Here is a 67,812-nt window from a genome sequence, read left to right on the forward strand (position 1 = left end):
TCCATTAGTCATGGGTGAGACAATGGGCCAGCAAATGGTGTGGGGCTTAAGACTGGGAAACCATGATGGAGGATTGGATTCTCAGTCATTCATGAGACTTTATTCTTGACCTTGTGCAGGGAGGTTGATAATAGTGTCAGGAAGACCCCACAACTGCATTCAACTCGATTCTATCCTGTGTCCTTAAATGATGGACCATGAACCCAGAAGGAAAGGGAACTGTAGGGAGTGGGTGAGAGGGAGGTGTATCCCACAGGCTCATCCCCTCACCATAGTGAAGTCTTTGCTCAGTTGTTGCCTTCCTGGGATTTTCCTTTACCACTTAATTTCAAATTTCATGCCTTATCCCAGCCCTCCCAGTCCCACTTATGTGTTTTCTTTTCTTGTATAACATTGATCTGCTTCTAACATGTTAAAACACCTGACATTTTGGTGAATCATTTGGGTCTACTCTCCCCAACCCATGAAATGAAATCTTTGCTATTTTGTAGCAGGTATTTATATATATGGTATTTGTGTATACATAGGCTTCTTGTATATACAGATATTTAATCTGTGTTTTTAGATCCTATGGCACATCAATTTTTGTTTGTCAATGAACGCTCCTTCTTCTGCCTCTGCAGGCACTGCCGGCTTGGCCAGGGCATCAAGTTACATCTTTGACAGCCTGATTGGGAATCACATCTCTCAGGCATTACAGGAAACTTTCTCTCTGCAGCTGCCTTACTCCCTGGCCACATATGCAGACTTTTTTGCCCTGGGCCTGGTACTGCTGATGACAGGTGAGACAGGGCTCAACAACAGGATGGGAAGAGCAGGGTGTGAAGTGGGAGCTGGTATAGGAAAGGCTTGACGTGGCAGACTGGTGGGGGATTAGAAATAGAAAGAAAGGTTTAGAGACAGAAGATAAGACAAACCATTGTGTTCCACCCTTGGCATTATTGACAATTTGGGCTTATCATTCCTTGGTGTGCAGTGGCTGTCTGTGAATTTTAGGGGGTTTTTTTTAATCATTATTAAGTGTTGAGTATCATCTTTGACCTTTGCTCACACATACCAGTGACATCCACCGCCCCAAACTGTGTCAATCAGGGCATCTCCAGATAGTGCCAATCCCTTGGGCATTGGGGAATTTTGTCTCTTGGGGAACAAAATTACCCCCCAGCTGAGAATCATTTACTTAGACCAACAAATCTTCCTATGTACTGAGGCTAAAGGTTTTTTTTTAATTAAGAGGAAGTTCACATTCACTTTTTTTTCACGTAGCATAAAATTCACCACTTTATTATTTTTCCCAGCTTCAGTGAGGTATAATTGACAAACAACATTGTATAAGATTAAGATGTACAAATCTTGCTTTGTTAGACTTGTATTCTGAGAAGATTGCCACAATAATTAACTATCTCAAGGAGTACAATCATTTAGTACATCTGTAATACTAGGCGATCATCACTTCCATCTAGTTCCAAACATGTTCCTCACCTCAAAAGGAAACCCTGTTCCCACTGAGCACTGTCTGTTTGTCCACCACCACCAACTGCCAGCCCTGGGCAACTATTTCTCTGCTTCCTGTTGTTGTTCAGTCACTAAGTCATAGCCAACTCTTTGCAACCCCATGGATTACAGCATGCCAGGCCCCTCTGTCCTCCTCTATCTCCTAGAGTTTGCTCAAATTTATTTCCATTGAGTCAGTGATACTATCCAACTACATCATTCTCTGTCACCTTCTTCTCCTGCCTTCAATCTTACCCAGCATCAGAACCTTTTCCAATGAGTCAGCTCTGCCCATCAGGTGGCCAAAGTGTTGGAGCTTCAGCATCAGTCCTTCCAATGAATATTCAGGGATGATTTCCTTTAGGATTGACTGATTTGATCCCCTTTCTGCCCAATGGAATCTCAAGAGTCATCTCCAGCACAACTAAAAGCATCTATTCTTCAGCACTCGGCCTTCCTTACGGTCCAATTCTGACATCCATACCTGACTATTGGAAAAACTATACCTTTGAGTACACAGACCTTTGTCAGCAAAGTGATGTCTCTGCTTTTTCATATGCTATCTAGGTTTGTCATAGCTTTCCTTCCAAGGAACAAGGGTCTTTTAATTTCATGGCTGCAATCACTGTCTGCAGTGATTTTGGAGCAAAGAAAAGAAAATCTGTCAGTACTTCCACTTTTTCCTCTTCTATTCACCAGAAAGTGATGGGACTAGATGCTATGATCTTAGCTTTTTGCATGTTGAGTTTAAGCCAGCTTTTTCACTCTCCTCTTTCACTTTCAGCAAGAGGCTCTTTAGTTGTTCTTCAGTTTCTGCCTTTAGGGTGGTATCATCTGCATATCTGAGATGTTGATATTTCTTCTGGCAATCTTGATTCCAACTTGTGCTTCATCCAGCCCAGCATTTCACAAGATGTACTCTGCATATAAGTTAAATAAGCAGGGTGGCAATATACAGCCTTGACATACTCCTTTCCCAATTTGGAACCAGTCCATTGTTTCACGTCCAGATCTAACTGATGCTTCTTGACCTGCATACAGATTTCTCAGGATACAGGTAGAGTGGTCTGGTATTCCCATCTCTTGAAGAATTTTCCACAGTTTGTTGTGATCCACACATTCAAAGGCTTTGGCATAATCAATAAAGCAGAAGTAGATGATTTGCTGGTATTCCCCTGCTTTCTCTATGATCCAACGAATGTTGGCAATTTGGTCTCTGGTTCACTTGCATTTTCTTAACTCAGCTGTATATCTGAAAGTTCTCGGTTCACATATTGCTGAAGCCTAACTTGAAGGATTTTGAGCATAATATTGTTAGCATTGAAATGAGTGCAATTGTATGGTAGTTTGAACATTCTTTGGTATTGCTCTTCTTTGGGATTGGAATGAAAAACTGGTCTTTTCTAGTCCTGTAGCCACTGCCGAGTTTCCCAAATTTGCTGACATATTGAATTCAGCACTTTCACAGCACCATCTTTTAGGATTTGAAATAGCTCAGCTGGAATTCCATCACCTTCACTAGCTTTGTTTGTAGTAATTCTTCCTAAGGGCCACTTGACTTCATACTCCAGGAGGTCTGGTTCTAGGTGAATGATCACACCATCATGGTTATCTGGGCCTTAATGACCTTTTTCATATAGTTCTGGGTATTCTTGCCACCTTTTCTTAATCTCTTCTGCTTCTACTATGTCCTTACCATTTCTGTCCTTTATCATGCCCATCCTTTCATGAATGTGTCCCCTTAATATCTCCAATTTTCTTGAAGAGATCTCTAGTCTTCCCCCACTCTATTGTTTTCTTCTATTTCTTTGCATTGTTCACTTAAGAAGGCTTTATTGTCTCTCCCTGCTATTCTCTGGAATTCTATATTCAGTTGGGTATATCTTTCCCTTTTTCCTTTGCCTTTCACTTCTCATCTTCCCTCAGCTATTTGTAAAGATTCCTCAGACAATCATTTTTTAAAATTAATTTATTTTTTAATTGGAGGTTAATTACAATATTGAGGTGGGTTTTGCCATACATTGACATGAATCATCCACATGTGTACATGTGTCTTCCCATCCTGAACCCCCCTCCCATCTCCCTCCCCAGCCCATCCCTCATGGCTGTCCCAGTGCACCGACTTTGAGTGCCCTGTTTCAGGCATCAAACTTGCACTGGTCATCTATTTCACATATGGTAACATACATGTTCCAATGTTATCCTCTCAGATCATCCCACCCTCGCCTTCTCCCACAGAGTCCAAAAGTCTGTTCTTTACATCTGCGTCTCTTTTGCTGTCTTGCATAGAGGGTTGTTGTTACCATCTTTTAAAATTACATGTATATATGCATTAGTATACTGTATTGATGTTTTTCTTTCTGACTTACTTCACTCTGTATAATAGGTTCCACTTTTCATATCTCATTAGAACTGACTCAAATGTATTCTTTTTAATAGCTGAGTAATACTCCACTGTGTATATGTACCACAATTTTCTTATCCATTCATCTGCTGATGGACATCTAGGTTGCTTCCATGTCCTGGCTATTGTGAACAGTGCTGCGATGAATATTGGGGTACACGTGTCTCTTTCAATTCTGGTTTCCTCGGTGTGTATGCCCAGCAGTGGGATTACTTGGTCATATGGCAGTTCTAGTTCCAGTTTTTTAAGGAATCTCCACACTGTTCTCCTTAGTGGCTGTACTAGTTTGTATTCCCACCAACAGTGTAAGAGGGTTCCCTTTCTCCACACCCTCTCCAGTATTTATTGTTTGTAGACTTTTTCATGGCAGCCATTCTAACTGGTGTGACATGGTACCTCATTGTGGTTTTGATTTGCATTTCTCTAATAATGAGTGATGTTGAGCATCCTTTCATGTGTTAGTTAGCCATCTGTATGTCAGACAACCTTTCTGCCTTCTTGCATTTCTTTTTCTTGGGGATGGTTTTGGTCATTGCCTCCTGTACAATGTTAGGAACCTCTGTCCATAGTTCTTCAGGAAGTCTGCCTACCAGATCTAATCCCTTGAATATATTTGTCCCCTCTACTGTTTAATCAGAATGGATTTTATTTAGGTTGTAACTGAATGGCCTAGTGGTTTTCCCTACTTTTTTCCATTTAAGCCTGAATTTTGCAACAAGAAGCTGATGATCTAAGCCACAGTCAGCTCCAAATCTTGCTTTTGCTGACTGTATAGAGCTTCTCTATCTTCAGCTACAAAGAATATAATCAATCTGATTTCAGTATTGACCTTCTGGTGATGTCCATGTGAGGAGTTGTCTCTTGTGTGGTTGAAAAAGGGTGTTTCTATGACCAGTGTGTCATGCTTTCTGTATCTATAAATGTATCAATAATTTGAGTGTTTCATATTACATCTTTCCCACAGGAATAGTGGCTCTGGGAGCTCGTGAGTCAATCCTGCTTACCAAAATATCCATTGGAATAAATATTTTGGTTCTCATTTTCATTATCATCACTGGCTTTGTTAAGGGAGATCTGCATAACTGGAAGCTCACAGAACAGGACTACAAACTGAACACATCTGGATCCAGAGACATCTATGGCTTAGGAGGGTAATATTGGCCATAATATATGGGTGAAGGGCATGCAGAGCTGGTATGGTGTGGACTAAAGATATCTGGGCTGATGGATCCAGATGAAGCTATTCCTGGAGCCCGGGACATGTGGTATGAAGGGAGAAGCTCAGTAGAGATGGCTGAACTCACCTCACCCACATTCTTTCTCTTTCCTTCTCTCACTGTAGCTTGGGCCTTCTGGGTTCTGGAGGGTTTGCACCTTTTGGCTTTGAAGGGATTCTCCAGGGAGCAGCTACATGTTTCTACTATTATTTTGGTGTTGATGGAATTGCCACTAAAGGTAACATGGTCACTGAATGTCCCATCCAGGGTTTGGGATCAGACTGGCTGCCCCTGGCTTAGGGGAAGTCTGCTTGTGGAGTGTAAAAAAGAAGGGGATTTTGTGATTTCACTCCAGTGTGTTTTCCTGACCCAACACTTCTTCCCTTCCTGCAGGGGTAGAAGCTCTAAACCCTCATCGTTCCATCCCCTGGAGCATTGTGATCACGATCTTCATCTGCTTTTTGGCATATTCTGGTGTCTCAGCGGCATTCACCCTTGTTGTGCCCTACCACCAGATTCAGCCTCACGACCCTTTGCCACAAATTGTTCTCCAGAGTTGGTGGCTCCCCGTCAGATACTTCGTGACTATTGGGACCCTCTGTAATTATATATCCAGGTCAGTGTCATGGTTTTCTCCCTGTCTACTGTCAGATGCTCAGATCTCCAAACCGTTAGGATTGATAGAGAAGACAGGGAGACACCTTATCCCAAGTCGACAAGGGAGCTAAACTCCAGGCTGTCCTGCTTCTCCATGACCTTACATGTTTCCATCTTCTCTTCCAGAATCCATAGTGCCATGTTCAGAATGCCTTCTTTGATCTACACGATGGCAGAGGATGGGCTCCTTTTCCGTGTACTTACCCGGATCCATGTCCGCACAGGCACCCGTGTCGTGGCCATCATGTCTGCTGGAAATCTTACAGGTTAAAAAAAGAAAGAAAGAAAGAAACCCACGCCTTAACTTACATATTTCCAGCTGTTTCTCACTCCCTTCTCCACCTTGTTTGTGCCCTCATTCTAGGGATCATGGCGTTACTCTTCAGGTTCACAGATCTTTTGGATCTTGTGTCAGTCGGGACACTGCTCATTTACTCCCTGGTGGCATTTTCTGTTCTTGTCCTCAGGTGAGACCCCACTACCCCTTGGTAGGGAGTCTTGGAGATTAGTTGGCAGATAACCGTCTTCTGCCTTCAGCTATCTTCTAAAATCCTGCTCTGCTTAAGACAGGACACATGTGAAACAGGCTGTGTGATGTTCGATGAGTAGAGGCTGCTGTTAATATTGCCTTAAAACCTGTAATTCAGGTACCAGCCAGGCCAGAATTTAAGCAAGAATGAGAACATAGAGGAGGAAATTGAGATGCCTGACCCTGATGAACATCCTTTGGACTCTGAACCTGAAGCAAGAAACTCAAACATTTTAAAGAGTCTGTGGTTTCCTATCAGCACCATCCCCACTAGGAAATCTGGCCAGATTGTCTACGGATGTGCCTCACTACTCGGTGAGCAGTGGGATTTCTCTTTGGTCATTTGCTGAAATTGACAGTATGGTGTTGGAGTGTGTATTTTGTCAACTGAGGAGTCTTGGTGATATGAGGGCCCTTGCTGAGGTGGGCAGCCTGGGGAGAGGTGTGGCCCAAGGTCTTGACATCTTCAGCTTCTGAAGGTGAACCTGTTCTCCTCCACCTCGACCCTGTAGTTCTCCTGATGATAATCTTGAGCCTGATCCTGGTCCAATGGTCCAGTCAGGGGTTCTCTGGAGACTCTGAGTACACACCAGTGGCTGTGCTGCTGCTGCTGCTCATCATTGGGGTCACAGTCATCATCTGGAGGCAGCCCCAGAACCCCATTCCTCTTTATTTTAAGGTAAGTGACCTTATGTGCCCGAACTGTCCACCTGGAGTGAACATGCTTCATGGTCTAAACATCCAGGGAGTGAGGGGAACTGCTAAAACCAACAGACTCTTCCCTGATCCCCCTCAGTACTTTACATACACAGTCTGAGTAGGCACTGAATACACAGTCTGAAGGCTGGTCTTCTTGCCCACTTGGGCTAGAGACTCTCATTCAGGCATCTGGGGTGTGTTCAAGGATGAACTGACTCTGCCCCACAGGTCCCTGCTCTGCCTGTCCTCCCACTGGTGAGCATCTTTGTGAACATTTACTTGATGATGCAGATAACTTCTGGGACCTGGGCCATATTTGGCATTTGGAATGTGATTGGTAAGTGGCTTTCTGGCATAAACAGACCTATTGAGTGGCTGATCCCAAACTGAGCTCCCCTAAACTTCTTGGCCACCATAATAGGAGGCCTATTGGATGTTTGTAACCAGGAAGAGTGCCTACTTATCCTTCTCATTTTCTCATTTCCTTTCTAGGATTTCTCATATACTTTGGATACGGGATCCGACACAGCCTGGAGGAGAACGATGAGCAACAACCACCAGCTTCCACCTCCCAGACTCTTGACAAAAACACCCCTAGTCCTGAGTCATCTTAACCACAAGTCATAGATGCTGTGTAGAATCCCTATATACATAGGAGGTGTCTTCTGCTACATGAACACTTTCAGCCACTATGGAGTGTGAAGGTGTATGCATCTACAGTCCTGTCTTTATTGCCAGTAGACAAAGTGACTTTAATGTTGTCTAATTTTTAAGTAAGCTTTTCAAAGCATGACATACATACAGAAAAACACATGCTTCTTAAGTGTGCACAACATAACAACGGGAGAAAGAAAATGTTAACCTGGCACCTGAGAAACAATTCCTTGTTCCCATCTCCAGCATGAGGACAGAGATGTCCACTTGAGGAGGAAGTACAGGTAATCATATATTGTGTAAGATTTACACTTTAAATATTCAAGCATCAATAAGTTTGAAGTATAAGGTCAGTTTTCATTCCAATCCCAAGAAAGGTAATGCCAAAGAATGTTCAAACTACCAAACAACTGTGCTCATTTCACAGCCTAGCAAGATAATGCTCAAAATCCTAAGCTAGACTTCGGCAGTACATGAACTGACAACTTCCAGATACAAGCTAGGTTTAGAAAAGGTAGATGAACTAGAGATCAAATTGCCTACAATTGTTGGATCACAAAGAAAGCAAGGGAATTCCAGAAAAACATCAACTTCTGCTTCATTAACTATGCCAAGACCTTTGACTGTGCGGACCACAACTAACTGTGGAATATCCTTAAAGAGATAGGAATACCAGACCATCTTACCTGTCTCCTGAGAAACCTATATGCAGGTCAAGAAGCAACAGTTAAAATCAGACATGGAACGGTGGACTGGTTCAAAACTGGCAAGGGAGTATGATAAGGCTATATATTGTTCCCCTCTTGTTTAAATTATATGCAGAGTACATGATGCAAAATGCTGGGCTGGATGAATCACAAGCTGGAATCAAGATTGCCAGGAGAAGTATAAACAACCTCAGATGATACCATTCTAATGACAGAAATTGAAGAGGAAATAAAGAGCCTCTTGATTAACGTGAAAGAGGAGAGCAAAAAGCCTGGCTTAACACTTAGTATTCAAAAATACTAAGATCATAGCATCTGGTCCTGTTACTTCCTGGCTAATAGAAGAGGAAAAAGTGGAAGCAGTGACAGATTTTCTTTCCTTTGGCTCCAAAATCACTGCAGACGATGACTGTAGCCATGAAATTAAAAAACACTTGATCCTTGAAAAGAAACTTATGACAAACCTAGACAGCATATTAAAAAGCAGAGAGATTATTTGTCGACAAAGGTTTGTCTAGTCAAAGCTGTAGTTTTTCCAGTAGTCATGTACGGATGTGAGAGTTTGTCCATAAAGAAGGCTGAACACTGCAGAATTGATGCTTTTGAAAACTGTGGTGCTGGTGAAGACTCTCGAGAGTCCCTTGTACTGCAAGGAGATCAAACCAGAAAACTCTAAAGGAAATCAACCCTGAATATTCATTGGAAGGATTGATGCTGAAGTTGAAGCTCCAATACTTTGGCCACATGATGTGCAGAGCTGACTCAATGGAAAAGACCCTGATTCTGGGAAAGACTGAGGGCAGGAGGAGAAGAGGGAACAGACAATGAGATGTTTAGATAGCATCACTGACTCAATGGACACCTCCATAACATAGTGGAGGATAGAGGAGCCTGGTGTGCTGCATTCCATGGGGTCACAAAGACTTGTACATGACTTAGCAACTGAACAACCACAACATGACCCTGCAGGCATGCCTCTGAGATATTCCTGGTTTGATTCCAGACTACCATAGTGAAGAAAACTGGCAATAAAGAGAGTCACACAAATTTTTTTTTTTTAACCGACTCAATAGACTTTGGTTTGGGTGGACTCCGGGAGTTGGTGATGGACAAGGAGGCCTGGCTTGCTGCGGTTCATGGGATGGCAAAGAGTTGGACACAACTGAGTGAGTGAACTGAACTGACTGCATATAAACTTATATTTACACTACACTGTAGTCTATTCAGTGTGCTATATATTCTATCTAAAAAATGTACATACTTTAACTTAAAAGTACTTTATTGCTGAAAAATGCTAGCTGTCATCTGACAACCCAGAGTTGCCACAAACCCTCACTTTGCAAAAACTGCAGCATCTGCAAAGCACAATAAAATGATATCTGCTTGTACATGTGTATGTATATATTAAAAGATGTATAGTTAATAAGCACAAAAATTTATATGTAATATATGTATTAAAGTATAGGTGCCAAGGTTCATTGTTGATCTAAAATCAATGTATCTAGCTGTCCTGTAATACTATTTGCTAAATCTGTCACCTCTTGGTATCTCTGTATGCTCTCCACATTCTAATAACCTCTTGACATTTGGGATTAGTCAAACTTCGTTAGGGCCCAACCTGATGACCTCATTTAATCTTAATTAACTCTTTAAGGCCCCCCAACAAAATACAGTCACATTCTGAAGTCCTGGGGATCAGGAAATCAACATATGGATTTGAAAGAAGGGACATGCATTTGCCTCTTCAGACTTTTGACCACCATTTGCTTCCCAGTGGCTAAAACAATGTCTGAAATACAATAAGTGCTCAGTTATATTTGATGAGATATTTAATGAAAGAATCATATGTACATGTAATATTTTACATAACCCAAGATGGGGAACTTTTTATTTACCAGTAGTTATGAAAGGGAGACCACAGAATTTGTTTGGGAAAAATGATATTTTGTTAAATGACTTGGAACAGAAAATGAGACTGTAAGGCCATGTCTAATCTATGACTGGTCTTTCCTGGTGACTCCATGGTAAAGAATCCACCTGCCAATGCAGGAGACACATTCAATCCCTTGATTGGGAAGATCCCCTGGAGGAGGAGATAGCAACTGTTTCCAGTGTTCTTGCCTAGAAAATCCCATGGACAGAGGAGCCTGGCAGGCTACAGTCCAGGGGATTGGAAAAGAGGCAGACATGACTTAGAGACTAAACAACAACAATGTCTAGCTGGTGCTGGCTAGATCATTTCACAGGAGAGAAAAAATGCAGAGAGAAATTGGGAAGAGGAGAGAGAAGACAGGGGTGAGGAGAAGGTGGTGAAGGGTTCTGTGAGATGAGAAACTCTTCCCTTGGTCTGATCTCACTTTCATATGAAAATCATGAAGTGATTGATGTAGGTAGGCATCTCACAGAAAGAAAGATTTTTTAATGATTATTCTTGGTGTAGATTGATGAGGGGGAAAAACAGATGGCAGAAGAAGGAGAAAGAGCAAATCATTAGTGTGTTATTGCATGAATGTGTTATTTAAATAGGTGGTTCCCACAGATCGCAGGAAGTCAGTGAGTGGTTGGGAGCAGGGCAAGAAGGTGAGGAAGGGGTTTGGGAGATGACTGAGGGTCTGCTGCCTTTCCAGGGATAAGGATACAGCATGGACACCCTCCAGAAGTCACAGATTCCTCTCCCCCCACCCCATGCCTCCCCACTTTACTGGCCAGGTGAACCTGGAAATGTCACCTAACCTTCCTTCTAACCCTAAAGGCTTGGCAAAGAAGTGGAGAAATAAGACACAGGATGAGTCCTTACATAACCTATGTAACCTATGTAAGATGGGAATTTCAGAGTTGAGGTGCTTGGCTCAGTTGATGGAAAATTAAATAACAATCAAAGTAAGAAAAAAGAAAAGAGAATTTTGGTTATTTTTTTTTATTATTTAATTTTATTTTATTTTTAAACTTTACATAACTGTATTAGTTTTGCCAAATATCAAAATGAATCCGCCACAGGTATACATGTGTTCCCCATCCTGAACCCTCCTCCCTCCTCCCTCCCCATTCCATCCCTCTGGGTCGTCCCAGTGCACCAGCCCCAAGCATCCAGTATCGTGCATTGAACCTGGACTGGCAACTCATTTCATACAAGATATTTTACATGTTTCAATGTCATTCTCCCAAATCTTCCCACCCTCTCCCTCTCCCACAGAGTCCATAAGACTGTTCTATACATCAGTGTCTCTTTTGCTGTCTCGTACACAGGGTTATTGTTACCATCTTTCTAAATTCCATATATATGCATTAGTATACTGTATTGGTGTTTTTCTTTCTGGCTTACTTCACTCTGTATAATAGGCTCCAGTTTCATCCACCTCATTAGAACTGATTCAAATGTATTCTTTTTAATGGCTGAATAATACTCCATTGTGTATATGTACCACAGCTTTCTTATCCATTCATCTGCTGATGGACATCTAGGTTGCTTCCATGTCCTGGCTATTATAAACAGTGCTGCGATGAACATTGGGGTACACGTGCCTCTTTCCCTTCTGGTTTCCTCAGTGTGTATGCCCAGCAGTGGGATTGCTGGATCATAAGGCAGGTCTATTTCCAGTTTTTTAAGGAATCTCCACACTGTTCTCCATAGTGGCTGTACTAGTTTGCATTCCCACCAACAGTGGAAGAGGGTTCCCTTTTCTCCACACCCTCTCCAGCATTTATTACTTGTAGACTTTTGGATCGCAGCCATTCTGACTGGTGTGAATTTTGTTATTTTTGTAACATCCAGATTTTTAAGATAATATCCTGAATTGTGACTGATAATCTACCAGGACATATCAGATTTTTAGGAATTTCATATAATTTTTAGAACACATATTAATAACACTTATCCTTCCATTATAACCTAAGAAGGTTTATCATCACTTATTTGAGAATGCATGTGTGCTTAGGCACTTCAGTCGTGTCCGACTCGGAGACCCAACAGACTATAGCCCGACAGGCTCCTCTGTCCATGGGATTCTTCTGGCAAGGATACTGGAGTGGGTTGCCCTGCTCTCTTCCAGGGCATTTGCTAATGGCACCCATATAATTATATGTGCCAGTATGCCTAATTGTAATGAGGTCAGTATCATTCCTTGAGATGTTTTTGGAGCTCTCTGAAAAATCCCCAGATAGCTAGAGGTCAAAAAATATTTCATTTGGCGCTTCTTTGGTGGCTCAGTGGTAAATCTGCCTGCCAAGGCAGGAGACATGGGTTCTGACACAGGTAAATTCTCATGTGTGACAGAGAACTTGCAGAAGTTCAGCTTTCCTGCAGGGAGGTTCTGGCACTCCAAAAAAATAAAAACAACTTTGGTCAAAGCAAAGTTGGAGGTGAGAGAATCTTTCCCCTCCCCCATGCAAAGAAACATCCCCCCACAGAAAAGGGGAGTGATGAGTGAGTGCTCAGCTACACTAGTTCTGCAGGACATCACAGCAGACACCGGAGAAGGACATCACAGCAGGACCAGAGATCAGAGACGGGACCTCCATGAGGAGGGAGAGGAAAAATATTTGCAAAGACGCAGATAAACATTTCAATGGGGGTGAAAAGGATTGCTTTTCTCAGGGAGTCCATTCACATGCCTCTGGGAGCACCACACTGGGAAATTTCTCTGCTGCATCCACAGGAACCCTCAGTACCCCGAGTTCTGGTTCCACACCTCCCCCTACTCCACGGGGGCTCCATGTGGGACTCTCCCCTTGCAACGTCCTGGGGAGCTCGGGTAGACCAGAAGCAGGCTCAGAAAGCCAGTCCCCCTCTAGGTGAGGGTGCCCGCAGACTGGAGCTCTAGAGCCACCTTCTGGAAATCCAGAGACAGGTTTCCAGGAGGCAGCCTGGTGGGTTGTCAGAGCAGAGAGACAGAAGCTGAAGAATTCTCCCACAAGGCCTCCCTGGTGGTTCAGTGGTTAAGAATCCGCCTGCCAAGGCAGAGGACCCAGGTTCAGTCCCCTGTCTGGGAGGACCCCATATGCCACGGGGCAACTAAGCCCACATGCCGCAACTACTGCAGCCTGTGCTCTGCAGCAAGAGAAGCCACCCAATGAGAAGCCCATACACCTCAACTAGGGAAAGACTGGGCAATAACCAAGATCCAGGGCAGACACACTTCATCAATTAATTTAAAATTATTAAAAAGAATTATCCCACAAGAGGGAGCAGAAAGTGTGAAATCAGTGAAATAGCGTACTGATACAAAGACAGAGAAAATCCCAGAAATAACTCCACCATGAAACAACAGTACCCCAGTTGAAGTTAACCACCAAAGATTGAAGGTGGTGTCTATTACAAATACAAAAGTATAGTATAGAATTATACTCACAGTTCTACTCACCTTCATCCTCTTGGGAGCAGCCTCTCCACTGAGGAATTTATTACAACTTTAATTCCCAGAATTTTCTGCTTTGAGTCAGATGAGAGAAACTCAGAGAAGGCTTCTTTCTTCATCTGTTGTGTCTCAGGTGTTTTCCCTTTAAAATAATCTTCCTAACAACTCTGGACTGAACCACTACTTCACAGTAAAAAAAAAAAAAAAAAGAAAAGAAAAAAATTAACGGAAGCTTGAACTACGACATGTCATCCCACAGTGACAGTCTCTGGCTGGTGTTTTAGCAAGTGTGTCACTTGTTGTATGTCAGAATCTTGTCCACTCACTAACCCCTCGCTAACTCGCTCATCCCTCCCCTCCAACTCCTGATTTTTTCCTTCTGTGAGACGTAGTGCTTTTGACCTCTTTCAACATGTTTCCCTTTCCTGCCTTGGTGCTCAGTCTTCCCAGAAAACAGACTCCTTGGGATCCTATTCCATCCCTTTGTGCAAGGCTGGCTGCAGACATGACAATTGTTCAATACTTTTGTTGCTTGAATTCACATCAGAGACTGTAAACTCCCCTTCTCCTGGTTGGGGTCCAGCTGGGCTTGGGGGTCTCCCACACTGGAGTGTCTCAGATCAGGTGCAGGCTGTGGGGAGTTGAGTTGTGTAAGAGGACTGGGTGGGAGGAGGAGTGTGTGTGGGTCCCCAGTTCTGCTTGGGGTCCTTGACGATCAATGAACTCAAGTGTCCCTGGAAATAATCAAGAAACACAACAGAGATGGAAAGGTTTTACTTGACTCACACTGAAGACTATAGCTTAGGAGGCCCCCTCTCCAAGAGCTCTGAGGAACTGCTCTGCTGAAGCATGGTTTCCAGCACAGTCTTACACCTCATGCAAACAAAGCTCACACATCAACACGACAGGGTGTATTCCTTCAAGGTTTCAAAAGAGACAGACTTAGTACATAGACAGTGAAACAGCAGGACTCTGGTGTCTGGGAAGGGAACCTTATCTTCCAGGGAGTGTTAATGCAGACACCGTGAGAAGGGATTTGCTTATTTTGATCTTCAAAACACATGTTCTTTACCTCAATGCTTAAAGCAGATGAGCTGTGAAGGTCTGACAGGCTGTCTTAGTTCACACACAACTCAGGCTGAACCATGGATGAGCCAGAATGACTTCCCCTTTCCTCAATATGTGAACATCTTCTCCATCACAGTTCAGTTCAGGTCAGTTCAATTCAGTCGCTCAGTCGTGTCCAACTCTTTGCGACCCCAAGAACTGCAGCACGCCAGGCCTCCCTGTCCATCACCAAATCCCGGAGTGCACCCAAACCCATGTCCATCGAGTCGGTGATGCCATCCAACCATCTCATCCTCTGTCGTCCCCTTCTCCTCCTGCCCTCAATCTTTCCCAGCATCAGGGTCTTTTCAAATTAATCAGCTCTGCGCATCAGGTGGCCAAAGTATTGGAGTTTCAACTTCATCATCAGTCCTTCCAGGACTGATCTCTTTTAGGAACAAACAGATAAAAATCTTAGAACCATAGGATCCAGCAATTCTACCTCTGGGGATACACCCAGAAGAATTGAAATCATACCCTGGAAGAGATATTTGTATACTCATGTTCATACCAGCTTTATTCATAATATTTAAATCATTAATGCAACCCGAGTATCCATTGACCAAAGAACAGGTAAACCAAATATGGTATATACTAATAACAAAGTATTAGTCAGCATTTAAAAAGAAAGGAAGGGACTTCCGTGGTGGTCTAGTGGTTAAGAATCTTCCTTGCAATGTAGCCTATTAGGAGGGTAACAGGCAGGAAGGCCAGCGGTCTCCAAAGGGAGGAAATAGGCTGCAAGTGTCAGACATTTTTATCTCTCTTAAGTGGCAGGAGGAAACAAACTAGCGACATTTTCCCTTCTCTATACAAATTTAAAAGGAGGTTTCTCTTAAAATACTGTGTTGCCATAATGACACCTGGTTTCACCTGAAGTTAACTATTCTCAAACCTTGAGTTAACCAATGCATTTTTCTTATGGAAATGTTTGTCTTAAGCTATGTTTATGTACTATGCATTTACCCCAGACTCTGTCTTCAAGTCGGTTCCGCCTAATGGCTCAGAACCTACTTAACAAACCAGTATGTTATACTCAGATATTTTTCCCCTAATCTATGTAAACGAAACTCTTTGTATGGTAATCTGCCCTTCTACAAGATTCAAGTCAATCGTTTTATGGCCCAGGATGAATCACCTGGTGCCAAGATTATCCCAAAATGCATCTTATGGATGAGGTGTCTGGTGCCATTCTGAGTTTTAAGACATTCCTTTCTTTCATTAACAGACTGCGAGTGACTATATAACATCCAGCTGAAGTCTAGCAGGGGGATACTCTTTCTGCCCCCTTCTGATGCCTATGTCAGAAGCTTTCTCTATCTCCTTTATACTTTAATAAAACTTTATTACACAAAAGCTCTGAGCGATCAAACTTGGTCTCTGGCCCCAGATTGAATTCTTCTCCTCCGGAGGCCAAGAATCCTGGCATCTTTTCATTCAGCAGTAACCTTTCACTATATGGGTTCAGTTCCCAGTCAGGGAACTAAGATCCCACATGCCCCAGAGCAAGTCTGAGAGTGCAGCTAAATGAAGCTTGCCAGCTACAACAAAGACTCAGCACACCCAAAATTTAAAAAAAAAAAAAAAATTTTTAAGGGAATATAACATAGGCTACAATGCAAATGACCTAGTGGACATTGTGATAAGTAAAAGAAGTGTGACAAGAAATAACAAATGTATATGATTTCATTTACATGAATTAAGTGGTCATATTCATAGAGACAGAAAGTGCTGAGGAATCCATTTCATAAATTGCCTGAAAATCTGCTAAATATCTGACCTGTGCTCAGTTTTCATTGGCCTGATCCTTGGCAAAAAGAAGATTAAGGACAGAAGAATCCCCCTCTCTTGGGTAACCGCTACTGGGGCCCAGCAGATAGTGGTGCCTTTGGGACACACTGAGGAGTAGCCCCTGCCAGAGTACCTCAATTGCACCCACTGCCGCTTGCCTGTTCATCGGGGGTTTGAGGAAACAAGAAACAAGTGACTATAAAAGAATCAAGATTTTGTTAGCCGTATGTCCTTCCAGTCATAGGACCAAGGACCTCTTACCTTAACCGGTCTTCTGGAATCGGAGACTGAGCCACATGAGCTTTCTGCTGCGTTTATTTTTGCTGTCCTGGTTTCCACAATGCTTGGCTTCTTTTCATTTCCTCTGTGCTGGGTTTTCTTCCCAATCAGCTTTCACGCAGGAGCTTTCACCAAGTTGGGCTTCTGCTGTGTTGGCCTCTGCTCCACGGGCCCGAGCTGGGGTTGTTTCAGCAAGGTTAAACCTGAGTCACAGCACCATATATGTCAAGGGAGTTTTTAATTTCCTCGGTTCTGTCTCGTTGCGACAAAAATTTGGAGCAACGGACAGACAAGTGTTACAGCCCTGTGTAAATTTCCTCAGAGAGACCAGTGCTTTAGCACCACATAATTTATTTAGTGGACCAGTGTTATAGCTCCTTGTTACAGCTCAGTTTTATTTAGAAAACAAAGGGAAATACATCTTCGGGGCATGAGGGCAGACCAACCCAAAAGACGTGAAGAGAAGCCCCTGGCTCAATTTTGGCTCCTCTTTTTATACATTTGTCTCCTCTCCTCTGAGCCTGCCCTTTGTAAACTGGGCTAGCCAGGAGGGCTGTTTGTTTTACCAGAGGTTCTCCTTCCAGTCCTTGGACCTTACTTTGTTCTATTTTTGTGGGCTTTTCCGTCTTTTGTCTTTTAGCCAGCGCCATTCTGGACTTCTTTTTCCTATTCTAGCTACCTAACAGCAAAGAATCAGCCAGCAATGCAAGAGACCTGATTGGATCCCTCCATTGGGAAGATACCCTGGAGAAAGAATTGGAAACCCATTCCAGTATTCTTGCCTGGAGAATCCCATGCACAGAGAGCCTGACCAGCTACAGTCCATAGGCTCACAGTGAGTCAGACAAGACTGAGCAACTAACACACACAAAAAGTATAGTCATATTCTATATGACTTAGGTTTCATCCTGATGACCTCATAGAATCTTCATTATCTCTTTAAGGCCCTACCACTGAAAGGTTGTTGCTGAATCATGAAAAATGCCAGGATTCTTGGCCTCTGGAGGAGAGGAATTCCATCCCAGGCCAGTGACGAGGCTTGATCACTCAGAGCTTTTGTGTGATAAAGTTTTAATAAAGTATAAAAGAAATAGACAGAGCTTCTGACATAGACATCAGAAGGGAGCAGAAAGAGTGACCCCCTGCTAGTCTTTAGCAGGAAGACTACAGCTACTAGCAGGCTGCTAATTAGAGAAAGGAAATGTCGAAAAACTGAGAGTGGTACCAGGCCCCTCACTCACAAAATACATTTTGAGATAACGTTGGCACAGTGTGAGTCATCCTGGGCCATAAAGCAATTGACATGAATCTTGAAGAAAGGGAGTTTCCAAACAAATATATAGTTTCATTAACATAGGAGAATACTTGTGTGAGTAAAATATATTGGTTTACTGAGCCATGATCGGTTCTGAGTCTTAGCTGGAATTGACTTAAAGAAAGAAAGAGTTTAAGGTAAATACATAGTTCATTAACATAGTGTAAGAAAAACATTTCCATAAGAAAAATGCATTGGTTAGCTCAAGGTTTGAGAAAAGTTAAGTTCAGGTAGAACAGGGTGTTGTCATGGCACACAGGATTTTTGAAAGAAACCTACTTTTAAATTTGCATAAGGAAGGGGAAAAAAAATCTGACACTTGTAGTTTGTTTCCTTCTGCCACTTAAAAGAGAGATTTAAAAAAAATGTCTGACACTTTCAGCCTATTTCCTCCATTTGGGGACCCCTGGCCTTCCTGCCTGTTACCCTCTCACCACCAAATAGAGTCATATTCCAAGGCCCTAGGGTTTAGTACTTCAGTATATGAATTTGAAAGTGGGGAGATACATTCACTCCCATCACACTTCTGACTACCATTTGCTTTGTAGCACCTAAAACAGTGTCTGGAATACAAGAAGTGCTCAGCTATATTTCATGAGCTGCATAACAAAAGAATCATACATACATGTAATAATTTACATGACCCAAGATGGGAAACTTTTTATTTACCAAAAATTATTAAAGGGAGACAACATTGATTGGGAAAAATAATATTGTTAAACTACTTGGAGTGGAAAATTAGATTTTAAAGCCATGTCTATGATTGGGTCTCCCTGGTGAGTCAACAGTAAAGAATCTGCCTGTCAATGCAAGAAATGTGGGTTTGACCCCTGGGTTGGGAACATCTCCTGGAGGGGGAAATAACAACCCACTCCAATATTATTGCCTGGAGAATCTCATGGATATTGGAGCCTGGTTGGCTACAGTCCATGGGGTTGTGAAAGAATCAGACAAGACTTAGCCACTAAGTAAAGGCAGTCTATGACTGAAGCACCTGCAGTGATAAGCCCATACAATGCAGCTACAGAGTGCACGACAGCTAGAGAGCAGCCCCACTCACTGCAGCTGGAGAAAGACAGTGCACAGCAACAAAGTCCTAGTGCAACCGAAAACAAATCAATTAATTACTGGGAGGGAGGAGGGTTGTGAGCTGGGTCCCCTACTTTTACACTCTTCCTACTTCAGTGTCCTTGCTGATCAATGAATTCAACGTCCAGGAAAATATTCAAGAAACACAAGAGAAATGGGAAAGTTTTATTTGACCCAAACAGAGGGCTATAGCTTGGGGGCACCCTCTCAGATAGCTCTGAGGAACTGCTTCATTGAACCACAATCTTATACCTCATCCAAACTAAGCACATACATCAACATGACAGGGTGTATTCCTTAAAGTTTCAAAAGAAACAGACTTAGTACATAGACAGTGAGATAGCAGGACCCTGGTGTCTGGGAAGGGAACATTATCTTCCAGGGAGTGTTAACATGGATGCCATGAGAAGGAAGTTATTCATTCTCTTCTTCAAAACAGATATTCTTTACCTCAGGGTTAAAGATGTGCTGTGAGAGTTGAACAGACTGTCTTAGTTCACACACAGTACAGCCTGAACCATGGATAAGCCAAAATGACTTCCCCATTCCTCAATATGTGAACATCTTCTCCATCACAGGATATAAAAATGTTAGAACCTTATGATCCAGCAATTCTACCTTTCAGGCTGTACCCAGAGAATTGAAAGCACACTCTGGAAGAGATATTTCTACATCCTTGTTCACAGCAGCATTATTCACAATAATAAAACATGAAAGCAACCCAAGTACCCACTGATCAAAGAATCGCTAAGTCCCTGTGGTATGTGCATATACTAGAGTATTATTCAACATTAAAAAAGAGAGGAATATAACCCATGTTACAACATAAAAGAATCTAGTACACATTCTACTAAGCAAAATAATCCTGATAGGAAGGGATAAATAATGTTTGATTCCACTGAAATGAGGCACCCAAAGTGCTCAGATTTAGAAAAAGTAGGACAACGATTGTCAGGAACTCAGAAAGGAGAAAGGCAGGATTATTGTTGAATGGCCAGAGTTGATATTTTGCAAGGGGAAAAAAGTTCTGGAGTTTGGTTGCAAAAAATGCAAACATATTTATTACTACTGAAATGGACACTTGAAAGTGAAAGTGAAGTCGTTCAGTTATGTCCAACTCTTTGCGACCCCATGGACTGTAGCCTACCAGGCTCCTCCATCCAGGAAAGAGTACTGGAGTGGGTTGCCGTTTTCTTCTCCAGGGGATTTTTCCAACCCAGAGACTGAACCTGGGTCTCCCACATTGTAGGAAAACATTTTACCATCTGAGCCACCAGGGAAGTCCTCTTGGACACTTAAAGATGGTTAAAATGGTCAATTTCATGTTATGAGTAATAACATAAAATTTTTAAAAAAAGAAGGAAAAGAAAAAACCTCTCAGAACCACTCCCTGAGAGTAACCACAGAAGGGTCAAGGCTGATAGCAACATGGCAGATGTACCCCGCCCACCCAGCCTCATCTCCACCCTACCAATGCAGGGGGTAAGGGCGGTCTTCTGTGCTCAGGGCTCTCTGCTTTGATCCTTAGAGATGTCTCAGCTCCAGTCCTGTATGACTTAACCTCAGCCTCCCTGACTGATTCAGTGCTCCAGGCTCTGCTCCAAGGATCCAGTAAGTCTTGGGTCACCCTCTTCTGTAGGAGACTGGGTGCTGAAATCACATCCTCCCAAAGAGACCTCTGCAATCCCAGAGTGGAAGGGGTCAGCCCAGCTCCTGACTGAGGGTGGAGAGACTCATTTTCCAGATGAAAACAGGAGCTGGGAGTTGTCAGGTTTATGTGGGAATTGGTGGTGCAGGGGGTTGGATCAGACCATGGAGATTCTAAGACTCATTTTTTTTTTTGACTGGTGCTCAAACGACATCAAAGTTCCCCTTGGAACAGGGTTTATGCTGTGAGGACCACTGATGTCAGTCTCCTGTGTAGTGTTGACCCTCTGATTCTGCAGGTTCCTCCACTGTGGATGCCCCAGTGACTGTAAGGATCTTGAGCATCCGTAGATTTTGGTGTCCTCAGAGGAGGGCTGTGTGCTGATTTATATTAAGTCACCATTGATTTGCTAACCCAGAAACTCTGTGAAGTTGGCTCTATTTCTTCTTATTGGCAGTAAATTTTAAATATAGTGGTAAATTATGTATAGCTTAAAATTTGCCATCTTAACCATTTTTAAGTCTACAGTTCAGTGATGTTAGGTATATTTATATTGTCGTACAACCAACCTTAAGAACTCTTTTCACCTCTTTTTTCTCTTCTTTCCTAAGAAGAAAACTAAAACCAGGTCTCCATTTAACAGTAACACCCAGTTTCATCCTTCATTCAAGCCCCCTGGCAAACCACCATTCTACTTTGTCTCTAAGAAGTTGACTCCTCTCAGTACTTCATGGACATGGAATCATAGCATGTTTTTTTGCGACTGGATTATGTCACTGACCATAATGTCCTCAGTGTTCCTCCACACTATAGCATGCATCAGAATTTCCTGTCTCTTTTAGAGAACAGACTTGTGGACACAGAGGGGGAGGGAGAAGGTGGGATGAATTGAGAGAGTAGCATTGAAACATATATGCTACCATATTTAAAAGAGATCACCAGTAGGAATTTGCTGTGTGATGCAGGGAGCTCAACCCGGTGCTCTGTGACAACCTAGAAGGGTGGGATGGAGTAGCGGGATGGGAGGGAGGGTCAAGAGGGAGGGGACATATGCATACCTATGGCTGATTCATGTTGGTGTATGGCAGAAAGCAACACAACAGTGCAAAGCAATCATCCTCCGTGAAAAATAAATTTTAAAAATATATGTGAAAAAAAAATTTCCTATCTGTTTAAGGCTGAATAATATTCCACTGTATGTACAGCCACATTGTGTTAATCCATTCCTTCATTGATGGACATCTGAGTTGCTTCCAACTTTCAGCTATTGTGAATAATGCTGCTAAGGAACACAGGTGTACAAATATGTCTTTGAACCCTATTGTCAATTCGTTGGGGCATATACCCAATGTGGCATGACTGGGTCATGTGGTAAATGTATTTTTCATTTTTGAGGAAACACCATACTGCATCCATAGCTGCTGCCCCATTTTACATTGCTCCTCACGGTGCAGAAAGGTTCAACAGCAGCATTTGAGCAAGAACAAAACAGTCCAGAGAAGGATATGACTTGTTCAACAGTGCCGCAGTGTTTGCAGAACCAAGGTTCTATTCATAGTTTCCTGGCTCTTTGAATGCTTGCTCTTAATCAAAATGTTAAATTTGGACTTTGGAGTATGAGGGGTGGAAGCCCCCCTCACAATAACTGGTGGTCACAAGATCAGCCTAGCCCTGCAGACCTGTGTAGGCAGAACACATTTCATGTCCCAAAGCAACAGGAAACACAGTCCTTTCATTTCTAATTCACAATGAACATTAGTCCCCCTTCCCTCCAGGCACTTGGGAGGCCACTGTAGTTTGATGCTTTGACTGAGCTGTGATAGAGTCTGTTCAGTAGCACAGTCATGTCCGATTCTTTGTGACCCCATGAATCGCAGCACGCCAGGCCTCCGTGTCCATCACCAATTCCCAGAGTTCACTCAAACTCAGGTCCATCGAGTCAGTGATGCCAACCAGCCATCTCATCCTCCGCCGTCCCCTTCTCCTCCTTCCCCCAATCCCTCCCAGCATCAGAGTCTTTTCCAATGAGTCAACTCTTCACATGAGGTGGCCAAAGTATTGGAGTTTCAGCCTCAGCATCAGTCCTTCTATGCCTCCCCTCAAATATCATCTTATTCTTCCCCAGGACAGTTACTATTCCATGTCACTTTGCAAACAATGAAACAGAAAGTGTCCAGGTTTCAGGCTCCTTGGTGAAAAAAAGTGCAGAGTCTGAGCGCTCTGCTCAGCAAGCCCCTAAAAGACTCACTTCACCCCTATCAAAGAGGGGAGGGAATAATGATGATAATTTGTTCTATTGTGCAGGGGAAAGGAGAAAAAAGATGAAATGTAGTTTCAGCAAAATCAGACAAGCATGGCTGGTTGATTTCAATTCAAAAATCACCATTCTTATCTATCCAGCTAATGCCAATTAAGCACCTATGATGTGCCAGGCTCTGTGATGGAAACTTTTGCTTCTATAGGGGCAGAAGACTTGGCTTTCTAGATTCTTCAGCTGAGATAACAATTCAATTGACATAAGACAGTTGAACACAGTTAGTTTGATATGTACAGGAGCCCCATAAAAGTGTCTGAGGCTCAAAGACTGTCAGACAATTGAAGCTTATATGACCCCCTGAGTTAAGGAGAAAGGGGTGGGGATCTGGGCCTTCAAATGGGAGGAAGACCATGCACAGCAGGATGAGAAGAGCAAGTGCCTGGTGAACAAATGTTTGCCCACTCCAACCAGGTAAGTCTTTCTGAGATTAAAAGTTCTCTGTGGTAATAGCTCTCTTCCTGGCATAGGTCTCCTAACCTACATTGTTTTGAACAATTGAGGGAGAGGTAAAGAGCTTCTCCTGAATCTAATGGGTCTTAATTAACTTTAGCTCAAAACAATTTACCCATCAAAGGGGCACATTTGGGGAGACATAATCCACTCCATCTCACTTCTTCTCAAGCAAACTTTCCAGTAACTTTGAGACAAATTAGAAGTCTTCTCTATGATTGCAGAAACCAAATCTCAGAGATGGAGAGCTTGCCCAGTGTGTCCTTTACCACCTGCTCCCCATCACTTCCTTACTCCATAGAACTGGACCCCAGTGCCAAGGGCGGATGGACATTCTTAATGGCTTTATGTCTTCTTTCCTCAGCAGACTGTAGCCTCCTCAACTACATCTAGGATGTTGCTTCAGTTTGTTCATCAATTTGGTCAAAAGCTCATCCGCAAGTGGCTGCTGGAACCCATAGATGAGTCTGAGAGACCCGTGGCTCATCTGAACACCCTAAACCTGGTGAACGTGGGTGTGGGCAGGATGTTGATAGTTGGCATATACATTCTGGCTGGTGCACTGGCCAAGTTCATAGCTGGACCAGCAACCATCATCTCGTTCTTGGTGGCTGCCCTGTTTTCTATGTTATCTGGGTTCTGCTATGCTGAATTTGAGGCCTGGGTACCACGCTCTGGTTCTACATATTTCTACAGCTATGTCACGATGGGTCAAGTCTATGCCTTCATCATTGGTTGGAACTCCATACTTCTCTTAGTTACGGGTGAGACGATGGGCCAGCAAATGGTGTGGGGCTTAAGATTGGGAAACTATGTTGGAGGATTGGGTTCTCAGTCATTCATGAGCACTTTATTCTTGGCCTCATGAAGGGAAGTTGATAATAGCGTCAGGAAGACCCCACAACTACATTCAACTCGGTTCTATCCTGTGTCCTTAAATGATGGACCATGAACCCAGAAGGAAAGGGAACTGTAGGGAATGGGTGAGAGGGAGGCATGTCCCACAGGTTCATCCCCTCATCATAGTGAAGTCTTTGCTCAGTTGTTGCCTTCCTGGGATTTTCCTTTACCACTTGATTTCAAATTTCATGCCTATCCCAGCCCTCCCATTCCCACTTATGTGTTTTCTTTTCTTGTATAACATTGATCTGCTCCTAACATATTAAAACACCTGACATTTTGGTGAATCATTTGGATCTACTCTCCCCAACCCATGAAAAGAAACTCTTAATATTTTTTATTTTTTAGCAGGTATTTGTATATACAGGTTTTTTGTATATACAGGTATTTTATCTGTGTTTTTAGATCCTATGGCACATCAATTTTTGTTTGTCAATGAACGCTCCTTCTTCTGCCTCTGCAGGCACTGCCGCCTTGGCCAGGGCCTCGAGCTACATCTTTGACAGCCTGATTGGGAATCACATCTCTCAGGCATTACAGGAAACTTTCTCTCTGCAGCTGCCTTACTCCCTGGCCACATATGCAGACTTTTTTGCCCTGGGCCTGGTACTGCTGATGACAGGTGAGACAGGGCTCAACAACAGGATGGGAAGAGCAGGGTGTGGAGTGGGAGCTGGTGTAGGAAAGGCTTGATGTGGCAGAATGGTGGGTGATTAGAAATAGAAAGAATGGTCTTGAAATAGAAGCTAAGACACAGACCATTGTTTTCCACCCTTGGCACTACTGACAATTTGGGCTTATCATTCTTTGGTATGAAGGGACTGTCCTGTGAATTTTAATTTCTTTTCTTAATCATTATTGAGTGTTAAGTGTCATCCTTGGCCTTTGCTCACTAGATACCAGTGACATCCACCCACCCACAACTGTGGCAATCAGGGTGTCTCCTGACAGTGCCAATGTCCCTTGGGGAATAAAATTACCCCAAGCTGAGAATCATTTACTTAAACTAACAAGTCTTCTTTTGTACTGAGGCCAAAGATTTTTTTTTAATTGAGAGGAAGTTCACATAGCATAAAATTAACCACTTTGTACCTTTTCCCAGCTTCAGTCAAAAATAACTGACATACAACATTGTGTAAGATTAAGGTGTACATCTTGCTTTGTTAGACATGTATTCTGAGAAGACTGCCACAATAATTAACATCTTAAAATGTACAATTCAGTAGCATTAGGCACATCTGTAATGTTGGGCAACCATCACCTCCATCTAGTTCCAAACACGTTCAACACCTCTGTACCCACTAAGCAGTCATGTCTGTTTGTCCACCACCACCAACTGCCAGCCCTGAGCAACTACTTCTCTGCTTCCTGTTGTTGTTCAGTCACTAAGTCATAGCCAACTCTTTGCAACCCCATGGATTATGTATGCCAAGCTCCTCTATCCTCCACTATCTTCTGGAGTTTGCTCAAATTTATGTCCATTGAGTCACTGATACTATCCAACCATTTCATTCACTGTCACCCTCTTCTCCTCCTGCCCTCAATCTTACCCAGCATCAGAATCTTTTCCAATGAGTCAGTTCTGCCCATCAGGTGGCCAAAGTTTTGGAGCTTCAGCATCAGTCCTTCCAATGAATAGTCAGGGTTGATTTCCTTTAGGATTGATTGGTTTGTTCCCCTTGGTGTCCAAGGGACTCTCAAGAGTCTTCTCCAACACCACAGTTCAAAAGCATCAGTTCTTTGGTGCTCAGCCTTCTTATGGTCCAACTCTCACATCTGTACATGACTATTGGAAAAACCATAGCTTTGACTATATGGACCTTTGTAGGCAAAGTGATGGCCCTGCTTTTTAATATGCTGTCTATGTTTGCCATAGCTTTCCTTCCAAGAAGCAAATGTCTTTTAATTTCATGGCTGCAGTCACTGTCTGCCGGAGAAGGCAATGGCACCCCACTCCAGTACTCTTGCTTGGAAAATCCCATGGACAGAGGAGCCTGTTAGGCTGCAATCCATGGGGTCGCTAAGAGTCGGACACGACTGAGTGACTTCACTTTCCCTTTTCACTTTCATGCATTGGAGAAGGAAATGGCAGCCCACTCAGTGTTCTTGCCTGGAGAATCCCAGGGACGGGGGAGCCTGGTAGGCTGCCGTCTATGGGGTCACACAGAGTCGGACACGACTGAAGTGACTTAGCATAGCAGTCACTGTCTGCAGTGATTTTGGAGCCCAAGAAAAGAAAATCTGTCACTGCTGCCACTTTTTCCTCTTCTATTTGCCAGGAAGTGATTGGACCAGATGCTATGGTCTTAGCTTTATGAATGTTGAGTTTTAAGCCAGCTTTTTCACTCTCCTATTTCACTTTCATCAAGAAGCTCTTTAAGCTGTGATTTCACTTGTAACCTGATTATGGGTTTTCTCCATCCCTCTAGTATCATAGCAATAAAGTCTTTGCTTGATGACTAGATACCAAAAAAAAAAAAAAGAAGAAGAAGAAGCTCTTTAGTTCATGTTCATTTTCTGCCATTAGGGTGGTATCATCTACATATCTGAGATTGTTGATATTTTTCCTGGAATCTTGATTCCACCTTGTGCTTCATCCAGCTTGGCATTTTGCATGATGTACTCTGCATGTAAGTTAAATAAGCAGGGTGACAATATACAGCCTTGATACAGTCCTTTCCCAATTTGGAACCAGTCCATTATTCTATGTCCAGTTCTAGGTGTTTCTTCTTGACCTGCATAGATTTCTCAGGATACAGGTAAAGTGGTCTGGAATTCCTATCTCTTTAAGAATTTTCACAGTTTGTGTGATCCACACAGCCAAAATCTTTAGTGTAGTCAAATGAAGCAGAAATATATGATTCATTGGTATTTCCCCCCGCATTCCCTGTGATCCAACGAATGTTGGCAATTTGATTTCTGGTCCTTTGCATTTTCTTAACTCTGTTGTACATCTGAAAGTTCTTGGTTCCCATATTGCTGAAGCATAGCTTGAAGGATTTGGAGCATAACCTTGCTAGCATGTGAAATGAGTGCAATTGTACACTAGTTTGAGCATTCTTTGGCATTGCCCTTCTTTGGGATTGGAATGAAAACTGATCTAGAAGTCCTGAAGCTACTGTTGAGTTTCCCAAGTTTGCTCACATATCAAATACAGCACTTTCACAGCACCATCTTTTAGGATTTGAAATCACTCAGCTGGAATTCCATCACCTTCACTAGCTTTGTTTGTACTATTGCTTCCTAAGACCCACTTGACTTCACACTCCAGGATGTCTGGGTCTAAGTGAATGACCACACCATCTTGGTTATCCAGACCACTGAGACATTTTTTGGTATAGTTCTGGGTATTCGTGCCACCTCTTCTAAATCTCTTCTGCTTCTGTTAGTTCCTTATCATTTCTGTCCTTTATCATCCCCTATCCTTCCATGAAATGTTCCCTTAATATCCCCCGTTTTCTTGAAGAGATCTCTAGTCTTTCCCACTCTGCTGTTTTCCTCTATTTCTTTTCATTGTTCACTTAAGATGGCTTTCTTGTCTCTCCCTGCTATTCTTTGGAATTCTGCATCCAGTTGGTTATATCTTTTCCTTTCTCCTTTGTCTTTCACTCCTCATCTTCCCTCACCTATTTGTAAAGCCTCCTCAGACACCCATTTTGCCTTTCTGCATTTCTTTTCCTTGGGGATGGTTTTAGTCACTGCCTCATGTACAGTGTTAGGAATATCTGTCCCTAGTTCTTCAGGCAGTCTTCCTATCAGATCTAATTCCTTGAATCTATTTGTCACCTCCACTGTTTAATTATAATGGATTTTATTTAGGTCATACCTGAATGGTCTGGGAGTTTTCCCTACTTTCTTCAATTTAAGCCTGAATTTTGCAATAAGGAACTGATGATCTGAGCTACAATCAGCTCCAGGTCTTTCTTTTTCTGACTCTATAGAGCCTCTCCACCTTCAGCTACAAAATATATAATAAATCTGATTTCAGTATTGAACTTCTGGTGATGTCCAAGTGAGGAGTCATCTCTTGTGTTGTTGAAAAAGAGTGTTTCTATGACTAGTATATCTATAAATGTATCAATAATTTGAGTGTTTCATATTACATCTTTTCCACAGGACTACGGCTTCTGGGAGCTCGTGAGTCAATCCTGGTTACAAAAATATCCATAGGAATAAACATTTTGGTTCTCATTTTCATTACCATCACTGGCTTCATTAAGGGAGATCTGCATAACTGGAAGCTCACAGAACAGGACTACAAACTGAACACATCTGGATCCAGAGACATCTATGGATTAGGAGGGTAATATTGGCCATAATATATGGTTGACGGGCATGCAGAGCTGGGATTGTGTGGACAAAAGATATCTGGGCTGATGGATCCAGATGAAGCGAGTCCTGGAGCCCAGGACTTGAGGTATGAAGGGAGAAGCTCAAGAGATGGAAGAACACACCTCACCCACTTTCTTTCTCTTTCCTTCTCTCACCATAGCTTGGGCCCTTTGGGTTCTGGAGGGTTTGCACCTTTCGGCTTTGAAGGGATTCTCCAGGGAACAGCTACATGTTTCTACTATTTTTTTGGTGTTGATGTTCTTGCCACTAAAGGTAACATGGTCACTGTGTGTCCCATCTGAGCTTTGGGAACAGACTGGCTGCCCCTGGCTTTGGGGAAACCTGATTGAGGAGTACAATAAGGAAGGGGATTTTTCCCACTGTGTTTTCCTGACCCAACACTTCTTCCCTTTCTGCAGGGGCAGAAGCTATAAATCCTCATCGTTCCATCCCCTGGAGCATCTTGGTCACCATCTTCATCTGCGTTTTGGCCTACTGCAGTGTCTCAGCGGCACTCACCCTCATGGTGCCCTACTACCTGATTCAGCCTCACAACCCTTTCCCACAAGCCATTCTCCATAGTTTGTGGCTCCCTGCCACATACATCACGACTATTGGTACCCTCTGTGCTCTTATATTCAGGTCAGTGCCATGGTTTCCTCCCTGTCTACTGTTGATGCTCAGATCTCCAAACCCTTAGGATTGGTAGAGAAGACAGAGAGACACCTTACCCCAAGCCAACATGAGAGCAGAAGCCCTGGTCTGTCCTCCTTCTCCACATTCTTACATGCTTCCATCTTCTCTTCCAGACTCTATAGTGCTGTGTTCAAAATGCCTCTTTTGATCTACACGATGGCAGAGGACGGGCTCCTTTTCCAGGTACTTACCCGGATTCATGTCCGCACAGGCATCCATGTCCTGGCCATGATGTCTGCTGCAAATCTTGCAGGTTAAAAAAAAAAATTTTTGAAACCCATGCTTTAACTTACATATTTTCAGCTGTTTCTCACTCCCTTCTCCACCTTGTTTGCGCCCTCATTCTAGGGATCATGGCGTTACTCTTCAGATTCACAGATCTTGTGGATCTCGTGTCAGTCGGGACCCTGCTCATTTACTCCCTGGTGGCATTTTCTGTTCTTGTCCTCAGGTGAGACCCCACTGCACCTTGGTAGGGAGTCTTGGAGATTAGTTGGGAGGTAACTGTCTTATGCCTTCATGCTATCTTCTAAAAGTCCTGCTCTGCTTAAGACAGGACACATGTGATATAGGCTGTGTGATGTTGGATGAGTAGGGGCTGCTGTTAATATTGCCTTTAAACCTGTAATTCAGGTACCAGCCAGACCAGAATTTAAGAAAGAATGAGAACACAGAGGAGGAAATTGAGATGCCTGACCCTGATGAACATCCTTTGGACTCTGAACCTGAAGCAAGAAACTCAAACATTCTAAAGAGTCTGTGGTTCCCTATCAGCACCATCCCCACTAGGAAATCTGGCCAGATTGTCTACGGATGTGCCTCACTACTCGGTGAGCAGTGGGATTTCTCTTTGGTCGTTTGCTGAAATTGACAGTATGGTGTTGGAGTGTGTATTTTGTCAATTGAGGAGTCTTGGTGATATGAGGGCCCTTGCTGAAGTGGGCAGCCTGGGGAGAGGTGTGGCCCAAGGTCTTGACATCTTCAGCTTCTGAAGGTGAACCTGTTCTCCTCCACCTTGACCCCTGTAGTTCTCCTGATGATAATCTTGAGCCTGATTCTGGTCCAGTGGTCCAGTCAGGGGTTTTCTGGAGACTCCAAGTACAAACCAGTGGCTGTGCTGCTGCTGCTGCTCATCATTGTGGTCACGGTCATCATTTGGAGGCAGCCCCAGAACCCCATTCCTCTTTATTTTAAGGTAAGTGGCCTTATGTGCCCAAACTGTCCACCTGGAGTGAACATGCTTCATGGTCTAAACATCCAGGGAGTGAGGGGAACTGCTAAAACCAACAGACTCTTCCCTGATCCCCCTCAGTACTTTACATACACAGTCTGAGTAGGCACTGAATACACAGTCTGAAGGCTGGTCTTCTTGCCCACATTGGGTAGAGACTCTCATTCAGGCATCTGGGGTGTGTTCAGGGATGAACTGACTCTGCCCCACAGGTCCCTGCTCTGCCTGTCCTCCCACTGGTGAGCATCTTTGTGAACATTTACTTGATGATGCAGATAACTTCTGGGACCAGGGCCATATTTGGCATCTGGAATGTGATCGGTAAGTGGCTTTCTGGCATAAAGAGACCTCTTGAGTGACAGATCCCAAACTGAGCTCCCCTAAGCTTCTTGACCACCATAGGAGGCCTATTGGATGCTTGTAACCAGGAAGAGTGCCTACTTATCCTTCTCATTTTCTCATTTCCTTACTAGGATTCCTCATATACTTTGGATACGGGATCCGACACAGCCTGCAGGAGAACGATGAGCAACAACCACCAGCTTCCACCTCCCAGACTCTTGACAGAAACACCCCTACTGCTGACTCATCTTAACCACAAGTCATAGATGCTGTGTAGAATCCCTATATACATAGGAGGTGTCTTCTGCTACATAAACGCTTTCAGCCACTATGGAGTGTGAAGGTGTATGCATCTACAGCCCTGTCTTTATTGCCAGTGGACAAAGTGACTTTAATGTTCTCTAATTTTTAAGTAAGCTTTTCAAAGCATGATGTACATACAGAAAAACACATGCTTCTTAAGTGTGCACCAAGACCAATTTTCAAAAAGAAAGTACAGCAACATAACCAGCAGGAGAAAGAAAATGTTAACCTGGCACCTGAGAAACAACTCCTTGTTCCCATCTCCAGCATGAGGACAGAGATGTCCACTTCAGAAGGAAACATAGTAATCATATATTGTGTAAGACTTACACCTTAAATATTCGGTCATCAATAAGTTTGAAGTATAAGGTCAGTTTTCATTCCAATCCCAAGAAAGGTAATGCCAAAGAATGTTCAAACTACCAAACAACTGTGCTCATTTCACAGCCTAGCAAGATAATGCTCAAAATCCTAAGCTAGACTTCGGCAGTACATGAACTGACAACTTCCAGATACAAGCTAGGTTTAGAAAAGGTAGATGAACTAGAGATCAAATTGCCTACAATTGTTGGATCACAAAGAAAGCAAGGGAATTCCAGAAAAACATCAACTTCTGCTTCATTAACTATGCCAAGCCCTTTGACTGTGCGGACCACAACTAACTGTGGAATATCCTTAAAGAGATAGGAATACCAGACCATCTTACCTGTCTCCTGAGAAACCTGTATGCAGGTCAAGAAGCAACAGTTAGAATCAGACATGGAACGGTGGACTGGTTCAAAACTGGCAAGGGAGTATGATAAGGCTATATATTGTTCCCCTCTTGTTTAAATTATATGCAGAGTACATGATGCAAAATGCTGGGCTGGATGAATCACAAGCTGGAATCAAGATTGCCAGGAGAAGTATCAACAACCTCAGATGATACCATGCTAATGACAGAAATTGAAGAGGAAATAAAGAGCCTCTTGATGAAGGTGAAAGAGGAGAGTGAAAAGCCTGGCTTAACACTTAGTATTCAGAAATACTAAGATCATAGCATCTGGTCCTGTTACTTCCTGGTGAATAGAAGAGGAAAAAGTGGAAGCAGTGACAGATTTTCTTTCCTTTGGCTCCAAAATCACTGCAGACAATGACTGTAGCCATGAAATTAAAAAACACTTGATCCTTGAAAAGAAACCTATGACAAACCTAGACAGCGTATACAGTTATGTAAAGTTTAAAAATAAAATAAAATTTAAGAAAATAAATAAATAAATAAAAAGCAGAGAGATTACTTTACTGACAAAGGTCTGTCTAGTCAAAGCTGTAGTTTTTCCAGTAGTCATGTACAGATGTGAGAGTTCGGCCATAAAGAAGGCTGAACACTGAAGAATTGATGCTTTTGAAAACTGTGGTACTGGGGAAGACTCTCGAGAGTCCCTTGTACTGCAAGGCGATCAAACCAGAAAACTCTAAAGGAAATCAACCCTGAATATTCATTGGAAGGATTGATGCTGAAGTTGAAGCTCCAATACTTTGGCCACATGATGTGCAGAGCTGATTCAATGGAAAAGACCCTGATTCTGGGAAAGACTGAGGGCAGGAGGAGAAGAGGGGACAGACAATGAAATGTTTAGATAGCATCACTGACTCAATGGACATCTCCATAACATAGTGGAGGATAGAGGAGCCTGGTGTGCTGCATTCCACGTGGTCAGAAAGACTTGTACATGACTTGGCAACTGAGCAACCACAACATGACCCTGCAGGCATGCCTCTGAGATATTCCTGGTTTGATTCCAGACTACCATAGTGAAGAAAACTGGCAATAAAGAGAGTCACACACATTTTTTTATTTAACCGAGTCAATGGACCTTGGTTTGGGTGGACTCTGTGAGTTGGTGATGGACAAGGAGGCCTGGCTTGCTGCGGTTCATGGGATGGCAAAGAATTGGACACAACTGAGTGACTGAACTGAACTGACTGCATATAAACTTATGTTTACACTACACTGTAGTCTATTCAGTGTGCTATATATTCTATCTAAAAAATGTACATACTTTAACTTAAAAGTATTTTATTGCTGAAAAATACTAGCTGTCATCTGACAACCCAGAGTTGCCACAAACCCTCACTTTGCAAAAACTGCAGCATCTGCAAAGCACAATAAAATGACATATGCTTGCACATGTGTATGTATATACTAAAAGATGTATAGTTAATAAGCACAAAAAATTTATATGCAATATATGTATTAAAGTATAGGTGTTCAGGTTCATTGTTGATCTAAAATCAATGTATCTAGTTGTCCTGTAATACTATTTGCTAAATCTGTCACCTCTTGGTATCTCTGTATGCTCTCCACATTCTAATAACCTCTTGACATTTGGGATTAGTCAAACTTCGTTAGGGCCCAACCTCAAGACCTCATTTAATCTTAATTACCTCTTTAAGGCCCCCCAACAAAATACAGTCACATTCTGAAGTCCTGGGGATCAGGAATTCAACATATGAATTTGAAAGAAGAGGGATGCATTCACCTCTTCACACTTGTGATCACCATTTGCTTCCCAGTGGCTAAAACAGTGTCTGGAATACAATAAGTGCTCAGTTATATTTGATGAGATATTTAATGAAAGAATCATATGTACATGTAATATTTTACATAACCCAAGATGGGGAACTTTTTATTTACCAGTAATTATCAAAGGGAGACCACAGAATTTGTTTGGGAAAAATGATATTTTGTTAAATGACTTGGAACAGAAAATGAGACTGTAAGGCCATGTCTAATCTATGATTGGTCTTCCCTGGTGGCTCCATGGTAAAGAATCCACCTGCCAATGCAGGAGACACGTTCAATCCCTCAATAGGGAAGATCCCCTGGAGGAGGAGATAGCCACTGTTTCCAGTGGAAAATCCCATGGACAGAGGAGCCTGGCAGGCTACAGTCCAGGGGATTGGAAAAGAGGCAGACATGACTTAGAGACTAAACAACAACAATGTCTATAGGTGGTGCTGGCTAGATCATTTCACAGGAGAGAAAAAATGCAGAGAGAAATTGGGAAGAGGAGAGAGAAGACAGGGGTGAGGAGAAGGTGGTGAAGGGTTCTGTGAGATGAGAAACTCTTCCCTTGGTCTGATCTCACTTTCATATGAAAATCAAGAAGTGATGATGTAGGTAGGCATCTCACAGAAAAAAAGATTTTTTAATGATTATTCTTGGTGTAGATTGATGAGGGGGAAAAACAGTTGGCAGAAGAAGGAGAAAGAGCAAATCATTAGTGTGTTATTTCATGAATGTGTTATTTAAATAGGTGGTTCCCACAGATCACAGGAAGTCAGTGAGTGGTTGGGAGCAGGGCAAGAAGGTGAGGAAGGGGTTTGGGAGATGACTGAGGGTCTGCTGTCTTTCCAGGGATACGAGTACAACATGGACACCTTCCAGAAGTCACAGATTCCTCTCCCCCCCCCCCCACTCCATGCCTCCCAACTTTACTGGCCATGTGAACCTGGAAATGTCACCTAACCTTCCTTCTAACCCTAAAGGCTTGGCAAAGAAGTGGAGAAATAAGACACAGGATGAGTCCTTACATAACCTATGTAAGATGGGAATTTCAGAGTTGAGGTGCTTGGCTCAGTTGATGGAAAATTAAATAACAATCAAAGTAAGAAAAAAGAAAAGAGAATTTTGGTTATTTTTGTAACATGCAGATTTTTAATATAATATCCTGAGTTGTGACTGATAATCTACCAGGACATATCAGATTTTTAGGAATTTCATATAATTTTTAGAACACATATTAATAACACTTATCCTTCCAATATAACCTAAGAAGGTTTATAATCACTTATTTGAGAATGCATGTGTGCTTAGGCACTTCAGTCGTGTCCAACTCTTTGAGACCCAACAGACTATAGCCCGACAGGCTCCTCTGTCCATGGGATTCTCCTGGCAAGGATACTGGAGTGGGTTGCCCTGCTCTCTTCCAGGGCATTTGCTAATGGCACCCATGTAATTATATGTGCCAGTATGCCTAATTGTAATGAGGTCAGTATCATTCCTTGAGATGTTTTTGGAGCTCTCTGAAAAATCCCCAGATAGCTAGAGGTCAAAAAATATTTCATTTGGCGCTTCTTTGGTGGCTCAGTGGTAAATCTGCCTGCCAAGGCAGGAGACATGGGTTCTGACACAGGTAGATTCTCATGTGGACAGAGAATTTGCAGAAGGTCAGCTTTCCTGCAGGGAGGTTCTGGCACTCCAAAAAAATAAAAACAACTTCGGTCAAAGCAAAGTTGGAGGTGAGAGAATCTTTCCCCTCCCCCATGCAAGGAAACATCCCCCCTCAGAAAAGGGGAGTGATGAGTGAGTGCTCAGCTACACTAGTTCTGCAGGACATCACAGCAGACACCTGAGAAGGACATCCACAGCAGCACCAGAGATCAGAGACGGGACCTCCATGAGGAGGGAGAGGAAAAATATTTGGAAAGACGCAGATAAACATTTCAATGGGGGTGAAAAGGATTGCTTTTCTCAGGGAGTCCATTCGCATGCCTCTGGGAGCACCACACTGGGAAATTTCTCTGCTGCGTCCACAGGAACCCTCAGTACCCCGAGTTCTGGTTCCACACCTCCCCCTACTCCACGGGGGCTCCATGTGGGACTCTCCCCTTGCAACGCCCTGGGGAGCTCGGGTAGACCAGAAGCAGGCTCAGAAAACCAGTCCCCCTCTAGGTGAGGGTGCCCGCAGACTGGAGCTCTAGAGCCACCTTCTGGAAATCCAGAGACAGGTTTCCAGGAGGCAACCTGGTGGGCTGTCAGAGCAGAGAGACAGAAAAGCTGAAGAATTCTCCCACAAGGTCTCCCTGGTGGTTCAGTGGTTAAGAATCCGCCTGCCAAGGCAGAGGACCCAGGTTCAGTCCCCTGTCTGGGAGGACCCCATATGCCACGGGGCAACTAAGCCCACATGCTGCAACTACTGCAGCCTGTGCTCTGCAGCAAGAGAAGCCACCGCAGTGAGAAGCCCATACACCTCAACTAGGGAGACTGGGCAATAACCAAGATCCAGAGCAGACACACTTCATCAATTAATTTAAAATTATTAAAAAGGATTATCCCACAAGAGGGAGCAGAATGAGTGAAATAAGTGTACTGATACAAAGACAGAGAAAATCCCAGAAAATAACTCCACCATGAAATAACAGTACCCCAGTTGAAGTTAACCACCAAAGATTGAAGGTGGTGTCTATTACAAATACAAAAGTATAGTATAGAATTATACTCACAGTTCTACTCACCTTCATCCTCTTGGGAGCAGCCTCTCCATTGAGGAATTTATTACCACTTTAATTCCCAGAATTTTCTGCTTTGAGTCAAATGAGAGAAACTCAGAGAAGGCTTCTTTCTGCATCTGTTGCGTCTCAGGTGTTTTCCCTTTAAAATAATCTTCCTAACAACTCTGGACTGAACCACTACTTCACAGTAAAAAAAAAAAAAGAAAAGAAAAAAATTAACGGAAGCTTGAACTACAACATGTCATCCCACAGTGACAGTCTCTGACTGGTGTTTTAGCAAGTGTGTCACTTGTTGTATGTCAGAATCTTGTCCACTCACTAACCCCTCGCTAACTCGCTCATCCCTCCCCTCCAACTCCTGATTTTTTCCTTCTGTGAGACGTAGTGCTTTTGACCTCTTTCAACATGTTTCCCTTTCCTGCCTTGGTGCTCAGTCTTCCCAGAAAACAGACTCCTTGGGATCCTATTCCATCCCTTTGTGCAAGGCTGGCTGCAGACATGACAATTGTTCAATACTTTTGTTGCTTGAATTCACATCAGAGACTGTAAACTCCCCTTCTCCTGGTTGGGGTCCAGCTGGGCTTGGGGGTCTCCCACAATGGAGTGTCTCAGATCAGGTGCAGGCTGTGGGGAGTTGAGTCGTGAAAGAGGACTGGGTGGGAGGAGGAGTGTGTGTGGGTCCCCAGTTCTGCTTAGGGTCCTTGACGATCAATGAACTCAAGTGTCCCTGGAAATAATCAAGAAACACAACAGAGATGGAAAGGTTTTAGTTGACTCACACTGAAGACTATAGCTTAGGAGGCCCCCTCTCCAAGAGCTCTGAGGAACTGCTCTGCTGAAGCATGGTTTCCAGCACAGTCTTACACCTCATGCAAACAAAGCTCACACATCAACACGACAGGGTGTATTCCTTCAAGGTTTCAAAAGAGACAGACTTAGTACATAGACAGTGAAACAGCAGGACTCTGGTGTCTGGGAAGGGAACCTTATCTTCCAGGGAGTGTTAATGCAGACACCGTGAGAAGGGATTTGCTTATTTTGATCTTCAAAACACATGTTCTTTACCTCAATGCTTAAAGCAGATGAGCTGTGAAGGTCTGACAGGCTGTCTTAGTTCACACACAACTCAGGCTGAACCATGAATGAGCCAGAATGACTTCCCCTTTCCTCAATATGTGAACATCTTCTCCATCACAGTTCAGTTCAGGTCAGTTCAATTCAGTCGCTCAGTCGTGTCCGACTCTTTGCGACCCCAAGAACTGCAGCACGCCAGGCCTGCCTGTCCATCACCAAATCCCGGAGTGCACCCAAACCCATGTCCATCGAGTCGGTGATGCCATCCAACCATCTCATCCTCTGTCGTCCCCTTCTCCTCCTGCCCTCAATCTTTCCCAGCATCAGGGTCTTTTCGAATTAATCAGCTCTGCGCATCAGGTGGCCAAAGTATTGGAGTTTCAACTTCATCATCAGTCCTTCCAGGACTGATCTCTTTCAGGAACAAGCAGATAAAAATCTTAGAACCATAGGATCCAGCAATTCTACCTCTGGGGATATACCCAGAAGAATTGAAATCATACCCTGGAAGAGATATTTGTATACTCATGTTCATACCAGCTTTATTCATAATATTTAAATCATTAATGCAACCCGAGTATCCATTGACCAAAGAACAGGTAAACCAAATATGGTATATACTAATAACAAAGTATTAGTCAGCATTTAAAAAGAAAGGAAGGGACTTCCGTGGTGGTCTAGTGGTTAAGAACCTTCCTTGCAATGCAGCCTATTAGGAGGGTAACAGGCAGGAAGACCAGTGGTCTCCAAAGGGAGGAAATAGGCTGCAAGTGTCAGACATTTTTATCTCTCTTAAGTGGCAGGAGGAAACAAACTAGCGACATTTTCCCTTCTCTATACAAATTTAAAAGGAGGTTTCTCTTAAAATACTGTGTTGCCATAATGACACCTGGTTTCACCTGAAGTTAACTATTCTCAAACCTTGAGTTAACCAATGCATTTTTCTTATGGAAATGTTTGTCTTAAGCCATGTTAATGTACTATGCATTTACCCCAGACTCTGTCTTCAAGTCGGTTCCGCCTAATGGCTCAGAACCCACTTGACAAACCAGTATGTCATACTCAGATATTGTTTCCCTAATCTACATAAATGAAACTCTTTGTATGGTAATCTGCCCTTCTACAAGATTCAAGTCAATCATTTTATGGCCCAGGATGAATCACCTGGTGCCAAGATTATCCCAAAATGCATCTTATGGATGAGGTGTCTGGTGCCATTCTGAGTTTTAAGACATTCCTTTCTTTCATTAACAGACTGCGAGTGACTATATAACATCCAGCTGAAGACTAGCAGGGAGGTACTCTTTCTGCCCCCTTCTGATGCCTATGTCAGAAGCTTTCTCTATCTCCTTTATACTTTAATAAAACTTTATTACAAAAAAGCTCTGAGCGATCAAGCTTGGTCTCTGGCCCCAGATTGAATTCTTCTCCTCCGGAGGCCAAGAATCCTGGCATCTTTTCATTCAGCAGTAACCTTTCACTATATGGGTTCAGTTCCCAGTCAGGGAACTAAGATCCCACATGCCCCAGAGCAAGTCTGAGAGTGCAACTAAATGAAGCTTGCCAGCTACAACAAAGGCTCAGCACAGCCAAAATTTAAAAAAAAAAAATTTATAGGGAGTATAACATAGGCTACAATGCAAATGACCTAGTGGACATTGTGATAAGTAAAAGAAGTGTGACAAGAAATAACAAATGCTATATGATTTCATTTACATGAATTAAGTGGTCATATTCATAGAGACAGAAAGTAGAGTGGTGATTGACAGGAACTGGGAAAGAAGAAAGGGGGCATTTTCTTGAATCAGTAGAGTTTCAGTTTTGCCAGATGAAAAAAGTCCTGGAGCTTGGTTACACAAAATGTGAATGAACTTCACATGGCCAAAATGCATACTTACTGCTGCTACTGCTAAGTCGCTTCAGTCATGTCTGACTCTGTGTGACCCCATAGACGGCAGCCCACCAGGCTCCCCTGTCCCTGGGATTCTCCAGGCAAGAATACCGGAATGGGTTGCCATTTCCTTCTCCAATGCATGAAAGTGAAAAGTGAAAGTAGTCATTCAGTCGTGTCCGACTCTTAGCCACCCCAAGGACTGTAGCCCACCAGGCTCCTCCACCCATGGGATTTTCCAGGCAAGAGTACTGGAGTGGGGTGCCAATGCACACTTAAAGATGGCTAAAATGGTTAATGTAATGCAATATGTATTTTAAGATAGAAGAAATTCAGAACTTCCCCCAAGGGTAACCACAGAAGAGTCAAGAGCTGATAGCAACACTGCAGATGCTTCCTGCACACCCAGCCCCAGCCCCAGGGGTTTAGGACTGTCTTCTGCGCTCAGGACTCCCTGCTTCAGTTCTTGGAGATGTCTCAGCTTCAGCCCTGCACAGCTTAACCTCAGCCTCCCTGACTGCCTCAGTGCTCCAGGCTCTGCTCCAAGGATCCAGTAAGACTCGAATCACCCTCTCCTGTAGGAGACTGGGTGCTGAGTTCATATCCTCCCAAAGAGACCTCTGCAACTCCAGAGTGCAGTGGGGTCAGCCTGGCTCCAGCCTCAGGGTGGAGAGACCTGTTTTATAGTTGAAAGGAGAAGGAGCTGAGACCTGTTGTGTTTGTGAGAGAAGGGGTGGGGTGGGGGTTTGGATTAAGTCTGGAGGTTGGGAGACTCTTTTTAGACTGGTGTTCAAACAATATGATAGAATACCTTTAGGATAGGGGGAAGAGGAAATTAGGGAGTTTGGGATGGACATGCACACACTGCTATACTTAAAATGGATAACCAACAAGGACATACTGTAGACACAAGGAACTCTGCTCAATGTTTTGTGGCAGTTGGGATGTGAGGGCAGTTTGGGAGAGAATGGATACGTGTGTGTGTGTGTGTGTGTGTGTGTGTTTGGTTGAGTCCTTTTGCAGTCCACCTGAAACTATCACAGCATTATTTTTTATAAACTTTTTATAAATTTTATATAACTTTTTAAATATAAATTTTATATAAACTTATTATAAATCTGCCTGGGTGCAGATCCCCAGGCAGGCTGAGGTGTGACAGCCTCCCAAGAATTGGGTCCCTAGGAAGGTCGAAGGATGTCGACCTCCTGGGACCCCTGGACTGGCAGGTCTCTGAGCAGGTTGACATATGACAGTCTTCCAGGACCAGATTCCTAGGCAGGTCGAGGCAGGTCCACCTCCTGGGACCCCCAGACTGGAATTGGGTACCCGCAAGTCCTCCAGCATGAACCGTGCTGGGTAGGATTAAGGGGTTGTAATCTTAACCCATTGCTGGCTTGTCCACCATGGATCGGAATATACACCATGATGTTAAGCAATCCAAGCCAGTGCCCTGAGACTGGGAACCTGGTGAAACAGCCATAAGCCTTATCCTCTCATTGCTGATTTCCTCCCCTAGCCCTCCCTAAGAGCAGATTAGACTGTCTCCCGTGGTAAACATTTCATTGTCATAGACCCACTTTATGTAATAGCAGAAGTAATGACAAAGGAGTAGGTTATCTTGTCCTGTTAGGGACATTAAGAGTATTTTAGGGGGCAGAGTCCTGGTTGTAGGAGTTAGTAAGTGGCTTAAGAACAAATTAATAAGTGGCAATAGACCACATGTTCCATAAAACTGGAGTGGAGATTTGATCTGGGGGTATGTTTGTAAGGAGAAGGGTGGCAAGGGTTTGTGCCCAAATGGCCTGCAGCACTAACTCCCAAAAAGGCAAACATTATCCCTGGAAGCCCAGTTGCTCTTGAAGGGATGCCACGAACAGATGGACTTCTAACAAGCATTGTGTGCCTGTCACCTGCCCTAGCAGCTTCCCTGAGAGATGCTCTGGTTGGATATGTTTTAGGAAACATGGAAGATAAAGGCCTGAACATCTAGAGGGATTGGATACTATACACTATTTCCCTCCCAAGGGCCGGCTATTTTCCAGTTGTCACTCCAGAATGTTGTAGAGGCAACATTTTGGACCTAGATGGGGCTCAGGAAAAGAGCATGAAACAAGAGGAAAGGGGGCAGGGCCCAACTTTTGAAAGAATGATATAGTGCAGTTCAGTTCAGTTCAGTCACTCAGTCGTGTCTGACTCTTTGCGACCCCATGGACTGCAGCATGCCAGGCCTTCCTGTTCATCACCAGCTCCCAGGGTTTACTCAAACTCATGTCCCTTGAGTCGGTGATGCCATCCAACCATCTCATCCTCTGTCATCCCGTTCTCCTGCCTTCAATTTTTCCAGCATCAGGGTCTTTTCAAATGAGTCAGTTCTTCACATCATGTGGCCAAAGGATTGGAGTTTCAACATCAGTCCCTCCAACGAATATTCAGGACTGACTTCCTGTAGGATGGACTGGTTGGATCTCCTTGCAGTCCAAAGGACTCTCAAGAGTCTTCTCCAACAATTCTTCGACACTAAGCTTTCTTTATAGTCTAAATCTGACATCCATACATGACTATTGGAAAAACCATAGCTTTGACTAGATGGACCTTTGTTGGCAAAATAATGTGTCTGCTTTTTAATATGCTTTTCTTCCAAGGAGCAAGAGTCCTTTGATTTCATGGCTGCGATCACCATCTGCAGTGATTTTGGAGCCCCCCAAAAATAGTCTGCCACTGTTTCCACTGTTTGCCATGAAGTGATGGGACCAGGTGCCATGATCTTAGTTTTCTAATGTTGACTTTTAAACCAATTTTTTCACTCTCCTCTTTCTCTTTCATCAAGAGGCTCTTTAGTTCTTTTTCAATTTCTGCCATAAGGGTGGTGTCATCTGCTTATCTGAGGTTATTGATATTTCTCCCAACAATCTTGATTTCAGCTTGTGCTTCATCCAGCCCACCATTTCTCATGATGTACTCTGCATATAAGTTAAATAAGCAGGGGGACAATACACAGCCTTGATGTACTCCTTTCCCGATTTGGAACAAGGCTGCTGTTCCATGTCCAGTTCTAACTGTTGCTTATTGACCTAAATACAAATTTCTCAAGAGGCATATCAGGTGGTATGGTATTCCCAATCTTTCAGAATTCTCCACAGTTTGTTGTAATCCACACAGTCAAAGGTTTTGGCATAATCAATAAAGCAGAAATAGATGTTTTTCTGGATTTCTCCTTTTTTCTCGATGATCCAATGCATGTTGGCAATTTGATCTCTGGTTCCTCTACTTTTTCTAAATCCAGCTGGAAGATCTGGAAGTTCATGGTTCACGTATTTTTAAAGCCTTGTTGGGAGAATTTTGAGCATTACCTAGAACCCCAAGCTAGGTAAACTGTTTCAAGCACAACTTTCAGAAATGGAAAGATGATGACCTGCCCAATACTTTGTAAGCAGTGGCATCGATGGAGAGAGGAGCTGAAGGATGGGAGGAAAAAGCAGTGGGAAAAATGTGCTGAGGAATCCCCTTCATAACCTGCCAGATAATCTGCTAAATACCTGACCTGTGCTCACAGTTTTCATTGACCTGATCCTTGGCACAAAGAAGCTTAAGGACAGAAGAATCCCCACCCTCTTGGATAACAGCTTCTGGGGGTCTTCTTAGTTACCCAACTTAGTTAGCCAACAGTAGATAGTGGAGTCTTTGGACACACTGAGGAGGAGCCCCTGCCAGAGTACCTCAGTTGCACCCACTGCCTCTTGCCTGTTCATCGGGGGTTTGAGGAAACAAGAAACAAGAGATTGTAAAGGAATTAAGATTTTATTAGCCATATGTCCTTCCAGCCATAGGAGTGAGGACCTCTTACCTTAACCGGAGGTCTTCTAGAATCTGAGACTGAGCCACAAGAGCTTTCTGCCTAGTTTCTTTTAGCAGTCTTGGTTTCCAGCATGCTTGGCTTCCTGTCACTTCCCCTGTGCTGGATTTTCTTCCTGTTACTGTCAACTTTCACTGCTGGAGCTTTCACCAAGTTGGGCTTCTGCTGTGGTGGCCTCCGCTCCACGGGGGCCAAGCTGAGGTTGTTTCAGCCAGATTAAACCTCAGTCACGGCACCATATATGTCGAGGGAGTTTGTAATTTCCTCGGTCCGTCCCGTCGCAACAAAAATTGAAGTGACGGATGGACCAATGTTACAGCCCTGTGTAAATGTCCTCGGACAGACCAGTGTTACAGCACCACGTAATTTCTTCAGGCCGAACAGTGTGATAGCTCCCTGTTACAGCACAGTTTTATTTAGAAAGCAAAGGAAAATACATCCTCGAGGCATGAGGGCAGACTGACCCCAAAGACATGAAGAGAAGAGAAGCCCCTGTCTCAATGATTTTTGGTAAATAAAAAGTTCTCCATCTTGGGTCATGTAAATTATTACATGTATGTGTGATTCTTTTGTTATGCAGCTCATGAAATATGCCTGAGCACTTCTTGTATTCCAGACACTGTTTTAGGTGCTACAAAGCAAATGGTAGTCAAAAGTGTGATGGGACTGAATGTATCTTTTTATACATTTGTCTCCTCCCCTCTGAGCCTGCCCTTTGTAAATTGGGCTAGCCAGGAGGGCTGTTTGTTTTACCTTTGAGGTTCTCACTCCAGTCCTTGGACCTTCCTTTTTTTGGTTTTTGAGGGCTTTCCCTCCTTTGTATTTTAGCCAGTGCCATTCTGGACTCCTTTTTCCTATTCTAACTACCTAACAGTGAAGATTCTTCCAGCATGCAAGAGATCTGATTGGATCCCTGCATTGGAAAGATACCCTAGAGAAAGAATTGGAAACACACTCCAATATTCTTGCCTGGAGAATCCCATGGATAGAGGAGCCTGACCAGCTACAGTCCAAAGGCTTGCAATGAGTCAGACATGACTGAGCAACTAACACACACAAGGAGTATAATCATATTCTATATGACTTAGGGCCCAGCCTGATGACCTGATATAATCTTCATTATCTCTTTAAGGCCCTACCACAGAAAGGTAGTTGCTGAACCGTGAAAGATGCAGGGATTCTTGGCCCCTGAGGAGAGGAATTCCACCCCAGGCCAGTGACGAGGCTTGATCACTCAGAGCTTTTGTATGATAGAGTTTTATTAAACTATAAAACAAATAGACAATGCTTCTGACATAGACATCAGAAAGGGGCAGAAAGAGTCCCCCCTTGCTAGTCTTTAGCAGGAAATTATATAGCTGCTGCTGCTGCTAAGTCGCTTCGGTCCTGTCCGACTCATAGTGACCCCATGGACTGCAGCCTACCAGGCTTCCCCGTCCCTGGGATTCTCCAGGCAAGAACACTGGAGTGGGTTGCCATTTCCTTCTCCAATGCATGAAAGTGAAAAGTAAAAGTGGGTCGCTCAGTCGTGTCCGACTCATAGAGACCCCATGGACTGCAGCCTACCAGGCTCCTCTGTCCATGGGATTTTCCAGGCAAGAGTATTGGTACTAGCAGGTTGCTAATTAGAGAAAGGAAATGTCTCAAAACTCAGACAGTGGTACCAGGCCCCTCATCCACAAAATGCATTTTGAGATAATATTGGCACAATGTGAGTTACCCTGGGCCATAAATGATTGACATGAGTCTTGAAGAAAGGAAGGCTTCCAATCAAATATATACTTTCCTTAACATAGGAGAATAATTGTATGAGTAAAACATACTGGTTTGCTGATCCATTATCAATTCTGAGTCTTAGCTGGAACTGACTTGAAGAAAGACAGAATTTAAGGTAAATACATAGTTCATTAACATAACATAAGAAAAACACATTAGTTAGCTCAAGGTTTGAGAAAAGATAAGTTCAGGTGGAACCAGGTGTTGTCATGGCAACACAGAATTAAAAGAAACCTTCTTTAAAATCTTTAAAAGAAGTCTTCTTTTAAATTTGTATAGAGAAGAGGGAAAAAATCTGACACTTGTAGTTTGTTTCCTCCTGCCACTTAAGAGAGAGATTAAAAAATGTCTGACACTTTCAGTCTATTTCCTCCATTTGGAGACCCCTGGCCTTCCTGCCTGTTACCCTCTCACCACCAAATAGTCATATTCCAAGGTCCTAGGGTTTAGTACTTCAGTAAATGAATTTGAAAGTGGGGAGATACATTCAGTCCCATCACACTTTTGACTACCATTTGCTTTGTAGCACCTAAAACAGTGTCTGGAATACAAGAAGTGCTCAGGCATATTTCATGAGCTGCATAACAAAAGAATCACACATACATGTAATAATTTACATGACCCAAGATGGGGAACTTTTTCTTTACCAAAAATTATTAAAGGGAGACAACAGTATTTGATTGGGAAAAATAATATTGTTAAACTACTTGGAGTGGAAAATTAGATTTTAAAGCCATGTCTATGATTGGGCTTCCCTGGTGGCTCAACAGTAAAGAATCTGCCTGTCAATGCAAGAAATGTGGGTTTGACCACTGGTTGGGAAAATCTCCTGGAGGGGGAAATGGCAACCCACTCCAATATTATTGTCTGGAGAATCCCATGGACAGTGGAGCCTGATGGGCTACAGTCCATGGGGTCATGAAAGAATCAGACAAGACTTGGCCACTAAGTAAAGGCAGTCTATGACTGAAGCACCTGCAGTGATAAGCCCATACAATGCAGCTACAGAGTGCACGACAGCTAGAGAGCAGCCCCACTCACTGCAGCTGGAGAAAGACAGTGCACAGCAACAAAGTCCTAGTGCAACCGAAAACAAATCAATTAATTACTGGGAGGGAGGAGGGTTGTGAGCTGGGTTTCCTACTTTTACACTCTTTCTACTTCAGTGTCCTTGCTGATCAATGAATTCAACGTCCAGGAAAATAATCAAGAAACACAAGAGAAATGGGAAAGTTTTATTTGACCCAAACGGAGGGCTATAGCTTGGGGGCACCCTCTCAGATAGCTCTGGGGAACTGCTCCATTGAACCACAATCTTATACCTCATCCAAACGAAGCACATACATCAACATGACAGGGTGTATTCCTTAAAGTTTCAAAAGAAACAGACTTAGTACATAGACAGTGAGACAGCAGGACCCTGGTGTCTGGGAAGGGAACATTATCTTCCAGGGAGTGTTAACATGGATGCAAGGAGAAGGGTTATTCGTTCTCATCTTCAAAACAGATGTTTTTTACCTCAAGGTTAAAGATGTGCTGTGAGAGTTGGATAGACTGTCTTAGTTCATACAGTGCAGCCTGAACCATGGATACACCAAAATAACTTCCCCATTCGTCAATATGGGAACATCTTCTCCATCACAAGATATAAAAGTGTTAGAATCTTATGATGCAGAAATTCTACCTTTGAGGCTATACCCAGAAGAATTGAAAGCACACTCTGGAAGAGATATTTCTACATCATTGTTCATAGCAGGATTTTTCACAATAATAAAACATGAAAGCAACCCAAGTACCCACTGATCAAAGAATCACTAAGTCCCTGTGGTATTTGCATATACTAAAGTATTATTCAGCATTAAAAAGGAGAAGAATATAACCCATGCTACAAATAGAGGAATCTAGTACACATTCTACTAAGCAAAATAAGCCTGACAGGAAGGGATAAATAAAGTTTGATTCCACTGAAATGAGACACCTGGAGTGCTCAGATTTGGAGAAAGTAGAACAATGAAAGGAGAAAGGCAGGATTGTTGTTGAATGGGTACAGAGTTGATATGTTGCAAGGCGAAAAAAGTTCTGGAGTTTGGTTGCAAAAAATGCAAACGTATTTAATTCTACTGAAATGGACACTTGAAAGTGAAGGTGAAGTCACTCAGTTATGTCCAACTCTTTGTAATCCCATGGACTGTAGCCTACCAGGCTCCTCTGTCCAGGCAAGAGTACTAGAGTGGGTTGCCATTTTCTTCTAAGGGGATTTTCCTAGATATCGAACTTGGGTCTCCCGCATTGTAGTCAGACATTTTACCCAATGACCACCAGGGAAGTCCTCTTGGACACTTAAAGATGGTTAAAATGGTCAATTTCATGTTATGAGTAATAAAATAAAATTTAAAAAAAAAAAAAAACCTCTCAGAATCACTCCCTGAGAGTAACCACAGGAGGGTCAAGGCTGATAGCTACATGGCAGAGGCTACCTGCACACCCAGCCTCATCTCCACCCTAACAATGCAGGGGCAAGGGCCATCTTATGTGCTCAGGACTTCCCACTTTGGTCCTTGGAGATGTCTCAGCTCCAGTCCTGCATGACTTAACCTCAGCCTCTTTGCCTGATCCAGTAAGTCTTGGGTCACCATCTTCTGTAGGAGAGTTGGTGCTGAGTTCACATACTCCCAAAGAGACCTCTGCGATCCCAGAGGTGGTAAGCCTGGCTCCAGCCTGAGGGTATAGAGACCTATTTTCATGATGAAAACAAGAGCAGGGAGTTGTCAGGTTTATGTGGGAATTGATGATGCAGGGGGTTGGATCAGACTGTGGAGATTCTAAGACTCATTTTTTTTTTTTTTTGACTGGTGCTCAAACAACATAAAAGATTCCCCTGGAACAGGGTTTATGCTGTGAGGACCACTGATGTCAGTCTCCTGTGTCGTGTTGACCCTCTGACTCTGCAGGTTCCTCCTCTGTGGATGCCCCAGTGACTGTAAGGATCTTGAGCATCCGTGGATTTTGGTGTCCTCAGAGGAGGGCTGTCTGGTGATTTATATTGAGTCACCATTGGTTTGTTAACCCAGCAACTCTGTGAAGTTGGCTCTATTTCTTCTTATTGGCAGTAATTTTAAAATATGGTGGTAAATTACATATAGCTTAAAATTTGCCATCTTAACCATTTTTAACTATACAGTTCAGTGATGTTAGGTATATATTGTCGTGCAACCAATCTCAATAACTCTTTTCACATCTTTTTTCTCCTCTTTTCTAAGAAGAAAACTAAAACTGCATCTCTATTAACAATAAACACTTTCACCCTTCATTTGAGTCCCTGGCAAACCACCATTCTACTTTGTCTCTAAGAAGTTGACTCCTCTCAGTACTTCATGGACATGGAATCATAGCATGTTTTTTTGTGACTGGATTATGACACTGACCATAATGTCCTCAGTGTTCCTCCACACTATAGCATGCATCAGAATTTCCTGTCTCTTTTAGAGAACAGACTTGTGGACACATTAGGGGAGGGAGAAGGTGGGATGAATTGAGAGAGTAGCATTGAAACATATATACTACCATATGTAAAAGAGATCACCAGTAAGAATTTGCTGTGTGATGCAGGGAGCTCAACTCAGTGCTCTGTGACAACCTAGAAGGGTGGGATGGAGTAGGGGGATGAGAGGGAGTGTCAGGAGGGAGGGGGCATATGCATATCTATGGCTGATTCACGTTGATGTATGGCAGAAAGCAACACAACAGTGCAAAGCAATCACCCTCCAATTAAAAATAAATTTTAAAATATATATTTGAAAAAAAGAATCCCCTTTCTGTTCAAGGCTGAATAATATTCCACTGCATGTATAGACCACATTGTGTTAATCCATTCCTTCATGGATGGACATCTGGGTTGCTTCCAACTTTCAGCTATTGTGAATAATGCTGCTAAGGAACACAGGTCTACAAATATGTCTTTGAATCCTATTTTCAATTCTTTGGGGGTATACACCCAACGTGGCATGACTGGATCATGTGGAAAATGTATTTTTCATTTTTGAGGAAGCACCATACTGCATCCATAGCTGCTGCCCCATTTTACATTCCTACTCACAGTGCAGAATGTTCAGCAGTAACATTTGAGCAAGAACAAAACAGTCCAGAGAAGTATATGACTTGTTCTAGAGTGCCACAGCGTTTGTAGAACCAAGATTCTATCTGTAGTTTCCTGGCTCTTTGAATGCTTGCTCTTAATCAAAAATGTTAACTTTGGAATATCAGGGGTGGAAGCCCCCCTCACAATAACTGGTGGTCGCTGGGTCAGCCTAGTATGGCAAAGCAGTGTTGTGAGGAGACATTTGATGCCCCAAAGCACCAGGAAACACAGTCCTGTCATCTCTGATTCAGAATGAATGTTAGTCCCCACTCCCTCCAGGCAGTTGGGAGGCCACTGTAGTTTGATGCTTTGACTGAGCTGGGCTAGAGTTTGTGCCTCCCCTCAAATGTCATCTCATTCCTCCCCAGAGTAGAGTTCCTATTCCATGCCACTCTGCAAACAATGAAACAGAATGTGTCCAGGTTTCAGGATCCTTGGTGAAGAAAAGTGCAGAGTCTGAGCACTCTTCTCAGCAAGCCCCTAAAAGAGCCAATTCACCTGTATCAAAAAGAGAAAGGAATAATGATGATAATTTGCCCTGTTTTGCAGGGGAAAGGAGAACAAAGAATGAAATGTAGTTTCATAAAAATCAGACAAGCAGGGCTTGTTGATTTCAATTCAAAAATCAGCATTCTTATCCATCCAACTTATACCAATTAAGCACCTATGGTGTGCCAGCCTCTGTGTTCGAAGCTTTTGCTTCTGTAGGGGCAGAAGACTTGGCTTTCTAGATTCTTCAGCTGGGCTAACAATTCAGTTGACATAAGACAGTTTAACACAGTTAGTTTAATATGTACAGGAGCCCCATAAAAATTTCTGAGGCTCAAAGACTGTCAGACAGTTGAGGCTTATATGACCACCTGAGTTAAGGAGAAAGGGGTGGGGATCTGGGCCTTCAAATGGGAGGAAGACCATGCACAGCAGGATGAGAAGAGCAAGTGCCTGGCGAACAAATGTATGCCCACTCCAGGCAGGTAAGTCTTTCTGAGATTAAAAGTTCTCTGTGGTAATAGCTCTCTTCCTGGCATAGGTCTCCGAATCTGAATTATTTTGAACAGTTAAGGGAGAGGTAAAGAGCTTCTCCTGAGTCTAATGGGTCTTAATTAACTTTAGCTCAAAACAATTTACTGGTCAAAGGGGCACATTTGAGGAGACATAATCCACTCCGTCTCACTTCTCAAGCAAACTTTCCAGTAAATTTGAGACAAATTAGAAGTCTTCTCTATGATTGCAGAAACCAAATCTCAGAGATGGAGAGCTTGCCCAGTGTGTCCTTTACCACCTGCTCCTCATCACTTCCTTACTCCATAGAACTGGACCCCAGTGCCAAGGGCGGATGGGCATTCTTAATGGCTTTATGTCTTCTTTTCTCAGCAGACTGTAGCCTCCTCAACTATGTCTAGGATGTTGAGCCAATTTGTTCACCAGTTTGGGCAGAAGCTCATCCGCAAGCAGCTGCTGGAACCCATAGATGAGTCTGAGAGACCTGTGGCTCATCTGAACACCCTAAACCTGGTGATCCTGGATGTGGGCAGGATGCTGAGAGCTGGCGTGTACATTCTGGCTGGTGCAATGGCCAAGTACATAGCTGGACCAGCAACCATCATCTCGTTCTTGGTGGCTGCCCTGTTTTCTATGTTATCTGGGTTCTGCTATGCTGAATTTGGGGCCTGGGTACCACGCTCTGGTTCTGCGTATCTCTACAGCTATGTCACGATGGGTCAACTCTATGCCTTCGTCATTGGCTGGAATGGAATACTTCCATTAGTCATGGGTGAGACAATGGGCCAGCAAATGGTGTGGGGCTTAAGACTGGGAAACCATGTTGGAGGATTGGATTCTCAGTCATTCATGAGACTTTATTCTTGACCTTGTGCAGGGAGGTTGATAATAGTGTCAGGAAGACCCCACAACTGCATTCAACTCGATTCTATCCTGTGTCCTTAAATGATGGACCATGAACCCAGAAGGAAAGGGAACTGTAGGGAGTGGGTGAGAGGGAGGTGTGTCCCACAGGCTCATCCCCTCACCATAGTGAAGTCTTTGCTCAGTTGTTGCCTTCCTGGGATTTTCCTTTACCACTTAATTTCAAATTTCATGCCTTATCCCAGCCCTCCCAGTCCCACTTATGTGTTTTCTTTTCTTGTATAACATTGATCTGCTCCTAACATATTAAAACACCTGACATTTTGGTGAATCAATTGGGTCTACTCTCCCCAACCCATGAAAAGAAATCTTTGATATTTTGTAGCAGGTATTTATATATATATGGTATTTGTGTATACATAGGCTTCTTGTATATAAAGATATTTTATCTGTGTTTTTAGATCCTATGGCACATCAATTTTTGTTTGGCAATGAACGCTCCTTCTGCCTCTGCAGGCACTGCCGGCTTGGCCAGGGCATCAAGTTACATCTTTGACAGCCTGATTGGGAATCACATCTCTCAGGCATTACAGGAAACTTTCTCTCTGCACCTGCCTTACTCCCTGGCCACATATGCAGACTTTTTTGCCCTGGGCCTGGTACTGCTGATGACAGGTGAGACAGGGATCAACAATAGGGTGGGAAGAGCAGGGTGTGGAGTGGGAGCTGGTATAGGAAAGTCTTGACATGGCAGACTGGTGGGGGATTAGAAATAGAAAGAAAGGTTTAGAGACAGAAGATAAGACAAACCATTGTGTTCCACCCTTAGCATTATTGACAGTTTGAGCTTATCATTCCTTGGTGTGCAGTGGCTGTCTGTGAATTTTAGGTTTTTATTTTTTAATCATTTTTAAGTGTTGAGTATCATCTTTGACCTTTGCTCACTACATACCAGTGACATCCACCGCCCCAAACTGTGGCAATCAGGGCGTCTCCAGACAGTGCCAATCCCTTGGGCATTGGGGAATTTTGTCTCTTGGGGAACAAAATTACCCCCCAGCTGAGAATCATTTACTTAGACCAACAAATCTTCCTATGTACTGAGGCTAAAGGTTTTTTTTTTTAATTAAGAAAGTTCACATTCACTTTTTTTTCACATAGCATAAAATTAACCACTTTATTATTTTTCCCAGCTTCAGTGAGGTATAATTGACAAACAACATTGTGTAAGATTAAGATGTACAACATCTTGCTTTGTTAGACTTGTATTCTGAGAAGATTGCCACAATAATTAACTATCTCAAAGTGTACAATCATTTAGTACATCTGTAATGCTGGGCAACCATCACTTCCATCTAGTTCCAAACACGTTCATCACCACAAAAGGAAACCCTGTTCCCACTGAGCACTGTCTGTTTGTCCACCACCACCAACTGCCAGCCCTGGGCAACTATTTCTCTGCTTCCTGTTGTTGTTCAGTCACTAAGTCATAGCCAACTCTTTGCAACCCCATGGATTACAGCATGCCAGGCCCCTCTGTCCTCCACTATCTTCTAGAGTTTGCTCAAATTTATTTCCATTGAGTCAGTGATACTATCCAACCACATCATTCTCTGTCACCTTCTTCTCCTGCCTTCAATCTTACCCAGCCTCAGAACCTTTTCCAATGAGTCAGCTCTGCCCATCAGGTGGCCAAAGTGTTGGAGCTTCAGCATCAGTCCTTCCAATGAATATTCAGGGATGATTTCCTTTAGGATTGATTTGTTTGATCCCCTTTCTGCCCAATGGAATCTCAAGAGTCATTTCCATCACAACTCAAAAGCATCTATTCTTCAGTGCTCGGTCTTCCTTATGGTCCAACTCTCACATCCATACATGACTATTGGAAAAACTATACCTTTGAGTACACAGACCTTTGTCAGCAAAGTGATGTCTCTGCTTTTTAATATGCTATCTAGGTTTGTCATAGCTTTCCTTCCAAGGAGCAAGGGTCTTTTAATTTCATGGCTGCAATCACTGTCTGCAGTGATTTTGGAGCCAAAGAAAAGAAAATCTGTCACTACTTCCACTTTTTCCTCTTCTATTCACCAGGAAGTGATGGGACTAGATGCTATGATCTTAGCTTTTTGCATGTTGAGTTTTAAGCCAGCTTTTTCACTCTCCTCTTTCACTTTCATCAAGAGGCTCTTTAGTTGTTCTTCACTTTCTGCCATTAGGGTGGTATCATCTGCATATCTGAGATTGTTGATATTTCTTCTGGCAATCTTGATTCCAGCTTGTGCTTCGTCCAGCCCGGCATTTCACATGATGTACTCTGCATATAAGTTAAATAAGCAGGGTGACAATATACAGCCTTGACATACTCCTTTCCCAATTTGGAACCAGTCCATTGTTCCACCTCCAGATCTAACTGGTGCTTCTTGACCTGCATACACATTTCTCAGGATACAGGTAGAGTGATCTGGTATTCCCATCTCTTGAAGAATTTTCCACAGTTTGTTGCCATCGACACATTCAAAGGCTTTGGCATAATCAATAAAGCAAAAGTAGATGATTTGCTGGTATTCCCCTGCTTTCTCTATGATTCAACGAATGTTGGCAATTTGGTCTCTGGTTCACTTGCATTTTCTTAACTCAGCTGTATATCTGAAAGTTCTTGGTTCACATATTGCTGAAGCCTAACTTGAAGGATTTTGAGCATAATATTGCTAGCACTGAAATGAATGCAATTGTATGGTAGTTTGAACACTCTTTGGTATTGCCCTTCTTTGGGATTGGAATGAAAAACTGGTCTTTTCTAGTCCTGTAGCCACTGCCGAGTTTCCCAGATTTGCTGACATATTGAATTCAACACTTTCACAGCATCATCTTTTAGGATTTGAAATGGCTCTGCTGGAATTCCATCACCTTCACTAGCTTTGTTTGTAGTAATTCTTCCTAAGGGCTTCTTGCCTTCATACTCCAGGATGTCTGGTTCTAAGTGAATGATCATGCCATCATGGTTATCTGGGCCATTAAGACCCTTTTCATATAGTTCTGGGTATTCTTGCCACCTCTTCTTAATCTCTTCTGCTTCTGTTATGTCCTTACCATTTCTGTCCTTTATCATGCCCATCCTTTCATGAAGTGTCCCCTTAATATCTGCAATTTTCTTGAAGAGATCTCTAGTCTTTCCCATTCTATTGTTTTCCTCTATTTCTTTGCACTGTTCACTTGAGACGGCTTTCTTGTCTCTCCCTGCTATTCTCTGGGATTCTACATTCAGTTGGATATATCTTTCCCTTTCTCCTTTGCCTTTCATTTCTCATCTCCCTCAACTATTTGTAAAGATTCCTCAGACAACCATTATTTTAAATTAATTAATTTATTTTAATTGGATGCTAATTACAATATTGGGGTGGGTTTTGCCATACATTAACATGAATCAGCCACGGGTGTACATGTGTCTTCCCATCCTGAACCCCCCTCCCTTCTCCCTCCCCAGCCCATCCCTCATGGCTGTCTCAGTGCACCGACATTGAGTGCCCTGTTTCATGCATCAAACTTGCACTGGTCATCTATTTCACATATGGTAATATACATGTTCCAATGTTATCCTCTCAGATCATCCCACCCTCACCTTCTCCCACAGAATCCAAAAGTCTGTTCTTTACACCTGGGTCTCTTGCTGTCTTGCATAGAGGGTCTTTGTTACCATCTTTCTAAATTTCATATATATCTATTAGTATACTGTATTGGTGTTTTTCTTTCTGACTTACTTCACTCTGTATAATAGGTTCCACTTTTCATACCTCATTAGAACTGACTCAAATGTGTTCTTTTTAATAGCTGAGTAATATTCCACTGTGTATATGTACCACAATTTTCTTATCCTTTCATCTGCCAATGGACATCTAGGTTGCTTCCATGTCCTGGCTATTGTAAACAGTGCTGCGATGAACGTTGGGGTACATGTGTCTCTTTCAATTCTGGTTTCCTCAGTGTGTATGCCCAGCAGTGGGATTACTGGGTCATATGGCAGTTCTATTTCCAGTTTTTTAAGGAATCTCCACACTATTCTCCTTAGTGGCTGAACTAGTTTGCATTCCCACCAACAGTGTAAGAAGGTTCCCTTTTCTCCACACCTTCCCCAGCATTTATTGTTTGTAGACTTTTTGATCGCAGCCATTCTAACTGGTGTGACATGGTACCTCATTGTGGTTTTGATTTGCATTTCTCTAATAATGAGTGATGTTGAACATCTTTTCATGTGTTAGTTAGCCATCTGTATGTCAGACAACCTTTCTGCCTTCTTGCATTTCTTTTCCTTGGGGATGGTTTTGGTCATTACCTCCTGTACAATGTTAGGAACCTCTGTCCATAGTTCTTCAGGAAGTCTGCCTACCAGATCTAATCCCTTGAATATATTTGTCCCCTCTACTGTTTAATCAGAATGGATTTTATTTAGGTCATACCTGAATGGCCTTGTGGTTTTCCCTACTTTCTTCCATTTAAGCCTGAATTTTGCAACAAGAAGCTGATGATCTGAGCCATAGTCAGCTCCAGATCTTGCTTTTGCTGACTGTATAGAGCTTCTCTATCTTCAGCTACAAAGAATATAATCAATCTGATTTCAATCTGACCTTCTGGTGATGTCCATGTGAGGTGTTGTCTCTTGTGTGGTTGGAAAAGGGTGATTCTATGACCAGTGTGTCATGCTTTCTGTATCTATAAATGTATCAATAATTTGGGTGTTTCATATTACATCTTTCCCACAGGAATAGTGGCTCTGGGAGCTCGTGAGTCAATCCTGCTTACCAAAATATCCATTGGAATAAATATTTTGGTTCTCATTTTCATTATCATCACTGGCTTTGTTAAGGGAGATCTGCATAACTGGAAGCTCACAGAACAGGACTACAAACTGAACACATCTGGATCCAGAGACATCTATGGCTTAGGAGGGTAATATTGGCCTTAATATATGGGTGAAGGGCATGCAGAGCTGGTATGGTGTAGACTAAAGATATCTGAGCTGATGGATCCAAATGAAGCAATTCCTGGAGCCCAGGACTTGTGGTATGAAGGGAGAAGCTCAGTAGAGATGGCTGAACTCACCTCACCCACGTTTTTCTCTCTCCTTCTCTCACTGTAGCTTGGGCCTTCTGGGTTCTGGGGGTTTTGCACCTTTTGGATTTGAAGGGATTCTCCAGGGAGCAGCTACATGTTTCTACTATTATTTTGGTGTTGATGGCATTGCCACTAAAGGTAACATGGTCACTGTATGTCCCATCTGGGGTTTGGGAACAGACTGGCTGCCCCTGGCTTAGGGGAACTCTGCTTGTGGAGCGCAAAAAGGAAGAGGATTTTGTGATTTCACTCCAGTGTGTTTTCCTGACCCAACACTTCTTCCCTTCCTGCAGGGGTAGAAGCTCTAAACCCTCATCATTCCATCCCCTGGAGCATTGTGATCACTATCTTTATCTGCTTTTTGGCATATTCTGCTGTCTCAGCGGCATTCACCCTCGTTGTGCCCTACCACCAGATTCAGCCTCACGACCCTTTGCCACAAATCATCCTCCACAGTTGGTGGCTCCCCACCAGATACTTCGTGACTATTGGGACCCTCTGTAATTTTATATCCAGGTCAGTGTCATGGTTTTCTCCCTGTCTACTGTCGATGCTCAGATCTCCCAACCCTTAGAACTGATAGAGAAGACAGGGAGACACCTTACCCCAAGTCGACAAGAGAGCAGAAATTCCAGTCTGTCCTGCTTCTCCACATCCTTACATGTTTCCATCTTCTCTTCCAGAATCCATACTGCCATGTTCAGAATGCCTTCTTTGATCTACACGATGGCAGAGGACGGGCTCCTTTTCCGGGTACTTATGCGGATTCATGTCCACACAGGCACCCGTGTCATGGCCATCATGTCTGCTGGAAATCTTACAGGTTAAAAAAAGAAAGAAAGAAACCTAAGCCTTAACTTACATATTTTCCGCCGTTTCTCACTCCCTTCTTTACCTTATTTGTGCTCTCATTCTAGGGCTCATGGCGTTACTCTTCAGATTCACAGATCTTGTGGATCTCCTGGCAGTTGGGACCCTGCTCATTTACTCCCTGGTGGCATTTTCTGTTCTTGTCCTCAGGTGAGACACCACTACACTTCGGTAGGGAGTCTTGGAGATTAGTTGGGATGTAACAGTCTTCTGCCTTCAGCTATCTTCTAAAAGTCCTGCTCTGTTTAAGACAGGACACATGTGAAATAGGCTGTGTGATGTTGGATGAGTAGGGGCTGCTGTTAATATTGCCTTAAAACCTGTAATTCAGGTACCAGCCAGACCAGAATTTAAGAAAGAATGAGAACACAGAGGAGGAAATTGAGATGCCTGACCCTGATGAACATCCTTTGGACTCTGAACCTGAAGCAAGAAACTCAAACATTCTAAAGAGTCTGTGGTTCCCTATCAGCACCATCCCCACTAGGAAATCTGGCCAGATTGTCTACGGATGTGCCTCACTACTCGGTGAGCAGTGGGATTTCTCTTTGGTCATTTTCTGAAATTGACAGTATGGTGTTGGAGTGTGTATTTTGTCAACTGAGGAGTCTTGGTGATATGAGGGCCCTTGCTGAGGTGGGCAGCCTGGGGAAAGGTGTGACCCAAGGTCTTGACATCTTCAGCTTCTGAAGGTGAACCTGTTCTCCTCCACCTTGACCCCTGTAGTTCTCCTGATGATAATCTTGAGCCTGATCCTGGTCCAGTGGTCTAGTCAGGGGTTCTCTGGAGACTCCAAGTACACACCAGTGGCTGTGCTGCTGCTGCTGCTCATCATTGTGGTCACAGTCATCATCTGGAGGCAGCCCCAGAACCCCATTCCTCTTTATTTTAAGGTAAGTGACCTTATGTGCCCGAACTGTCCACCTGGAGTGAACATGCTTCATGGTCTAAACATCCAGGGAGTGAGGGGAACTGCTAAATCCAACGGACTCTTCCCTGATTCCCCCTCAGTACTTTACATATACAGTCTGCGTAGGCACTGAATACACAGTCTGAAGGCTGGTCTTCTTGCCCACTTGGGGTAGAGTCTCTCATTCAGGCATCTGGGGTGTGTTTAGGTATGAACTGACTGCCCCACAGGTCCCTGCTATGCCTGTCCTCCCACTGGTGAGCATCTTTGTGAACATTTACTTGATGATGCAGATAACTTCTGGGACCTGGGCCATATTTGGCATCTGGAATGTGATTGGTAAGTGGCTTTCTGGCATAAACAGACCTATTGAGTGGCTGATCCCAAACTGAGCTCCCCTAAACTTCTTGGCCACCATAATAGGAGGCCTATTGGACGTTTGTAACCAGGAAGAGTGCCTACTTATCCTTCTCATTTTCTCATTTCCTTACTAGGATTCCTCATATACTTTGGATACGGGATCCGACACAGCCTGCAGGAGAACGATGAGCAACAACCACCAGCTTCCACCTCCCAGACTCTTGACAAAAACACCCCTAGTCCTGAGTCATCTTAACCACAAGTCATAGATGCTGTGTAGAATCCCTATATACATAGGAGGTGTCTTCTGCTACATAAACACTTTCAGCCGCTATGGAGTGTGAAGGTGTATGCATCTACAGCCCTGTCTTTATTGCCAGTGGACAAAGTGACTTTAATGTTCTCTAATTTTTAAGTAAGCTTTTCAAAGCATGATGTACATACAGAAAAACACATGCTTCTTAAGTGTGCACCAAGACCAATTTTCAAAAAGAAAGTACAACAACATAACCAGCAGGAGAAAGAAAATGTTCACCTGGCACCTGAGAAACAACTCCTTGTTCCCATCTCCAGTGTGAGCACAGAGCTGGCCACTTGAGGAGGAAACATAGGTAATCATATATTGTGTAAGAGTTACACTGTAAATATTAGGTCATCAATAAGTTTGAAGTATAAGGTCAGTTTTCATTCCAATCCCAAGAAAGGTAATGCCAAAGAATGTTCAAACTACCAAACAACTGTGCTCATTTCATAGCTTAGTAAGATAATGCTCAAAATCATAAGCTAGACTTTGGCACTACATAAACTGACAACTTCCAGATACAAGCTGGGCTTAGAAAAGGTAGATGAACTAGAGATCAAATTGCCTACAATTGTTGAATCACAAAGAAAGCAAAGGAATTCCAGAAAAACATCAACTTCTGCTTCATTAACTATGCCAAGCCCTTTGACTGTGTGGACCACAACTAACTGTGGAATATCCTTAAAGAGATAGGAATACCAGACCATCTTACCTGTCTCCTGAGAAACCTGTATGCAGGTCAAGAAGCAACAGTTAGAATCAGACATGGAACGGTGGACTGGTTCAAAACTGGCAAGGGAGTATGATAAGGCTATATATTGTTCCCCTCTTATTTAAATTATGTGCAGAGTACATCATGCAAAATGCTGGGCTGGAAGAATCACAAGCTGGAATCAAGATTGCCAGGAGAAGTATCAACAACCTCAGATGATACCATCCTAATGACAGAAAGTGAAGAGGAAATAAAGAGCCTCTTGATGAAGGTGAAAGAGGAGAGCGAAAAGCCTGGCTTAACACTCAACATTTGAAAATACTAAGATCATAGCATCTGGTCCCATTACTTCCTGGCAAATAGAAGAGGAAAAAGTGGAAGCAGTGACAGATTTTCTTTCCTTTGGCTCCAAAATCACTGCCGACAATGACTGTAGCCATGAAATTAAAAAACACTTGATCCTTGAAAAGAAACCTATGACAAACCTAGATGGCATATTAAAAGCAGAGAGATTACTTTGCTGACAAAGGTCTGTCTAGTCAAAGCTATAGTTTTTCCAGTAGTCATGTATGGATGAGAGAGTTCGGCCATAAAGAAGGCTGAACACTGAAGAATTGATGCTTTTGAAAACTGTGGTACTGGGGAGGACTCTTAAGTGTCCCTTGTACTGCAAAGCAATCAAACCAGAAAACCCTAAAGGAAATCAACCCTAAATATTCATTGGAAGGATTGATGCTGAAGTTGAAGCTCCAATACTTTGGCCACATGATGTGCAAAGCTGATTCAATGGAAAAGACCCTGATTCTGGGAAAGACAAGGTAGGAGGAGAAGAGGGAACAGACAATGAGATGTTTAGATAGCATCACTGACTCAATGAACATCTCCAGGAGATTGTGGAGGATAGAGGAGCCTGGTGTGCTGCATTCCACGGGGTCACAAAGACTTGTACACAACTTAGCAACTGAGCAACCACAACATGACCCTGCAGGCATGCCTCTGAGATATTCCTGGTTTGATTCCAGACTACCATAGTGAAGAAAACTGGCAATAAAGAGAGTCACACAAATTTTTTGGTTTCCAGTGCACATAAATTTGTTTACACTACACTGTAGTCTATTCAGTATGTTATATATTCTGTCTAAAAAATGTACATACTTTAACTTAAAAGTATTTTATTGCTGAAAAATGCTAGCTGTCATCTGACAACCCAGAGTTGCTACAAAGCCTCAGTTTGCAAAAACTGCATCATCTGCAAAGCACAATAAAATGATATCTGCTTGTACATGTGTATGTATATATTAAATGATGTATAGTTAATGCGCACAAAAAATGTACATGTAAGATATGTATTAAAGTACAGGTGTTAAGGTTCATTGTTGATCTAAAATCAATGTATCTAGTTGTCTTGTAATACTATTTGCTAAATCTGTCACCTCTTGGTGTCTGTGTATGGTCTCTGCATTCTAATAACTTCTTGACATATGGAATTAGTCAAAGTTTGTTAGGGCCCACCCTCATGACCTCATTTAATCTTAATTAGCTCTTTATGCCCCCCCCCCAAAATACAGTCACAATCTGAAGTCCTGGGGATCAGGAATTCAACATATGAATTTGAAAGAAGGGTGATGCATTCACCTCTTCACACTTTTGACTACCATTTGCTTCCCAGTGGCTAAAACAGTGTCTGGAATACAATAAGTGCTCAGTTATATTTGATGAGATATTTAATGAAAGAATCATATGTACATGTAATATTTTACATGACCCTAGATGGGGAACTTTTTATTTACCAGTAGTTATCAAAGGGAGACCACAGTATTTGTTGGGGAAAATGGTAATTTGTTAAACTACTTGGAACACAAAATGAGACTTCAAGGCCATGTCTAATCTATGATTGGTCTTCCCTGGTGGCTCCATGGTAAAGAATCCACCTATCAATGCAGGAGACACGTTCAATCCCTAGATAGGGAAGATCCCCTGGAGGAGGAAATAGCAACTGTGTCCAGTTTCTTGCCTGGAAAATCCCATGGACAGAGGAGCCTGGCGGGCTACAGTCCAGGGGATTGAAAAAGAGTCAGACACAACTTGAGACTAAACAAGAACAATGTCTAGCTGGTGCTGGCTAGATCATTTCACAGGAGAGAAAAAGTGCAGAGGGAAATTGGGATGAGGAGAGCGCAGAGAGAGGTGAGAAGAAGGTGGTGAAGGGTTCTGTGAGATGAGAACCTCTTTCCTTGATCTGGTCTCACTTTCATATGAAAATCATGAAGTGATTGATGTAGGTAGGCATTTCACGGAAAGAAAGATTTTTTAAATGATTATTCTTTGTGTAGATTGATGAGGGGGGAAAACAGTTAGCAGAGAAGGAGAAAGAGCAAATCATGAGTGTGTTATTCCATGAATGTGTTATTTAAACGAGTGGTTCCCACGGATCGCAGGAAGTCTGAGTGGTTGTGAGCAGGGAAAGAAGGTGAGGAAGGGGTTTGGGAGATGACTGAGGGTCTGCTGTCTTTCCAGGGATAGGGGTACAACATGGACACGCTCCAGGCATCACACATTCCTCTCCCCCCACCCCATGCCTCCCCACTTTACTGTCCAAGTGAACCTGGAAAAGTCACCTAACGTTCCCTCTAAGCCTCTAAAGGCTTGGCAAAGAAGTGGAGAAATAAGACACATGATGAGTCCTTACATAACCTATGTAAGATGGGAATTTCAGAGCTGGGGTGTTTGGCTCTGTTGATGGAAAATTAAATAACAATCAAAGTAAGAAAAAAGACAAGAAAATTTTGGTTATTTCTGTAACCTTCAGATTTTTAAGATAATATCCTGAATTGTGACTGATAATTTACCAGGACATATCAGATTTTTAGGAATTTCATATAATTTTTAGAACACATATTAATAAGATTTATCCTTCCAATATAACCTAAGAAGGTTTATCATCACTTATTTGAAAACGCTTGTGTGGTCAGTCACTTCAGTTGTGTCCGACTCTTCGAGACCCAACAAACTATAGCCTGACAGGCTCCTCTGTCCATGGGATTCTCCAGGCAAAAATACTGGAGTGGGTTGCCCTGCCCTCTTCCAGGGAATCTGCTGATGGTACCCATGTAATTATATGTGCCAGTATGCCTAATTGTAATGAGGTCAGTATCATTCTTTGAGATGTTTTAGGAGCTCTCTGAAAAATCCCTAGAATAGCTAGAGGTCAAAAAATATTTCATTTGGGGCTTCTTTGGTGGCTCAGTGGTAAATCTGCCTGCCAAGGCAGGAGACACGGATTCTGATCTGGCAGATTCTCACGTGTGAGAGAGAACTTGTAGAAGGTCAGCTTTCCTGCAGAGAGGTTCTGACACTCAAAAAAAAAAAAAACAAGTCTGATCAAACGAAAGATGGAGGTGAGAGAATCTTTCCCCTCCCCCACGCAAGGAAATGTCCCTCCACAGAAAAGGGGAGTGATGAGTGAGTGCTCAGCTATCCTAGTTCTCCAGGACATCGCAGCAGACACCTGAGAAGGACAACATCTACAGCAGCATCAGAGACCTGAGACAGGACCTCCATGAGGAGGGAGAAGAAAAATATTTGGAAAGACACAGATAAACATTTCAAAGGCATGAAAGGGATTGCTTTTCTCAGGGAGTCCAATCGCATGCCTCTGGGAGCACCACAGCGGAGAAGCTCTCTGCTGCATCCACAGGCACCCTCAATACCCTGAGTGCTGCACCCTCACTTCCCCCCACTCTTCTGGGGCTCCTTGGGGTCCCTTCCCCTGCAACATCCTGGGGATCTCGGGTAGACCAGAAGCAGGCTCAGAAAACCACTCCCCGCTCTGGGCGAGGGCGCCCACAGACTGGAGCTCTAGAGCCATCTTCTGGAAATCCAGAGACAGGTTTCCAGGAGGCAGCCTGGTGGGTTGTCAGAGCAGAGAGACAGAAAAGCTTCAGAACTCTCCCACAAGGCCTCCCTGGTGGTTCAATGGTTAAGAATCCGCCTGCCAAGGCCGAGGACCCAGGTTCAGTCCCCTGTCTGGGAGGACCCCATATGCCACGGGGCAACTAAGCCCACATGCCGCAACTACTGCAGCCTGTGCTCTGCAGCAAGAGAAGCCACTCAATGAGAAGCCCGTGCACCCACAACTAGGGAAAGACTGTGCAGTAACCACGATGCAGAGCAGACATACTTAATTAATCAATTAATTTAAAATTATTAAAAAGAGTTATCCCACAAGAGGGAGCAGAAAGAGTGAAATAAGTGTACTGATACAAAGACAGAGAAAATCCCAGAAAATAACTCCAAAGGTAACCACTAAAAATGGAAGGAGGTGTCTACTACAAATACAAAAGCATAGTATAGAATTATAGTCACAGTTTTACTCACCTTCATCCTCTTGGGAGCAGCCTCTCCACTAAGGAGTTTATTACCCCATTAATTCCCAGAATTGTCTGCTTTGAGTCAGATGAGAGAAACTCAGAGAAGGCTTCTTTCTGCATCCGTTGCATCTCAGATGTTTTCCCTTTAAAGTAATCTTCCTAAAAACTCTGGGTTCAACAGGATCCCCGCACAAACTAAAACTCGTCAAAACAGCTTAAGCTGCTTCATTCCTTTTGTGGAGTTGGCTTTTCAAGGACAGACACTTAGATAATTGGGATAGAATCAACAGTCCTGAGACAAATACTTATACAGTTATGGTTCATTTAACCCATGGGAACCAAGACAATACAATGAGTAAAAGATAGTCTCATCAACAATAGTGCTCAGACAAGTATACATCCACATGCAAATAAATAAAGCTGGACCTCTACTTCACAGGAAAAAAAAAAAAAAGAAGAAGAAGAAGAAGTTACTGTAAGCTTCAACTATGACATGTAAATTCCACAGTGACAGTCTCTGGCAAGTGTTTTAGCAAGTGTGTCACTTGTTGTATGTCAGAATCTTGTCCACTCACTAACCCCTCACTCACTCGCTCATCCCTCCCCTCCGACTCCCGATTTTTTTCCCTTCTGTGAGACATAGTGCTTTTCATCTCTTACAGCATATCTCCCTTTCCTGCCTTGGAGAAGGAAATGGCAACCCACTCCAGTACTCTTTCCAGGAGAATCCCAGGGTCAGTGGAGCCTGGTGGGCTGCCATCTATGGAATTGCACAGAGTCGGACATGACTGAAGCGACTTAGCAGCAGCAGCAGCAGCAGCCTTAGTGCTCAGTCTTCCCAGAAAACAGACTTCTTGAAGGAGACCAAGTCACACTCCCCTTTAGCCTATTCCATCCCTTTACAACCATTCCATACAAAGGCTGGGTGCAGACACGACACATGTTCAATGCTTTTGTTGCTTGAATTCACATCAGAGATTGTAAACCCCCCTTCTCCTGGTTGGGGTTCAGCTGGGCTTGGGGGTCCCCCACACTGGAGTGTCTCAGGTCAGGTGCAGGCTGTGGGGAGTTGATTCGTATGAGAGGACTGGGCAGGAGGAGGAGTGTGAGTGGGTCCCCAGTTCTACTTAGGGTCCTTGATGATCAATGAATTCAAGTGTCCCTGGAAATAATCAAGAAACACAATAGAGATGGAAAGGTTTTATTTGACTCACACTGAGGACTATAGCTTAGGAGGCCCCCTCTCCGAGAGCTCTGAGGACCTGCTCTGCTTAAGCACGGTTTCCAGCACAGTCTTACACCTCATGCAAACAAAGCACACACATCAACACGACAGAGTGCATTCCTTCAAGGTTTCAAAAGAGACAGACTTAGTACATAGACAGTGAAACAGCAGGACTCTGGTGTCTGGGAAGGGAACTTTATCTTTCAGGGAGTGTTAATACAGACACCATGAGAAGGGATTTGTTCATTCGTATCTTCAAAACAGATTTTCTTTACCTCAGTGGTTAAAGCAGATGATCTGTGAGGGTCTGACAGGCTGTCTTAGTTCACATACAGTTCATCTTCTCCATCACAAGCAAATAAAAATCTTAGAACCATATGATCCAGCAATTCTACCTCTGAGGATATACCCAGAAGAATTGAAACCACACCCTGGAAGAGATATCTGTACATTCACGTTCATAGCAGCTCTATTCACAATATTTAAATCATGAAAGCAACCCAGGTATCCATTGACCAAAGAAAAAGTAAGCCAAATATGGTATATACCAATAATAAAGTATTATCCAGCATTTAAAAAGAAGGGAAGGGACTTCCCTGATGGTCTAGTGGTTAAGAATCTTCCTTGCATGCAGCATATGTAGGTTCAATCCCCAGTCAGGGAACTAAGATCCCACATGCTACAGAGAAAGTCTGAGAGCTACAACTAAATAAAGCGTGCCAGCTGCAACAAAGACCCAGCACAGCCAAAAAAAAAATTTTTTTAATGTTTTTTAATGAAAGAAATAGAGGAGGTTGAAGATGGTGAAGGAATTGGATGGGGAGACCAGTTTCTCCGCCACAAATTCATCAAAAAATCATTTGAATGCTGAATAAATTCCACAAAACAACATCTGAACACTGGTGGAGGAGACAAGGCACCTGGAAAGGTAGCCCATTCTCTTCAAAAGGAGGTAGGACAAAATATAAAAGAGAAAAAAAGACTTAAGGACAGAGACCCATCCTGGGGAGGGAGTCATGAAGGAGGAGAAGTTTCCAAACACCAGGAAATCCTTTTACCAATGGGTCTGTGGGGAGTTTTGAATCTCAGAAGGCAACATAACCAGAACGGAAAAAAAAAAAAAAAATCTACAGATTATGCGCCTAACCACAACTCCCAGTGGAGAAGTAGCCCAGATGCTCGCGTCCACCAGCAGCGAGTGGGGGCTGAACAAGGAGGCGCAGGCTGCATTGCTTAGGGTAAGGACTGGGCCTGAATGCCTTGAAGACAATCTGAGGGAGCTAACATGAATTAGCAACCCAAACTGTGGGGTAGCCAGAGAGGAAATAAAAAGAGAGAGAGAGAACTTTCCGGCAGAAAGCTCTAACCTGAGGCACACCCTGGCCTGCTCACAGAACAAAGGACTGAGCGAATACCAGAGGACAGCTAACCAGTTGTGGACGGCCCCATCCCTCCGCTGGAGGCAGAGAGGTGGGTGGGTGGTAGCCAGAGCCGGGAGGAGAGGGGCAATCTTGGCCCCCAGATATGGCATCCTCTACCGAACTGCAAGCAGGCTCCCAGTTGCTAACCAAGTCTTCCTGGGATCCTGGATGGCGTACATTCGCCAGGAGGGTAACAGACAGAGATCAGCTCCCCTGAGGAGATACATGGCACATTTGAGATGGTGCTCTGGTGGCAAACCCAGGAAACCAAGTTGCTGGGACCAGGGAGGTGATAAGCTGCACAGCCCACCTGGGGAGAGTGTGCTCCCCAAGCACCTGGTCTTCTGAGTTGCTTGGACCTGGGAAGGGCACAAAACGTAGGCCCAACAGAGTCTGTGCCTTTGTGGAGTACCCAAGAACCTGAACCTGAGCAGCTTAGACTTGGGAAGGGCACGCAACCCAGGGCCTGCTTTGGAAAGTTCCCCTTCAGAGCAACCTGGAGCCTGAGCAGTGTAGACTGGGAAAGCACAGGCTCTGTGAGAGGGGGCAAACCCCATGTGGCCCAGACACTGAGAGCACTCCCCAAACATGCCAGTGATATTTGTTTAGAGTGTTCCTCCCTCCCCAAAGCACAACTGAACAAGTGAGCCTAAATAAGTGACCACCTTCACCCCCTGTGTCAGGGTGGAAATTAGACACTGAAGAGACTTGCAAACAGAGGAAGCCAAAATAAACAAAGAAAAGGGAACCACTTTGGAAGTGACAGGTGCACCATTAAAACCCTGTAGTTAGCATTGACTACATTGGAAGGGGCCTATAGACTTTGAGAAGAAGTATAAACTGGAACAAGAAACTATCTGAAACTGAACTTATGCCACACTGCCTTCAACAGCTCCAGAGAAATTCCTAGATATATTTTACTATTATCATTTTTTTATTTTTAAGTTCTTTATTACTACTTTAATTTTCATTTTAAAAAACCTATTGCTATTACCTTGTTTAAAAAAAAAAAAACTCTAACACTAATACAATTATGTAAAGTTCAAAAATAAAATAAAATTTAAAAAAAGACTATTTTTAAAGCAAATTTCATATATATATATATTATAATTTTTGCAATTTTTTTTTAATATTGTATTTTTGA

The 67,812-nt window shown here is 43.2% G+C and overlaps 3 protein-coding genes across 3 annotated transcripts in view; all 3 read left to right on the top strand.

Moving 5' to 3' along the window:
• LOC129631587 (cationic amino acid transporter 3-like) overlaps nt 1-7,598 on the top strand; it is a 7,954-nt gene extending 356 nt beyond the window's left edge. The window contains 12 exon segments of the mRNA XM_055552706.1: nt 1-14; nt 624-782; nt 4,863-5,049; nt 5,241-5,353; nt 5,509-5,731; nt 5,899-6,038; nt 6,137-6,239; nt 6,420-6,616; nt 6,814-6,980; nt 7,229-7,337; nt 7,493-7,554; nt 7,557-7,598. The exon segment at nt 1-14 is cut by the window's left edge and continues 356 nt beyond it. Coding sequence (XP_055408681.1) covers nt 1-14; nt 624-782; nt 4,863-5,049; nt 5,241-5,353; nt 5,509-5,731; nt 5,899-6,038; nt 6,137-6,239; nt 6,420-6,616; nt 6,814-6,980; nt 7,229-7,337; nt 7,493-7,554; nt 7,557-7,598 — 1,516 coding nt within the window.
• Nucleotides 7,599-24,105: 16,507 nt separating this feature from the next.
• On the top strand, nt 24,106-31,465 carry LOC129630734 (cationic amino acid transporter 3-like). The gene is made up of 11 exons (XM_055551230.1): nt 24,106-24,475; nt 25,075-25,233; nt 28,728-28,914; nt 29,104-29,216; nt 29,363-29,585; nt 29,753-29,892; nt 29,988-30,090; nt 30,273-30,469; nt 30,668-30,834; nt 31,083-31,191; nt 31,344-31,465. Exons 1-11 carry the CDS (start codon nt 24,106-24,108, stop codon nt 31,463-31,465), a joined length of 1,890 nt encoding a protein of 629 aa, XP_055407205.1.
• Nucleotides 31,466-50,928: 19,463 nt separating this feature from the next.
• Nucleotides 50,929-58,879, top strand: LOC129631661 (cationic amino acid transporter 3-like). Its single transcript, XM_055552815.1, is given in 12 exon segments — nt 50,929-51,298; nt 51,907-52,065; nt 56,148-56,334; nt 56,525-56,637; nt 56,793-57,015; nt 57,183-57,322; nt 57,417-57,519; nt 57,701-57,897; nt 58,096-58,262; nt 58,510-58,618; nt 58,774-58,835; nt 58,838-58,879. Coding segments are annotated over 12 exon segments (1,872 nt in total).
• The last annotated feature ends 8,933 nt before the right edge of the window (nt 58,880-67,812 follow it).

Source organism: Bubalus kerabau, chromosome 17 (genome assembly GCF_029407905.1).
Source record: "Bubalus kerabau isolate K-KA32 ecotype Philippines breed swamp buffalo chromosome 17, PCC_UOA_SB_1v2, whole genome shotgun sequence".
Classification (NCBI taxonomy): Eukaryota; Metazoa; Chordata; class Mammalia; order Artiodactyla; family Bovidae; genus Bubalus; species Bubalus kerabau.

Coding starts and splice junctions, on each gene's coding strand:
- LOC129630734 (XM_055551230.1), top strand. CDS start 24,106: ATGTTGCTTCAGTTTGTTCATCAATTTGGTCAAAAGCTCATCCGCAAG. Junction 24,476..25,074: donor CATACTTCTCTTAGTTACGG/GTGAGACGATGG, acceptor CTGCCTCTGCAG/GCACTGCCGCCTTGGCCAGG. Junction 29,893..29,987: donor GTCTGCTGCAAATCTTGCAG/GTTAAAAAAAAA, acceptor CCCTCATTCTAG/GGATCATGGCGTTACTCTTC.